General features: G+C 45.4%; 3 protein-coding genes across 6 annotated transcripts in view; all 3 read right to left on the bottom strand.

Annotated features, from left to right (window-relative positions):
* LOC135389155 (uncharacterized) overlaps positions 1-5,448 on the bottom strand; it is a 5,728-nt gene extending 280 nt beyond the window's left edge. The window contains exons 1-9 of one of the 3 annotated variants that reach the window (XR_010421575.1): positions 4,990-5,448; positions 4,013-4,078; positions 3,484-3,596; positions 3,106-3,420; positions 2,944-3,045; positions 2,434-2,814; positions 1,906-1,923; positions 968-988; positions 1-895 (exon numbers count right to left, since the gene is read on the bottom strand). The exon at positions 1-895 is cut by the window's left edge and continues 280 nt beyond it. Coding sequence is in view for 1 of the 3 variants with exons in the window: in XM_064619183.1 (XP_064475253.1) it covers positions 450-779; positions 1,906-1,923; positions 2,434-2,442 (357 nt within the window). In the remaining 2 variants the exon portion in view is untranslated. Of the gene's footprint in view, positions 896-967; positions 989-1,905; positions 1,924-2,433; positions 2,815-2,943; positions 3,046-3,105; positions 3,421-3,483; positions 3,597-4,012; positions 4,079-4,989 lie in introns of those variants that run through there. The other 2 variants (XR_010421576.1, XM_064619183.1) reach the window with 2 other exon arrangements.
* Positions 5,449-10,273: 4,825 nt separating this feature from the next.
* On the bottom strand, positions 10,274-35,987 carry LOC135389153 (uncharacterized). Of its 2 annotated transcripts, XM_064619178.1 has the most exons (15): positions 35,821-35,987; positions 32,601-32,717; positions 21,887-22,084; positions 20,172-20,281; positions 19,967-20,089; positions 19,432-19,515; positions 19,270-19,373; positions 18,530-18,652; positions 18,240-18,336; positions 15,027-15,163; positions 13,158-13,280; positions 11,658-11,845; positions 11,490-11,558; positions 10,808-11,042; positions 10,274-10,522 (listed from the first exon to the last, which is right to left on the bottom strand). In XM_064619178.1, the coding sequence occupies exons 2-15, from the start codon at positions 32,708-32,710 to the stop codon at positions 10,289-10,291; spliced, it is 1,935 nt and encodes a 644-aa protein (XP_064475248.1). In that variant the 5' UTR covers positions 32,711-32,717; positions 35,821-35,987; the 3' UTR covers positions 10,274-10,288. The 2 variants fall into 2 exon arrangements, with proteins under 2 accessions (XP_064475248.1, XP_064475247.1); XM_064619177.1 differs by lacking the exons at positions 32,601-32,717; positions 35,821-35,987 and adding an exon at positions 25,162-25,571.
* A 3,802-nt stretch (positions 35,988-39,789) lies between these two features.
* LOC135387633 (acyl-coenzyme A thioesterase 13-like) lies at positions 39,790-41,371 on the bottom strand. The gene is made up of 4 exons (XM_064616745.1): positions 41,169-41,371; positions 40,674-40,793; positions 40,078-40,259; positions 39,790-40,019 (listed from the first exon to the last, which is right to left on the bottom strand). The coding sequence occupies exons 2-4, from the start codon at positions 40,755-40,757 to the stop codon at positions 39,830-39,832; spliced, it is 456 nt and encodes a 151-aa protein (XP_064472815.1). The 5' UTR covers positions 40,758-40,793; positions 41,169-41,371; the 3' UTR covers positions 39,790-39,829.
* Between the last annotated feature and the right edge of the window lie 30,403 nt (positions 41,372-71,774).

A 71,774-nucleotide genomic window follows, 5' to 3' on the forward strand; every position in this document is an offset into this window, starting at 1 on the left:
TTACTGTGTGGAAAGATAATGTTCGCAAATCATCGACTACAATACTTCTGAAGTATCTAGCGCACATAGATTGCTCCAAAACTCACTCGGTGCAAAATAAAAATAATTCAACCAAACATTGCGACTCTAAAAAAAGAACAGAAATGCGGATGTTATCATGATGGCACGGAGGAACAGGTAGGAATGCGGAGCAGTAAACAAAGTCTCACCTGAGTTAAGTACCTGCTGCTAAAACACCACACAAGGGTGTTCGTACATTAACCTGGCGGTGGAGCCTCAGCCAAGGACACTAGTGTTATTCGGCTGATTACAAATCTTTCCCCCATTATGTCGTCGCAAGTTCTTTCATAACCCCTTTGTACACAGACGACGACGTGTGATGTTTCAAAAACATCCCACAAACTTTCACACTTTAGCACGCACTTCTGCTTCCTGCGGAAATTCTTCCGTCACGAACTGTCCGAGAGCAGGCCTTGTTCCGCCCGTCTTTCCCAGTAAGACGCTCGTTGAAGGAGGTTGCGCGCCTGCCTCCGTTTGGCCCCAATGACCCGTGCTACAGGGGTGCCTGCAGAGCTGGTGGAGCTCTCGTCGGATGCATAGCCAGGCGTAGTGTCACCTCCCACGGTACACTTTTCAGTGGAGGACGACAGGACAGTGTCTATTGATGACGTGGCTGAAGGAGGAGCAAGGTGCGACCGGTTCATCTGTCTGGGAACCAGGTTCTTCTGAGCATGCTCACGAAATTCCCGGGACAGGCTGCGTGCTGTCAGGCTGTGGATCTGGGAATGTGTGCACTTAGCATTTAGGGAGACACGAAAAAATAACTGGCGGACAAGCTGAGCTTGTGTGTAGTCATTTCCTTTCTATTGCACATTACATTACTTACATTGTCTGGCTGAAAGGAACAAACCAAAACTGGTCACTATGAGGCAATACTGTACGCAACATAAGGATAAGGCATACAAACCAATTTCTTTCTGGGCAATGGCTGCAATATGGAAATTTGTGCAGGCTTAATGTCAAAAAAAATTATTCGCAAGTGGATTAAAGGGACCATGAAACATCTATAGTGCATTCACCATGCAGAGTATAACATCCCAGAAAAAGCAATAGAGGAACTAAACGTGACCTGTCCTTACTAGTGGAGGGGTTGGAGCGACGTTATATGGCAAAATCATGCACCTTTCAGAAAAAATCAGAATTTTCAACATTTCTAAATTTTTTGATCAAAATCCCTTCATGGTTCGTTTAAAGCCATGAAAAGCGGACTTTCAGCGTGCGAGTTTTTTTTTTTCCGTGTATCAGTTCTATTGGACACATTCCTCAATAACCTCAATATAAATGAAAAAATAGCCAAGAAGCAAGCGAGCTGGTGAAATATACAATCGTGCATATATATACATATATATGTATATATACAGGGTGTTTGTTTTAACGTGTCAAGAAATTATATTTAAAGTGAGCGATAAAAGAAAAACGAGTGGTACTTTTCTGCTACTTGAGTAAGAAACAGGTAGTGCTTCACTAGTAGCACCCGTTTCTTAGTCAAGTAGCTGAAAAGTAATACTCGTTTCTCTTTTATCGCTCGCTTTAAATAAAATTTCTGGACACGTTAGAGCAAACACCCTGTATATACATCGAGCTGGTCATATAATATTGTAGGGAGAATGAAAACGTGCATTGTAATGCCATATCATCATTCACTCTACAAGATCTGTTCAGGATCCCTCTAATCACGAGAAATATAAAATGCTTAGTGACTCCTAAGTACACTGCAAATGGCTACGTGGCAAAAGGAAAAGTACATTTGCATCGCTTACAACTACAAGCTGTAGAGAACTCGACAGATGGCATAGCCTTAGAATTCTATGAACGAGACATAACAACATGAAAGAAGGAACTGACCTCAGGTTTCCTGGCATCCTGCAATGAGAGGGTTTTTATGAAAGGAATCAAACTGGAGATGCCATATTTCTGTGCACAATTTGCACACTCTAGTTTGGCACAAATAACGGTGATAACAGAAAAAAAAATTGCATAATTTGCGCACCTGCAGTTGGACACGCAGTAATATGGCCCAGCACCTGCTTACCACATGCATTTTGCCACAGCCTTCGTGTGTACTCACATTGTAACCAATGCAAATCCTGTCAGTACATAAATTTGGGAGTGTCTAGGCATTAGAAAGTCGTTCTAGGAATCTTCCGCGTAACATGCACAACCCCAAACTTTTTCTACTTTATTGGGGAGAAAAAGTGCGCAAATTACACGAGCAAATAATGGTACTCTTTAGGAATTATTCCTGCACAATAAGAAATTTATGTATCACTTGCTCAAAGGGTTTCCTTCCATGTTGGCACCAGACGAGCCAAGTTTCAGAGCAACAAACTTCTCTCTGGAGGGAAGGACAATAACCAAAGTAAATGTCTTCACCTTGCTCATATTCCAAGTCTTGAGTTGATCACATGATCCACTCTCCTTTTCTTCCAGAATGATGGCTTTCTCTGGGAGAATGCCCTACGGAGACAAATCATTGTCTAAATTTTTTAGGGATCCAAAATTCAAAGTGCCTCGTTTTATAGACATAGTCGAACATTTCAACTGTACATGCTGGTGGTCATATTTGAAATCACTGCGAAATAATCTACCACGGGCTGGTTGTTTCCAATGGAACATCCAAGGAGGACTGCGTTGATGGACTGGCAAATTTCAACACCAGTTCCCTCACAGAAGGCAAAGACAGATCCTCTTCTACTGCCATCTTTCGCCTGTCACTTCAATACCGGATTCAAACTTGCTGGCAGTCATCTGTGTCTAGAAGAGACAAGTGGGTTCATTCTTTAGCACTCACTCTACAGCTTGTACTATACTCGTCTCCAAAAGTTTTGTCGAAACATGGACGGTGAAACTTGAAACATCCCTCGCAGATGGTAATACACTTACGATGCCTGGAGGAGGAGTCTCTGGAAGAGGAGGCGGAGAGTTGGACCTCACTTGTTGTCGCTGAAAGGTTGGACTGAATGCCATGCGAGGGGTGGAGTACATCTACAATTGATGTAAAACATCTCGGTCGTGTGGCACACGGAGGAACAAATGGTTACACACCTGTTCTTCGAAGGAATGCACCTTTCTTCGCAACTCTCTATCTCAGATGGGAACCTCTGTGGTAAAGCCTCAGCTCTTGCCAGGAGTCTGGGGTTGTTGATGTAATAGTCCCGTACACAAGCAGCTGGGAGCACAGGAGGAGAGAAGGATTTTCGTCTTCCACATCATCCTGTTCATGGGCTGCTGCAGGGTTCGACAGGATAGAGTCCTTCCTCCCGAGGGAGGCTCGTTTCGTCAGGTTCTCCGCGCTGTACGGGTTGTTCTCTAGTGGGACAGCATTCAGCCACTTGGCGTGTTCTCGTTCGGCGATCGTTCCTACCGTTGATCCAAAATTTCAATCTCTGCACAGGCAATAAGCTCATCTATTTAAGCAGTCACCTGGTTTCGGGGGAGAGTTGAAGAGCTCTAATGATGGCACAAACATGGTCTCTTCGTCAACATTTTAAATGAAGGCACTTCTCGTACTGTGCAGTTCGGAGGCCATTTTCTTTCTGGAATGAAGGAATACCGCTCAGAAGGCAACGCAGGTTTCCTACGTGTAGGTCTTCAAAGGGGGCAAGACATCTGAGGCAACGAGGGTATTTCCCACAGTCTCAAACTCTCTCAAACAGGACCCTCTTGCGAAGACTCCACCAGATTTTGGAAACTGCAGGTATGGCTCTTACTCAAAGTGTGGAAAAGATATTATGGAACATTATCCATTTGCTTAACACTGTACGTGTGTTGCTTGTGTCAAAAATGTCAAATAAAATCTGCACCACGATGCCTTTTTCCATTTCGTTATAAAACACAATCCATTTTAAATTACTGTAAAGTACCACTTAATACTAAACTTGCCACTTTTCCTTGGCACATTTAATGCAGTCCCGTCACCTCTGCCGTAAAATTCCTGAAAGCAGTGCATTACCTTGTGAGCATTGCCGTGCAGTTCAGCCTCACGGTCAGCCCAAGTCCGCTGAATGACCAATGGTCTCTGCCCATTCACCCATAGGAGGAGCAAGGATGTTAGACACAAACACCAAGTCATGCGAGTGGATCACCAGTTAGTCGTGAAAGGAGAAAGCAGTTTTTGAAAGAAAGCATAAAACAGGAAATCTGTTATCAACTCTCCTACAATACACGAATGCTCCTCATTATTTGGTATTTTCTTCAGCGTGTTCCTTTTAACGGGACTGCGGATGTTTCCACAGCTTCCGCAATTCTGAGGAGAACCACTGTAGGGTTGCCCTGAACGTACCTTTATTTTTCCTGCTCATTCCATTTCACTTTTTCTGAGCTTCATTGCTTCGATTACACATAATTTTGTGATGCTGGTGCCCCACCAACAACAGGTCTCACTTTCTTCCAAAGGCAGGTCAAGGAAGAAGTAACATTCCAATATCAACTGCATGAGTCAGGACGCCATTAATGATTATGTCATCGCACAACCAATATAACCTGCCAGGGAGATTGGTGTCATGATAATCTTGAAATGATTGGTGAGCACGGAAATAATCTAGCCAGAATCTAGCCTCGGTTGATAGCAAATTTCCTGAGAAAAGGCATTACAAGATGAACAAATGAAGAGGGTGTGAGTGAGCTGGTGGAACGATGAGAGCAGCAACATATCTCGGGAGTCTCATTCCTCTGCATTTTTGTCCTTCTTCAAGGAAATGTTCTGCCCTCATGAGTATTACAAGAGAAGCAAATCCACAAAGAACTGTTCATTGAACCAAAGTAGGACTTCTGAAGGAAGTTAGTTAGAAGGCACTAACTCTTTAACTCTAACCAACTCCTAGCTGATGTAATGTGTTGAATCAAATAAAATTAAATTGAAAATGAGCTTTTGTTTGTTTACAGTTCAAAGAGTCAGCTTAAGGGTACCTCTTGAGACAAAACACCTACACTCTTTGAGGGGATGACAGGTGTCACCAGATCCATTGGATTGCCTAGGGTGACGTTCTTTCATTGGGGAGCTTGCTCCTTGCTTCAAGTCACCTGAAAGATTTTCAAATGAGTTGGGCTCGCGGGTATCAGTTACAATTATCAGAAATTTCCCATACGGCTGATCACAATTCCATCTCACCACATGAAGATCACTTGGCGTGTGTCAATAGCAAACTTTGGGCTGATATTTTTCCATTAGCTGGAACTGAATCTAAAACAAATACTGAGACCAGAAAGCAAATAAATTTCAGATTTGCAGTGCCATTTGAGATGATCCACAAGACTGGTAGTGGTTCCCATAGGAGTCCAGATATGCAGACGATACAGACTGAGCAGAAGCAGAAACAATCGAATCTAGCTGAAAACAGTCTCGTACAGCACTTGTATTTGCTGTCTTCCAAGTGGAGTCTTCCTGCTCAGAAGTGTAATCTTTTTCGCTCTTTTCATGTGTCACGCAGTACAAATCAGTCAGCAAGGCGATTACGAACGCAACTCCTGGCTGTAACAATTAGCAGTGTTGCTGCACATGACTGCATATGGTCAATTTCGAACCCTACGTAGCCAAAATGCAGCCAACTACTAAGCAACACTTCCTGTATCCAAAAAGATAGCCAACATTTCATAATGCGTTTGTACTCTCTTCCCACAGCAATTCTACTTACAGACCTCGAAAGATATTGCCAAATGATTCGCTAGGTCAAGAGCGATCAGCGTGGTATTAGTGATGAAGCTCCAGTGTCAGTTCTGATTTTAGGCATTTGTTTACCTAATTCCAGACAGAAACTAATTTTTTCATCAACATAAAGCTCTATTCATTCGTACTCCTGGGATGAAATAAGTGCGAGGGGTGTCACTGCTCGCACAAAAGTAATGTTATTCAGCGAACTAAGAAATTTTACAGGGATCAGACAATTTTTGGGTCTTTAACCTCCACTCTCGGTCTTATCCCTTCCTCTCCGTGGGGTTGTAGCACTGTTCGAAAATACTGTTGAAGAATGCTTACAGTGTTACAACAAAGGCATGCTGAAAAAGCATGCATCTCTTTTTTCTAGTGCTTTGTGGTATTCCTCAGTAGGACAGATAAGGGATAGCCAAAAATAGCAGAATCAATCAATCACCAACTAGATGATACCGAAGGTAGCCAAGGTTGGCTAATTATAGCCAAATCTGGCAACCCTGAGTCAGTTAGGTATGGTTGCTCAACACTGTGTAATGCAGATTTTGTCTGGGAGAAGGAGCGGGGACGCAGTTGCAACCATAGCAGTCAATCTTGTCTTTGCATGCGTGCAACAGCAGCTCCCCAGATGTCTCACAAACTTTCGAGTACATAGCATGATTGTACCGCAAATACAGTCTCCGAACCGATTTTCCGGACCCCGATTTTCGGACATGCTCGAATATTCGGACTCGTTCGCGGGAACGGCCCCATGCTGTCCGCCAGCGAAGTAGCGCGTCAGCGCTGGTAAAGCGAGCTTCACCCAAAGCACGCATGCGTTAGGTGAAGCCGACATGCGGACTTGATGCCGGCGGTGCCTCTGTCAGTGCACAGCAACGAAATGTCGCTTCGGGAAATAGAAGCTGGTGTTATCAGGGCAGGGCTGGACGCGCGACAAATTTTTCCAGCCTACTAGTGCTTAGTAAAGTTCTGTTTTAAAGCCCAATTCGTTTTTTTCGGAATGCTCGATTATTCGGGCTTTTGCGCGATCCCGAAGAGTCCGAAAATCAGACGGCGACTGTAGTGACCAAATTCGGGAGCTACTCCATTTTTGAAAACTCGAATACTCACACGAACCCAATTAGATAATCCTCATGATGGCTACAGAGCCATAAAATTTTGCAGAGGAAATCCGACTGCATTATGGAGATCTTGTCCAACACATAAACTGCACTATGCAAGCTCGAAACACTTGGCTACTGCAATGTTGCCCACCCGTTTGTATTACAGTATCCGTCAATCTTCCAGATGCTATAAATGTGGGGATGTGGTTGACCTCACCCCCCATGGTACAAGGTATTCATACGGGGTAGTTAGTAATGATAAATCATAGTGGAATTAAGCTAGCAAACGCACAGCAAGGGACTAGATGAAAGACAGGATCAGCGCTCAACTGTTAACTTGTCATTCTTCCTCGCTACTTAGCTCCAGTACGACCTCCATGCTAACATTAAGTGCAGTGCAGGGAGAATAAACGGGCCTTACTTAACATAAATATCACCATCTTCAACACTGTCCACGGAGATCTTTGGCCACGGCCGAATATTCACCCTCATCTTGGACAGTTTGGTTCTCAACCTGCAGGCCTCCACTCACCATAACCTTCATTCTCTAAATGAGAAAAAAAAAAAAAAATAGAAAATAAGAAGGCACTTACATAATGAATCGCTGAAAGAGGCTCACAAGCAAGCAACTAACCCACGGCAAACTTTTCAGAGCTTTCTGGAATGGGAAGGCCGTTGTGTAGGAAGAATACCCTGGATCTGGATAACCACTGACGGTGCAGGAAATGCGCAAACGATCCTCGCCTGTCCATAGGCTACGTGGGGAGCTACAGTGAAGTCTGGAATGTGGTGGGCACGCGCTGTTGCTGGGAAGAGTACAAAAGTAATGGCAAAATTCGTGCTGTCATTTCCTGGAAGCTTTCTCTTGACAGATTACTGAGCAATTGTTTTCTCTTGGTCAAAATGTTTGCAATCGTGCCTGTTCTAGGCAAGAAAATTTGCCAGCTATCACTTTTTGCACCCGGCCCCTCGATACAGCCGGTTACCCAATTATATCCCTAAAACTGCTAGCTTTTGAGGACCTGTTCGGGAGGACAACTTGTTACGCCGACCTGGCACAGGCACCAGGCAAGAAATTTCCAAGCGCTAGGCTGTGTTGCCACATCTTGACCAAGCAAATTCGTCATAAAAGAAGCTTCCGAGTGCACGCGCAAGACCTTACCCCGAACGACCAGCGAAAAGTCGCACCAAAGTTGTTCTTTTTCTGTGTACGCAACAGCCGAGTAAGCTCCTTCGTCGGCTTTTGACACATTGTACAGCTCCAACAGAAACTCCTTCCCTCGGATTCGATAGAAGCGACAGTTCTCAGTGTTCACCAACGGTTCCGTGCCACGACACCAAGTTACACCTGCGGGAAATTAGAGATAATCTCCAAATGGTCACAGAAACATATTATGTAAGCTAGCGTTTATGATCACAAAAGTTCAGACGTCTTGGATGAAAGACTTTTTGCGACGTACTTCCTAATTTAGCCTACCCACATATGTACTGTGGAGCTTGTCTAATCTTTTTTTCAGCTACACGTACAAAACGTAGGCTGTTTCATTCCAGGTAATATTATTTACGGACGAGCATCAAACAGCCCAGGATAGAAAATAATCTTACACACGCTTACTTTCGTTTGTTCGACCTCGCTCGCGTTGTAAGCCCAACCTAACCGCGAACCCTACAAATATAAATACAGCCAACTCTATTGGAGAAAATATCAAATTGCTGCCTCTTTCTTGGCTATGTCGTCAACGGAAAGTTGTGATCCCCTCAAAACAGCGAGGCCTGCTTTGCCGGCGACGGAGCAAGTGACATTGCTTAGTGCCAGTCGCATTCGCGCACACTGTTATGATGATTAGTTCCTTACTTCTCTATCCCCTGGCAGAACTATCGCTCTTACGAGAAATTGACTGATAAGTAATAAGTTAACCCTTTGAAAGGTACGGGCGCACCGGTGCGTTCCGAAGGTCTCGGTTCGAATTTTCGCTCCCTCTCTTTATGTTGCTGATTTGCTGCTTCGGGAGTGATGTGTAGCTACCTGAGGCATCCCCGGCAGAGCTGTATATTAAAAGGGAGTCTGGCCATTGGGAGGAGTCACAAAAAGAGGCTCGACTTGTCAATCACAGTTTCGCTCCACTGATTGGTTTGCTCTTTATCAAGGGGGGTCGCCATGACATCTCACTGCCACCCAAAATGGCAACGAAAACAAACACAGTGAAGCGGGGATTTCGTGACAAAAAATTTTCACAGACTACTCTGATTTTACGCTGCAAATGTACATCCTCATATACGTTTCCTGGAAATCAGTTTCAACCGATGCTCATCCATCGATATCTAACCGAAAATAATACGTTTTGTCGCCGGTGTTAGGCCTAGTGAACACGGCGATCACAATGAAATCATAACAAAAAACGGCGCTGTGCTGGTACAATCTTATATTTAATTGCTGGATTTCATGGATATAAACATTCTTGCCTCTTATATTCCAACTATTCATGTAGATTTGATTAAAATCATACCGACAACAGAGTGTGTCCCAGCAGGTGGCTCTGCCGGCAGCGGTACAACGACAGAAGCAGACGACAATTCCCGACGTGCCTTACGCTCCCTAGGTGGTGCTCATCAAATTGGCACCACAAATCCACCAATTTTGCAGATTGCGAGAGCTATCCATTTCAATCCCATCCAATCCACTTGCCACCCAAAATGGCGCTGCCCATGTTGGATAAGGGGGCAAATAGTGAGGGTAGGCTGATTGATAGCGCCCCATATTTCAAGACTTCATTGGTCGGAAAGCTGAAAAAGTGGGCGAAGCTTCAGGTATAGGCATGACCCTTTAATGGCCAGACTCCCTTTTAATATAGGGCTCTGATCCCCGGGTAACTGCGGTGCCATATGAGGGCTATTTTCACGAGCATAATGGTACTATTGCTGGAGGGTGAGCATCGCCTGCACTGGATTTGACTGGTGGATTTCAACCTTGAGGCTTGTGTTGCGTTTGTCCCCTTGTATGTTCCAGCCTCGGAAGAGTTACTTTCCATAATGTTCCATTTAATGCGTGCACTACGTTTTCAGTGCTGTATTGCTCCGCGAGGTCACTGTGATGTTCTCGCAACCAGTTCCCTCACGAGCAGCAACTTGTCCCAGTGGGGCCCGTCATGGCCAGAAGAGCAAAATCTCCCACACCTCAAGCACCTGGAATGCGGCGTTGCTATATGTATGCTGGAACGTTTTGTGACGTGACCCTGTTCCAAAGATGAAGGAGAGACTCATGCGGATTCTGCTCTTTGAATGGCACTGTTTCATGGTAAAGATGCCCGCTAGAAGTAAATGAATTTCATATTTGGATATCGTGAGCCACGCCCTTTCATGGGGCATAATAGCTGGAGAACGTTCGTCAAGCTGCTTAGTGCCCCTTTAATAAGTTGCCAATGGAAGTGATACAGCTCCATCTGCAAGAAACTCCCAAACAAAGTGGATGCACAGCTACCTAAGGAGACAAACAGAACTTGCCCTGAACTTTCGGCGAAGAAATTTCGCACAGGAACCTCGCTGCTTTTCCTGCATGCATCGTTGTTGTGGCATCTGGTTGGGATAGGAAACGCAAAGAGGTAGGACTTTTCCTCTTGTCTACTGCGCAGAATTTGGGAACTTGTCTCTTCACCTCCCTCTTCTGAGTGGTGGTCGAGCGAGGTGCAGGAGTGGGTTGAGCCACACCAGGGCGCTTAGATGAACGATAATGAAAACAATATTGCTCAATTTAAAAATCGACACTCATCAATTAAAGCTAGCTCCGACACTGCCACATCGGGTCCATTTTAACGATGTCATTTATGCTGTATATTGGGCGCATAATATACTTGATATGATACTCTAAAGAGGAATGACGTCTTCATATTCACTAAAGAAGGAACATTGTGCAGAATTTTGCAAACGTCACAACATGTGGCTGTAATGAGTAAGGCGCACAAGGTAGGCAAGGATTTGTGGTAGTGCAGCAAGAACATACCTGTACAGAATTTTGGCGTAAAAATGCTGGTGAGTAGTTTGCCAGGGAGGCTTCTTGCTGTTGGAGTACAACAGGCTTTTCTGGCACTGCCTCCCTCAAACTGGAAGCGTCAGGTTGTGTCAGACTGAGATGGACGTCGGAAACCATTTCTTCTTCTTCAGATTCTGACAAACTCGGCAGCTCCAGTGACCCAACAGAGAATTTCTCGGACATCTCAGAAAATTCATCCACCTCCCTGTTAGAGACCCGTTGTTACAAAATATTGCCCAGGATATGCTACATAGTAAGCGCTACATAGCAGCAGGCTCATGCGAGTCAATCAACAAAACTCTGCAATCTGTCAACCTGCGTGTGGGGGGTTACAAATCTTATTAATGCGCATCCCAGAAAAGCTCAGACACTATCCTCTTGGTTTTGCAACTGTTTTGCAACTGCACCTTTGGTAGCGGAATTGAAACAGTCACAAGGCGGGTCAGATTTTGTTCAATGTTACGCTTGCATATTAATTTTGACTTTTTCCGTTCAATTCAGTCGACACCCTGAAGATAAGTAACGCAAGGAGAATGACTTTGCCTAGAGCAAACAGCTAGTGAAGGCACTCACTGTTGCAACCCTTTCACTTAACAAATTCATCGTTTGTACAGGCATTCAAGACCAGAGACTGTCATAATTGAGCCCTCACCTGCTCCCAAGGAGGACACCCTCCTCCTTAGTGGGGTTGGGTATCAACATGTTGATGGGGTCAAAGTACCTGCAAAAGAGTGTATTATTACTATGCAGATATAAAAAAAACCACATCAAAGAAACAGTAGCAAAGCAGATAGTGGTACAGAGAAGAACGTTTCCCGACCTTGCATAGCGTCCACCACGGAATGCCGCAAGAGCGTTACTTCTCTGCTTCTTACGGAAGAGCCAATTCTCTTCCCAATCTGTGATAGATGCCACCAAAATGCCGGGCTCTTCTTCCTCCTCCTCCCCTTCATCTCCGAGGAACACGCCTGGATCCACCAGGTCGACTCCCATCTCCGGAAATGGTACCTGAGTGCCAACATCTGTTCCCTCATAAAGCTCACCAAAGGACTTTTCGTAAGCTGCTTCAATTTTACTCCGTGAAAATATCCCATCTTGTGACCATCGACAATGATTTAACTTTCGCTCCGCTATCATTATTCACGCGAAAATTATACGTGTTTTGCTGCTGTTATTATTTTTTTTAAAATTCAGCGTTAGCGCCGCGAAGCAACTGTGGCTATGAGCGGCGTACAGACATGCACAGGTGGAGAGAGGACAGCAGGAAGGAGTGGGGGGTTAGTATGCGTCCTGGGTCGACTTGAGGGGAAACTGTGCCGACATTCATCTGGAACTCTACGGAAAACCCAGGTCGCTGTTGTTAGGCCTAGTGAAAATTGTGACCCCAAGAAGATAGCAAGAAAAACACCTCTGATGCCTAAAACCGTATCACAGACCGTATCACAGAGTGTTATTTACATATACACATTTGCCCTCATCTAATTCCATCTGCTTACGCTACGTAGCGACAATATCACTCTGGCAGCCATCTCAGTACCAACAAATAAGGTTGAGGCATAACCTTAGATAGCATGTAATAATACTGAACTGTATTTTGACCGATGATTGGCCAGACACCTCAAAAAGTGGTCAGACCTTCACGTATAGGTAAAAAGTGAATTCCCCAATTCCCCCCCACAAACTGACCTGCAACAAATTCGGGTTAAACCCAATTTCTCCCTCAATTCCAGTCACTATGAAATCCTCAAGTGATGTTTCCACTGAAGACGAAGAAAGATCATCACGTGTAACACATGTAAGAATGGCTCACTTACGTCCCCAGAAATACACCCAAGCGTGTCAGCACTGTCTATGCCTTCGGGGATTAGAGCTAGTGGGTTACACAGTAACACAACACACACACACACACACAAAAAAAGGAATATGACTTAATAGAAAAGAGAAACAAAAACATCCGATAACATTCGAAGGCACTCTTATCACCAGATTTCTCCCCGAATTACAGATTTAAAAATAGACTGCAATTCCCCCTCCGAATCTGAGATATGCGTTTAACCCCCAAAAGTCACTCGCTAGGTATAGGCAGGCCCCATTATTGGCTCTCTTACACACATGCGTTTTAAAGGGCCAGCATAGCTCGTGATACTCAGTAGTATTTAATACTCGTGGGATGTTGGGTCGACACAATTTATACTTTTGCATTATCAGCTATGAATAAACGAAAGGTACGCATTCAACGTGGGTCATGCTCTGCTCGGCTGCTCCTATAAGAACCCGAAACTGCGTCTAACGTGAGTATGCAAGATGGGTGACATCTTACTCTATTTTGCTGGTTCAAATCCAGGGACATTAAAATGTTTCCATCCGGTTCGTCGGAATCCGTTCGGCCATCCTCAGATTCTGTGTATGCTTCCGTAATTTCCTCTTCGATCTTTTCTTCAATCTATAAATTACAAAGAGCAATCCATAGAATAAAACCCTGCCACAACATTATTTTTTGCACACTGTATACATCTTGCACCTTATGCAGCTCTGCCAGCATTCAGGAACTATGAAACCATTGTGATACTTTGAAAGAGATAAGATAAAAAAAGCTACGTATAAGTCGCGCCTTTGTATAAGACGCATGGTCAAAATACTCAGAAAAAGGCTACGACTTATACGCGGGAACATATGGTATCAGAAATGCCTCTTTTTCATTTCTTGACAGCTTAAGGCCGTTATAATGAACGTTTTTCGCGGTCTGGTCAGGCGCCTGTAGGATTCAATGTATACTTCGGACATTTATAACGAATTTCTTTATAACGAATGTACCGAAATAACGAAGTGATTTTGAAGTCCGTAGGGCGAAATTCGCATCATTTACAGTGAAATTTTGCAAGCAAATGTTGAATTGCGAACTTTTCGAGAGCGTTTTTCATTCCGACGCGGCGCGCTCGGTGCCACAGATGACGGTTCCGTGGGGGTCATAAAAGGCGGGGAGATGGAACAGGTGTTCATCCTCCTGGCATCTGTCCAACCGGATGACTTGATCACGTGGGTAGGGCGCTGTCTGGATTGGTGGACCTCGACTGTGCGACCTGCTTCTTGTGGGCAGGCTGTACGGAGCAGGCGAGGTCCGACACGCGAAACAACGGTAACGCTGCGCCATCTCTTAGGTGAGAGCAGAGGCTTGGGATGTGCCTGCCCTCCGCGTCCTCCTATTGGCCAGCATCCAGAAGGCGGAGCCTCTCTCGCTCTTGGTCAGCAAACGCAAGGATAGTCGCAGAAGAAAAATTCGTATCATCCGAAATTCGTATTAAAAAAATTGAACCAAAATGAAAATTGAGGCAAGAAAATAGACAGTAACTGTAAATTTTCCATTACTGTCAGTGAAAGAGGCCGCTTTTTTGTCTTCGTTTTTGGCGTATGCTGTAGAAATTCGCGAGATGATTCAAAAGGCCCAGCACGTGCTTTCCACCCGCGAGTCGTGCGCTCATAAAGCAGGCTTCTCCTAAAGCACACAGGCATTAGGTGAAGCCGACTTGCGGAATGGTGACATGCAATGTTGCCAGAAGCTGTCCCCTCCACGTGTTCTGGTCGCTGTTTTCGTCACACAATTTCGCAGTTTATTGTTCCGAGGGAGGTAAAAAGGTCAAAACAGAGATAAGGTTCCATGTCTATTGTACGTTGAATGTCTGAGGTGCGTTGATCAGCCCAACGAAATTCTACCAATAAACAAGATTGCTAGTATTTTAAGGCATTTTTCCTTTGAAACATCCATTTTAACAAAGTCACCTTTACAACGAAGATTTTCCGCGGTCTCCTGAAGTTCGTTATAAAGGAGTTTGACTGTACTGCACTAGCTGAACAATGCTTTAAAAGCCTCCTACAGGTTAACTGTGCCCACAAACCTAAATTCGTCCGCGACTGGTTTAGTAGGGCGCACAATGCTTCTGAGTCACCACGCATTACTCTTACATGCTTCAAATTGCTCCTTGTACACTGATCACATTGTGGAAACACTCATAGGAGACTACATACTTGGAGCACATTTGCACGATATTAAAGCACACGCGTAATATATTCGCGCTATCAAAACATGCGGGTTGACCTCCCATCCGCCGCGTGTCGCAGTATAGATAAAGCACTTATCTAAAATTGAAGCAGTATGGTTCTCTAGATACTTATAAGCCTGCAGAGTGCTTACAATATAGGGAAATGTTTCTTCCTTTGGAGAGCGAGTCCAGAGGAATTCGTCGGATTCTGTCGTTTCTGTGAAGCCCTCTTCGTCCTGTCCAGAGTCAGAGAAGGGAATGTCTGACTGGCATCCAACGTCAATGTGCTCTGCACAGAGTGCAAAAAAAGCACATTCATCATTTGCATACTTGCTGTTTTAGGCAAGTCACTTTTATACTATTCAATTGAACCAGCCTTTCACATAAAGAGTGATAACTAATGAAATTCCTAGTGAAAAAGGTTCTCTAGGTAGGCTATTTGAGTTTGCTATGCTAGTATTGAAATGGGATGCAGCCATATTATGCCATAATCTACGTCCATATGTACACGCTTATGTCAACATATCATTATAACTTGGTTCTCAGTATTAAAACATCCATGCATACTATAGCATGCGTTATGATGAGACCGCAGATCTACTAAACATCCACGAAATATGCGCGCAATTATGTGTCAAAAACTGTAAAAATATGCAGCGAAATATGCAGCATCAACTTGGAAACACGTTTATTTTTGCGCAACTGCGACATCTCCTCAGGCTATTAGCTCCTCAACACAAATAAGAAATGGCTAGTAAATGGAACCCAGCACACTGTCAGTTATCTGGCTTGATGTTCCAGACTCAATACACTGCGTTATAGAGTTTCCGTGACTGGAGCTTCAATGTTTGTCTGGTAGGATCAGCTTGTAAACTGAGAAGTACCTCCTAATATTGCTCGTGATTACAAGAGCTTAGTGCAAATGTTGCAACCTGCACAGAAGACAACTGTCCTGTAGGATTCACCAATAATGGCCACCTGGAATGTTTACCTCATGTGTGTCTCATTTACATTTTTATCCGGATGACACAGCACACGCATGCCTTCCTAAGGTCTCAGTCACTCCACCGGTCTCTCGCGTTGCCAATATCATGGGGGGTACATCAAGCTTCCTATGGTCACCTCCGTGTATTGAACCTGGCCCAATGCACTAACACTTGGCTCCCTCTGCCGTTGCTGTCCTTTGGTTACCAAAAATAATACTGCTTCTGTTTCTGGTACCTAAGAAATTCAATTTTTCATTTCCGTTTGCAGACGACTTTCGGTTGCGGTTTCCGTTTCGGGTTCCTGGTAAAGGTAACAAAAATATTTGTGTTTCCGTTCCTATTTTCATTTCCTGCAGAATTTGGGTATGTAACATTTCCATTTCCAGTAACAAACCCTGCTTCCTATGTCATTCTTGAAGTAGGAAAACACAGAAGACGTATGTAGTCTTCCCCGACCACTTATACAGGGTGTTTGCTCTAACATGTCCAGAAATGTTATTTAAAGCGAGCGATAAAAGAGAAACGAGTACTACTTTTCAGCTACTTGACTAAGAAACAGGTGCTACCAGTGAAGCAGTACCTGTTTCTTACTCAAGTAGCAGAAAAGTAAAACTTGCTTTTCTTTTATCGCTCGCTTCAAATATAATTTCTGGAAGCACGTTAGAGCAAACACCCTGTATACCCAGCACAGACTCAGGCACCAACTTTACGCAAATTTGGTACAAACTCGAGCACAGCCAATAGTTAGTTGCGCGTTTGCAGTGCTGCAGTTTCGTCCGGATGGGATTGCAGTATATCCCGAGAAGCTTGTGAGCCACCCCGCTTGAACCTCTCTTCATGAATCATTCGCACTGTCTACATTTTGCCATAAATCAATCTGATGACTGGTGAGATGTGAATGAGAGAGTACTAATACATGCATATTTATTTATTAATACCCTCAAGGCAAAGCACTACAGAAAGGAGTGGCGGTGATTTATAATTCAACGGAACGTATCAGCATTCATACGAAACAATGACCATGGAACGTGGTTCCACTCCACGCTTGTTCGAGGTATGAAGGAATTAAAGATACTAATAATGTATATTAGGAGGAAAGGTAGGGGAATTACGTTTCCGTTAACATTTCCAGGCTTGAGTTTAGTTTCCGTTTCGGTTTCTGGTAAAGGTAACGAAAATATTTCTATTGTTGTTTCCTGTGGAATTTGGGTATCTAACGTTTCTTGTTTCCAGTAACCAAACCTGGTATACATTACCCGTTGCAATATTCTGAGTCTCAGGCACACTGTCGTGCAAAACAAGCAGAATTTTTGTTAAACTTTCCGCACATTGTGGCTGTCGAAGTATGCATTCATGCAAAAACATACAGTAGAATCTCGATTATACAAATCTCACGGGGTCGCGGAAAAAATTCGTATTATCCGAAATTCGTATCAAACGAATTAAACCAAAATAAAAAGTGAGGCAAGAAAATAGACAGTGACTGTTCATTTTCCGTTACTGTCAATGAAAGAGGTCGGTTATAACGCTTTTGTGTCTCCGTTTTTGGCCAATGCTGCCCAAATACGCGAGATGATTCAAAAGACGAGCACGTGCTTTTCACCCGCGAGTCGCGCGACAGTATTCTAAAGCGAGCTTCTCCTAAAACACGCAGGCGTTAGGTGAAGCCGACTTGCGGAATGGTGACGCGTAATGTTGCCACAAGTTGTCCTGATATGTTCCCTCCACGTGTTCTGGTCGTTGTTTTCCGCCAGAGCGATGTCACGCAGCTTCGCGGTTTATTGTTGCGAGGGGGGTAAAAAGGTCATAACAGAGACAAGGTGATAAGGTTCCGGGCCGTTCAATCCCTTTGATCTTATCTCCACCACCACCACCAAAAGGAAAGTCATTGCTTGCATTGCGCTACATGATGTAAGGGAGTTCGTGGTGAGGATCGCCCTCCCTTTTCGAAAGACGCAGCAGCATGACTCGCGCGCTCTCGCGTCACGGGGGAACAACCTCTGTCGCATCATCGGCTCATTCGTATCATCCCTAAAGGCAAGATAACGCGTTCGTATCATCCGAACTCTAATACATGGGAAGAATAGGCATTCCGGCCGGGACCGGAGAAGAATTCGTATCATCCGTGATCATCGTATCATCGAGATTCTACTGTATGAGATAGATCCAAACATGCACTAACCTGAAAAACATGCAATTTCATGCACTTTAGAACTGGTACTGTGGCATTCATACACTCCCCAAAATAATGCAGATACATAGTATCATCTGTTTGGAAGTCGGGAAATACCCAGGAAAAAAACACGCAAAACTGCGATCTGGTCATGATGATGTTAGTTTCTGGTGGTCTGCTACAGGTTATGATAAATGAAAAATTACCTTTTTTAGAAGTTTGGATGATATCTGGCTGACACGATTTGTCACCTCCTTTGCTGTCACATGATGAACTGTACTTTCGCTGACCAATCTCAACGGCCTAAACAAAGTGACACGCATTTATGGTTCTAAATGTATAAAGTACCCACCATATGACTTTCAATTGAAAGACGAGGGATCGCTTTAAATTGTGGCTCAAACCTGAATCCTCAAAACAGAGACTTTCTGGCAGTTACAGAAAAAATCAATAGTACTTGCGCAAACCTTGGGACAAATACAACCAAATAATTCACCTTGTTAATCACTGCCATGACAAGAAGGTCTTCATAGGCATCGAATGAGACATCGTCACACTCATCCGACACGTCGGAAAAGGCAGATGATGAATTTCTCCGGCTGTTGTTTTCGCACACCTCCTGCATCAGCACAGATTAATTTGGATAACTTTCAGTGTAATACCAAATGCTCCACTCAGAATTCATTTTCCAAGCGCACAATTTATGTGTATAGAACAATCCCCCAACAATTATATACTTGGTTTTGTTCTGCAGGATACAATATTCTATGTAACAGCTGTCCTGCGCTGTTTACTGATACATGTTCCTCGAAGTGATAAAAGCAGATGGCGCACAGTTAAAAAGACACAGGACAAGACAGACGACAGTGCTGTGCGTGGTATCGTCTGTCTTATCCTATATCTTTGTAAGTTTGCACAGAGTACTTTGATCGCTTTTAGAATGTCTCACCAACAAGCCCGTTTCAGTACCATATTCCTCAAAGGCCATCCGGCCAACACTCCCCTACAAGGTACAAGACATACCATGACCTTCATCTGCCAATACTTTCTCGTAACATTATGTTTAGTATTGGCACATTTCCTTTCATTGCAACTGATAATGTGTATTGTGAGGACAAGAACCTGTAATGTCCAAATCAAAATCAAATCTAAAAATTTTATTTTCTCAAATTCCCATTTAAAATTCCACTAGTCAAATTTCACGTCAAATGACAAAGTCTCAGAAAGCACGCTTACCCGTAGGCAGGGCAAATTGTTGGCATCGCTGCACAACCTTTGAACACACTCTTTGAGGTCGGCATGGGTGTTGGTAGGAGTGAGGTCAGCTTCTTTTGGCATATCTGTAGGATTTGCTCAAACTCATTCAATCGATTTACTCGTATGAGTTTGTTAGCTTACCTTGCAAGGCAGTGAGGAGCGAGCTGGAAAACCGGAGCACAGCTTTGTGAATTGGCACGCGGTGATCCAGCACCACTTGATTGTCTGTAAATATTGACATTCATCACCAAAAACAATTATTAACCTCCTTTGCTCCCAGTAAAATACTCGCACCAAATGAAGGGATAGAACGGAGCTTTTTTGTTCTCCCAGCCTGTCTTAGCAAACATAGAGTCGTCAGAGTGTTGTTAAATCCGAATTTTTCGATTTTCACAAAGAGTTTGTTGATGAAGGTGATGAACTGCCTTGCCTCATCACAACTTGGTGCAAGTGCTCGCATAAATTTTTGATAATTGGTGATAAACAGCCATTTTCAATTCTGCACATAAGTGGTGTCAACCTATGAACCCTCGTGCACACTGATGTAGTTGAAAAGTGCATTGAGCATGTATAACTAGAGTGAAAGGGCTGGTCGAACTAGGAGATCAGGCGGGTGCCTTTCCACTGCTGCAACACAAACGCAAGTTACGTAGAGCACAACCGAGGCAGTACTTACAAGAGGGGTGATTAAACATCCGGCCGATACAGGCAGAGTCTAGGCCTTCACCTAAGAAACCCTCCAGGACGGATTCCATGTGTTGCTGAATATCTGTCACTTGAGGCTCGTGCGATCCTTCCACTGGAAATATGCGTGGCATTACAGCTCAACATCACATATCTATTCAGAGTAATGTAAACATGTCAAATGGTTGAGCACTCACAGTCTTTCTTTGGCCCGTAGATGGAGAGGAGAACCTTTGTGCTACCAAACTGATTGAACCTCATCTCGACATTGTTGTAGAACCACTCACACGACTGCGCACGCAAGCTCCTGCCGGCAGAACAGCCCCTCTTAGTGACACTAACCACCCTTGTACCGGAGGAATGCGCCATCAATGATTGCTTCAAACATAAAAGTCAAAGCACGAGGAACGCATGCTCCACGTGCGACCTGCTAAGTGACAAATTATATTAATTCCTACGCAAAACCTCGATAACGTGTAAAACTGAAATTTCAATCAAGCACAAGTACTGTTATGATAAGCAGATTATGTTGTGTTATCTGCCCAGTGCAGGGTCATTATCACGTAACTTAGTGTTTTTATAGCTTGAGTTCAGGGCTGCTAGAGCGAGCTGTGTGCACCGTTTGGGACATGTAGAGACAAGATGAGTTTAATAAATTTTCTTCGTTGCGCTGCTGAGATTGCCTGAGTCATTACGGGTATGAAAAGTAGACAATTTTTGAAGAAGTAAATCGGTAATAAGCGTATCTACTACGCAAATATCGACAACACGTAAAACCAATTTGGTTTTACGCGACTCATCGCGCTTAGCTTTCGAAGGTGGTCACTCCGATTTCATTCAATGGTTTTTTTTATTGACGACGCAAATTAATAAAAGCTGACTTTGGCCACTTCTGTCGGCTGTGGCCAAAACGGAAAGGAACCCAGGACCTACTACAGTAATTCTCGACGCGTAACGCGAGTGTTATACACGAAAAAAGTTTGAAAAATAGGCCGTGTGTGTTATCTAAGAGCGCGTGCTATACGTCGATACATTTCCGTGTAAGACCGCCATTGACCCTGTATAACATGCAGGGAGATGACGGGTCAAAATCCTATTGAAATCAATGGGTGCGTGTTGTACATGATGCGAGTTATCCACAAAAAATTACGGTACTATACTAGAGAGCTAGACATGCGCAAAGCTCCCAACACTGAGGTACAGGTAGCAGTTCTTGTGGTCACCGTTGCGCCATGGAATTTCACGATAGTTGACACTGTTTGTTATCATGTGATTTGCTGAAACTGCCACAAGGTATGACAGGCCATAGGCGTGTTTACGAGGAAGAACAAAATAATACGTGGGTAGCAAGCAGTAGGCTATGTAGCAGACAAACGACAGTGGCAATGATGATAATAATCCATGAAGAAGACCGAGAGACACGGACACAGAAGACACGTAAGTTCTCAGACGCAGCAATAATTTATTGGTTCATCTCAACTTAAAAGCTTAAACTTAAATCTTGGAAGGGGTGCGAGAGGGATAAAAGACGCATTACTAACTAAGTTGAGATGAACCAATAAATTATTGCTGCATCTGAGAACTTACGTGTGTCGTCTTCTGTGTCCATGTCTCTCGGTCTTCTTCATGGATCTATACCAGCTAGCCTGCACCCTTTCCCTAGTTTCATGATAATAATGTTCGTGCCATTTCCTCTCCCCATATGCCACGTAGCGCCATAGCGGCCACTAGCGTACCAATCCTTTGATCCGTCCCTCCCATAGATAACTACCCTTTGTCAAGGTCTCTAGTATAGTAGTAGGTCGTGACAAAAACGAATCTGTTGTCAGATCTTCCACCAGTTAGAGTATCCCAACAACCTCGTGAAATGCACAGTTTTAGGAAGAGCAGCAAAATGTGTTTTGAGACAGACCTTTGCTGGTCGCAGAGGCGGCAGTACCACACCTTGTTCCTTGCATCGTACGAGGAACAGTCGCGACACACGCATGCCTCACATTCGCCACATTGGAGACGCTTGTTGAAGAGAAGGTTGAAGGTTGCGCAGCAGAGGATGCAACTCTTGTCATTCGTGGTTACCCGTTTTTCCACTTGGAGTTTGTCTCCAAGTTTCCTGAAAGCAAAATGCTATCATACTGCATAAAGTACGTAACGGAGACAGTATGGACCAGTTCTGACAATTGGTACCATCAACTCTCCACAGTGAGAAGACAAAATTTTGGCAATAGCACAGAGTACATGGCAGAGAGAGATGCTTGCATACGGTATAACGACACCTTCCTGATGCTAGACCAGTGTACATGGGGCACAGGTGCACTTTTGCTACGAAGGAGTAGCTAGACAGCCCTGCCTTGAAGAACCTCTCTTAAATCCCCTAAACAAACATAGAGACAAAGGATTTTTCATTCACCCCCGTATGCCACCTAGGATAATCCTTTCCAGCTAAGCTGCTCACTTTCCGTGACATTTCCCCGAGTGAATCACAATGACAAAACTTGCTTGCCATTCTCAATCTGTAACCACGCAAGTCCATGGCCTATTTATAAATGCAGCGTGGTTAGGTCATGGGAGACCAACTAGCTCATACCAAGGCCTCCCATACCAAGACAACACATACCGTGACAGATCATACCAAGCAAACTCATACCACACTCATCTCATGCCAATTCAAGTTACGCTACAAAAGACCATATGGGGGAACAAAAAATATCGCAGAATGTGACTTCCCTGATCTTCAGACTGAGGGACTTCAGGATTCCACTCGAATCCTGAAGCACACTGAAGGGTCGTTGAAGCGCACAACATGGGAGACAAGGAATTTTGAAAAGACACCAAATGGGAATTGTCCAACATTTCCGTCGTCGTGTGGGACACTAAGGCACTAATCATTCAAGTAGGTGAACGGCCTCAACCCCTATTCTGTGTTGTGTTGTGTCGTCTTTTGACTTGTTCCCCGGCACGGGTGTTTTATCGCTTTTAAAGTATGCTACACCAAACAGCCCAATTTTTAACCATTTTCGTTTTCCCTATTCTGGCTCATCACAATGCTATCCACAAGAGGTCCATTGGCACGCTTCTCCAGGCGTTGTTTTTGTGATGCCTTTTCAATTTCTGATTTGATTTAGCTTTTCTAAAAAAAAAAAAAAAAAAAAATCAAAAATCCCAATAAAAAAAGTTTCTCTTGTTGTTTTCTTTTTTTTCTTCAGCCACTCAAAAGTTGGAAAAAGATTCAAAATGGCATCTTTTGTGCGCCAGCATGTTGTGAGGCTCCTCAGTTTTGGTTTCACATTCAGTCTACAAAGTACTTCATACTTCAACGAGCAGCAGCTAAAGATTGGCATCATCGTTCGTCGCAGTGCTCATTGCACTTCCGTAAAATAGTTTGCCCGCTGTCGATCGAACGTCGGATGCATTTCTCTTTGTGCGAATCACGAACCCCAGGAAAAGAGGTAAAAATCACGGTTGAACCATTGGTGGATCTGACGGAAATGCGTAAGCATTAAGACTCAAAAGCCCTCCGGGAACTATCCTTCACAACGCTACACAACCCTTCAACGACCCTTCACAAACGCTAACGGACAGCATCCACAGGCAAACGCGCCTTTCGGGCTTCCTCTGATTCAGCTTCGCGGCGCCATCTCGCAGCCTCAGGCTTCTTTTGCCGCCGGTGCTCCGCACAGCTTTCATAACCCATGGCGCACCCACCATGGAGACATCTCTGCCAAAGCTACATGTCACCATCTGGGGAGCAACCTCTTAACTGCACTTGGCACCACCACTGTCTTGATTGTTTGGAACACGTGATTCGTAAGTTTTGCATCATAACCTTCCACTGCAATGCCCACTCCCTTTGAAATCTACAGTAATTGAATGTCATTCGGAGGTTTATATGTAGATAGCACAATGTTCTGCTAGCACACGTAGTGTAATCGTAGGAGCACGGCACACTGGCACGGGTCGACTTCTACTGGGTAACGCTCCGTATATACGTGCAAATGCTGTCATTAAACGAGTAAACAAATTTTCAGAAAAGGAACACAACAAAAACCTTCTTTTTTTTTTTATTTTTTTCGAGGATGAGACATTTAGGAAATTTTACATCTCTCCGGTCCCGGGCTGACGAACGATGCGTGAAGGAACATATGGGGAGCGTGCAAGCGAGCTGCTGGGCATTTTATGAAGGCAACATTTCCTTGAGATTGAGGAAGACATAGAAGACAGACACAGTGCCTGCCTTCTGTATCTTCCTCAAACTCGGGGAAATGTTGCCTTCATCAAACGATGCCAGCACCGTGGGCCGTGCCGCCAAACATGTTTCCGAGAGTCTGGCTCGGCCTGGTCACGCAGCCAATCAGGGCTATTAGTTCATGTCATCACAAGCTTACATGATTCCTCCGCATATATTTGCAAAAACAAGCAAAGGACACGGCATTATACGTATTATTCGGCCATCTAGAAACCTCCTCAAAGCCACTTCACATTGCTCCCGATTCCTCACATATTTCACAATCACGTTCGCAAAGCTTGGTGAGAGGGGTAGGGGTTGGGAGAAGGAGTTTGTCAACAATACATATATCCTTATATATATATTTCTATTCATATATTTCTGTACATTTTACGTGTGCTGCAACTGACGAAGCGCGGACCCTGCGCAAAAGCTCGTCATAAAACCTTTGAGATGTGTTTCATGTCTTTGTAACTTCATTTTTTGACATCCTCTACCGATAACGTGCTTGCCCGCGTGCGTTCCGGATTTAATTTGGTCTGGCGCTGCTGTGGCCTTGTATTCTCTTATACATTTGTTCGCTAAGGGCTAGAAACGCGCAAGTCACGGCTGAAAATGCTAGGCCGGGCTCTATTCGCTTGAGTCACCATGCCGGGTCGCATAAACACAGGAAGACCCGGACCCAGCCATTCTTCGATGCGCCCGGGCAGATTCTCGCACTACCGGACAGCCGCCGCCCACCCCATGTCACGTGATAGGGCCGAGTGGCCGAGTCACGTGGGGCTCCGCTAACGGAGTGCAAAATGTGATCCCCCCCGGCAGATAGGCAGCCAGGAAAAGGTGATGACGATTAGAAACGCAGTTCAAAAGGGCCATCCGTGGAACAACTGCAGTGCACTGCGCATAGAAAGAGGCAGGACAGAAAATGTGGCATCACTGTAAACAGCAGAAACCCGTCTACTTACCCACTTGTCTCCTTTACTGGAGATCTATCAATTGGAAACAAGTTGGAAACAAGCTTGCACTCCAGAAGCCATCGGATCAACAGAATCCACATATGTGCCGCCACCCAGATGGCTCCGCAAGCCCACACAAAAATCATCTCGCTCAATCGGAACACTGAAATCATCCCATCTGATGATGCACACTTTTCATCATCTTTTGCAGACGACACCACACCATCACTAAACAACCGTCGGTAGGAACTCTCTAGCAGACGACGCCCGGAGAAGATGACGCTCTGCACCAGTCGCATCATTTTGAAAATTCCGCATGAAACGTAAACGTTGACGGTGATACTGTCCCAACTGTCCCTTGAGCGAAACAGACCTCAGCGAGCGGCCGCCATGATGCGAACGTCTGTTGACAGAGCGTATATTTGCCGCGCGCCGATAAAGGAAGGTATTTTTCGCCGGTTCTTTTCCTCCTGAGAATCTTCCTCCAACGAAGGACGTATACCTGCGAGGTATTCCCGGTCGTCCGAAAGGAACTACAGCAATTTTCCTCAACTTTCGTCAACTTTTTATATTTCACCTCCACGGCAGTTGTCTTTCGCTTTGCGACAAGGACGGTTGCCGCAGGCTTTACCTTTCAAGGTTACGTTTGCAGAATCTCAAAACGCGGAGATTCCACACATCAATGAAATCTCGCAAATGAGCATCCAGAGCTGCCTTTCAAGCCGCTTCGAGGTACAAAATTTGATTTTCTTGCGACTGGGCGCCAGCAATGTTATGAAAATTTTCGTAAATCGCAAGACTTGCTGCTTCTGCCTCGTTGCGACTAAAAAAAAAAAAATTTTTAGACTGCAGAACGAAAAGGTTTTACGGGAAAGTTTCAGTGTTGTCTTTTACGTTTGAGTGACGGACAAATCGCGGCATTTTCCGTTTCGAGCACACTGCAAGTGCAAGCAAGGCCGTGGGGCAATTAAGATGTTGGCACATATGCAGGGTGTTGGCTCTAAGGTGTCCAGAAATTTTATTTAAAGCGAGCGGCAAAAAAGAAACGAACGCTACTTTTCATGACTTGAAAACCCGAGACGAGGTAGGGACGAAAACAGACATACACAAACACGGTCTCAAACTCAGCTGACAGGTTTATTGCAAAACAACATTTAAATAGACACTAGGTGGGAGAGTGGGGGTAAGCTAACAAGCTCTTCAAAGCGGGAGACAAGGTCAAGGAAGCTTTGCTGACACAGTTCCCATAACTGAGGATAGAAAGGGTTTCCCGAAGGAGCTCGGGTTTTCAAGTCATGGATCGTCACCACCAGCTCGCTTGCTACCTAACTTTCCTTTCGCTACTTTTCAGCTACTTGACTAAGAAACGGGTGCTACTAGTGAAGCAGTACCTGTTTCTTACTCAAGTAACAGAAAAGTACCACACGCATTTCTTTTATCGCTCGCTTTAAATATAATTTCTGGACTTGTTAAAGCAAACACCCTGTATATAGTGTAACTTGCCTGCAGTTGCCATCAACTGGAAGCTTCTGTGTGTGCCGTCGTCAATGTGCTGTATACTAACTGCAAAATCTCATTCAACAGAGCCTCGTACTGCTTGAGGCTGCGATCTTCAATGAGGAATGACGTCACACAAGTCTCAAGGGAGTTCCTAAACATTGGCTCTGCTGCAGTGCAAGTTTTGATGCGTACTAGTGAAACTCAAACGTTCGTTATTTATCGTCACCGTTCGAGTGACAGCTTTTATTTCGTAGATATTTTTGTAAATACGCCAGCTCCAGATTACTGTGCGTGAATATCGATGCGCTGCATAGATTAAACCTAGAAGAAGCCGATCCGTACTAATTATGCCGTGTCATAATCGCCACTTCTCGCCAACGAGCAAGGAATACATTTGTTGTTACGCAAACATTTTGTCGTGTTCCTTTAAAAATCTGCTTGTATGAAAATTATGGGTGCAACGCGGTGTTTATCTTCCGCGAACTTTTGCCGTGACATAGGAGCACTTTGATCGATTTTCAGGCGCGAGAAATTGAATTTTCGCCGAAATTTCCCAAACCAATGTCACGTTTTTACCAGAAACAAAAACAGCGTGTTACACACACACAAAGAAAAAAGTTTTGACAATTTGCGCCTGTCGAAATGACGGTTTTCTCTTTTTTCAACTATTACCACTTTAGTAGGGAACCTATTTTGTGACAGCATGGGGTAAATCCGACGTGCGCGTTCTGTTTCTGAATAGAGAAACTTGAATTTCTCGCGACTGAAAATTGATCAGTGACCCTATGTCATGGCAAAAGTTGACGGAAGACAGAAGCCGTTGACCCCATAATCTTCAGGCAAGACTGTCCTGTACGTGGCATCGCCGAAAACCCAGGGAGATGAAGTGAGGAAACCAGATAACAGATATGACGATATATTTTACTGCGGGAGCTGTTATCTCGTTTCTCGTTGATAACTTGCAACCTCGATGACTCCGACGCGATGATAAACGGAGCTGCCGACATCCTACCCAAGCAGCAAAATGTACTGAAAGTCGAGTGCAATAGGGGTGGACGGGTAGGTGGAAGGCCTCGAACAGACTCGTGAAACTAAAGAACATTGATAAGACACATACCGTCCACCGCTATTGCACTCGACTTTGAGTACATTGTGCTGCTTGGGTAATGCACGTCGACCTCGACAAAGAGGGTCTACCATTGCACGTGTGGCTTCACTTCGAAGGAGACGCCACGGCCACACAGCTCTGTCGCTGTCGTTATTTGACGACACTAACTTTCATCGTATCCGTCAGTTTTTAATACGTTGGCATTAAAGCCCTCCCTACGAAAGAATCGCGGCGTGGTCTGTCCGTAGCCACGGTGCGGCCCGCATGCGCGCTGGTTGGAAAGGGAAGGAGAGGGCGCGCGGAGAGCGCGACGCGGCGCGTCGGCGGCAGTGCAGCTGGGTGGTCGACAGGTTCAGACGTGTCTGCGTGCGCGCGCCATGGGTTATGAAAGCTGTGCGGAGGAGCGGCCGCGAAAGAAAGCTGAGGCTGCGAGACGGCGCCGCCAAGCTGAATAGGAGCAAGCCCGAAAGGCTCGTTTGGCCGAGGATGATGTCTTGCGTTAGCGTTGTGAAGATGAGTTCCCAAAGGGTTTTCAAGTTTTAATGCTAACGCATTTCCGTCGAATCCACCAACGGATCGACCATGATTTTTCTTTTTTTAAAATATATTTTTGTGGGATGTTAGGTGGAACATCGTGTATATCCCTCTCGTAAATATCCGCAAAATCAGCTTTAAAGTGCCACTACGGAATACATGCCGTGCCCTCAGAATCCTACCGAAGTTATCTTACTGAAATCTTCTTGTCTCACTTTACATTCCTGCAAAATATTTTGGCTTTACGTGACGCGAAAGCCAGAGAAAATTGATTTTTAGTTTTGAGAACTGTGACGTCATGCTAGGCTCCGACGGAACGCACGGCTCTCATTTGGCAACGTTGTTGCCCTTCGCGTCTTCCCGGGGGCTCACCTTTTGCACTCCGTTAGCGGAGCCCCCACGTGACATATCATGCGACCGCTCCGACCTTCGAGAAAACACAAAGGAGGGAGAAGACATTTCTTCCATGTTCCCCTCTTTCTGTGCAGGTGAAAAAAGCTACGCTCAATGATGCTCCAAATGGTACCGTATTTACTAGCATGTTGGACGCACTCGCGTATAGAACGCAGCACCAACTTGAGCGCCGAAGTGCTGGTACTTGTTTTGTTTGCCGCACATTAAACGCCGACTTCAGCAGCATGGGCGGATCGTCTCGCGCCAGCCAGCCAGCCAGCATATCGCGCAATCGACGAGAAGGAGCGCCTGGCACCAGAGTGGCGAATGCGATGGACATGAAGTATTTTGTCTACGCTTGACGGAATGGAAGACGATTTGGTGTGGAAGGCAATCGCTACGTTGGATCTGATATCTCGGAATAAAACGGGAGTTAAGTGAACCTGAAGTGTTAGGTTCCAATTTCCCCCCGCGTATTGACCGCACCCCCTCAATGGCGCGATGTTTCTGGGTAAAAATGTGCGTCTTATACGAGAGTAAAAAATGTATACTGCGGTATACTGTACATCTGTTCCTTCGCACAAGCTCGCTGACATACCAACTACAGCCCACCCGAGTAGGGACCTTAACCAGATCTGCGGGGCAATCCGAAACTACTATAATAACTGAGTAAATAAGCTCGACACATTCTTCTGGAGCGATAAATAAAGTTGGTTTGGCAGTCGGTGACTCGGTAGTTGCCAAAAGAGCTGCGAAACTCATAAACGAAACCGAAACTTCCGAAGGTTTCCTCTCCTACCTCCTGTACCCTGCGTGACGTCACCGGTAGTCTCGTGCGGGCCACCGGCTGTTTTTCGGGCACGCGCTTTGTAACTTCTTCGTGCCACATGGATGACCAATCATCTGCTTGATTGATTTCGTTCTAAAATATTCGCCAGCGTAAAAGCAAAGCATACAGAAAGCCGTACACGAGGAATACCGATGAGGTGAAGCCCAGTGTTGCTGGACTGCTTTTCCGTGGAGGAGCGCCTAATCGTTCAAACGAAATAATCCTTTTCTAATTATCTGCGCCACTTGGGGATGAGAAATTGTATTCGCTGAAATATCATACGGAACGGATTGGTGTCGCACTGTTACCTCAACACGTTTTTGGTGCGGAGTCTCCATTAAAGTTTATTACGTAATAAACGTATTTTGCAGGAATACTTCTCTACTGTAGAAACAGCGTAAGCATCGGAAGTGCAGGTACTACGTGCAAAGCCTACTCAGAAAGCGTCCCTGCCAGTAGCGTAGCAAGAAAAATATTTCTGGAGGGGTTCTACGGAAACTTTACATGGGGGAGGAGGATTTCACCCTCGTTTCCCTCTCCCTAATGCACTGCCAAAGCTAAGGTTTTGAGGGAGGGTTGAACCCCCCCCCCCAAACCCCTGGTCCAAGCGACATCCTGTGAGGCATCCACGGGACTACATATATAGAAAGTTTGTCTGGCAGGACGCCCCATGACCTTGGACCATGACTGGGAAATAAAAATGGGGAGAAAGTGACTCAACAAATTCTTTACTCTCAGGCTAGCTCTCCACCAAACGGTTACCCAACGAAGCTAACCTTGGCGACAAATCTTGCATGTACACAAACACAACGCACGTTGCAAATTAAAACTTTGTTTTACTTCAAGAAAAACACACAATGAACTGAATTGAACTGGTTCCACTGGTTGTGTTGTGTAATCTGTGAGATTTGTCAACAAAGATGGAATTGCACCAACCAGCCAAATTCATGCTCGCCTATGAAGCTACTTTAACGCTACCTCCGGTAAAACTACATCAAATCGCGACAGCGGGAATACAATGAACAAATGCAAAACAGCACATCATCCTAGCACACATTCTCCACATCACAGCTCATTACAGAGTTGAGCAGTGCTGAGATTGTCCTGCTTCTTACATACACACTGTTACAATATCGAAATTCCTCTTATCCAGACAACTGAGTGAGTATTTCAACGTTTCCTACGTGTATCTAATAACGGTGCAACATGACGCGTCTTTTCTACTATTGCACACACTGTTCATCGAGTGAGCTCTCCCACTTTTGTGCAGGTTGGCCATATGAGATAGGCGGGGAAGTGCCTCAATAGGTTGTGAAATGCTGGGTGGGACACTGAATTTCAGCTTTTGGTCTATCTTCATGATGCGCTCACCTTAGTCCGCGTAACTCCTGGTGCGGATCTACACAACAGATTCCAAAATATAGCCGTGCTTCATCTCTCATAGGATTGCCAGTATTGTTTTTCACTGGTAGCCTATGTGTGTCAGGGGCATAGCGAGGGAAATGTTGGCCACCTTGTATGTATGGCAACATTTCTTCATGGTGGCTCACGATGATTTGCTGAAGAAATCAATAAATGTGGTCACCACTGGATGGCGATCACCATTCGGCCTTGAAAGTATGGGAGCAAAGATAGCTAGATTTTTTTGTGTGTGTGCCCTCCCCCCGTAGAGGTTCCAGCCCCCCTCCCCCCCCCCAAAAAAAGAATTCTGGCTACAACCCCGGTTGTGTGTGTGCGACCACAAAAAGGACGCTCAGAACTCGAGCAGGGCCCTCTTCAGAATGCAGACATGTTTCGAGGGAATGTCTTTTAAATCGTAATCACACTGAAGCGAAATAATTACGCATTATACATATACCATTGGAAGAAACGCTTCTTCAGTCACCGCCCCGTAAATGCTGGACACGAAAGGCTGATATCAGAAACGAATACGCACGTTGCCCTTCACTAAATAAAATTTTGAAAAAATAAAAATAAAAACCATTCCTCCTGCACGAACCAAAAGTGCACAATCATACAGTTCTTCTTATTGATGTTCTGCACTTCCTCTGTGCCTGTTTTGGTACCTTGTGCAAGATCTCACGAGGCTCAAGACAAACACATAAGGTGGTAGGAAATGTGGCTCCCCACCACCATTTTTTTCTTTTTGTAAATGCTTCAAATGCCAAGGTGTTTTGCACCTCTCTACAAGCAAAACTTGGGATGATTGGTTCATACATAAGCGAGAAAAGATAGCTCTCAGAAACCCATGACCAAGGTATTGTAAGAATGTCTCTAGGTTAGTGATTGGTAGAGTCCCGTGTGTCCCGCGCTTGCTGAGAGTTAAAACCAGCGATGGTGCGTCGGTGGCCGGTTGGTGCCAACAGCATGCTTCTCTAAAAGAGAATTCCTTTATGTTACCTGTCCGAAGGATCTCAGATTTCAAAATGAAGACCAGCACTTGTGCAACAGCTTGTGCTGACCTCAGGCAGCACTCCCTCACTCATAAGTCATACCTAGAGTCACTGAATAGCTACGCTCTTGTCATACCCATCCTGGCCACACTGGGGCACCCGCGGCTCACTACCCTATTTCTTCCTATATCGCGGGTCGGGTGGATTTTTGAACAAAATGTGCGGGCAGATGTGGCTTTTCCGCTTCCCAATGAAACTCGGGTTGCAGGCCGGGTGCGGATTTGCACCGGCAGATACGAGTCTGATGTAGGTAAAAAAAAAGAAAAAAAAAAGAAAAGAAAGAAATCCAACCCGCGCAGGACTCTAGCGACTGGGGCAGCATACCATTCACATAGACACCAATTTGACCACTCTGGCCGACGGAGATATCAGTAAATACATCCATAGATTGATAATAATTGTTATTAATTAATGATAATAATAAATTAATTAATAAAGTATACAAAACAAAGAAACAAGAGGGCAACCAGTGTGTAGAGTTTTAGTTCATAACGCGACAGAAAAAAGAAAGAAAAAAAAAAAAGAAAGAGGATAGGTTGGGCAGAATATCCAGCTGTCACTAGGTCCATTTGCGGATGCTTCCATAGTTGGAAAGGTTTAAAAATTGCGCCAGAGGCGAAGTAATCCTCACTTGAGTCGTTCTTTTTCTCTAGTACGCAGTTCAAAGTCCCGCTGAATGACTTCCAAGATCTTCTGGCACTCCTCCTGGCTCAAGTGAGATAGGTTCAGGCGTCCCACCATCACAGTCCTGAAAGTCAGTGTTGTCACTATGCTACAAATACCTTCGTTTTTATCGCACACTTTGCAACATAACGGCCAACAATATCAAGGAGGCAGTTCCTGCTTATGTGTTACTCAGTTTTTGGGGCGGAGAAAAGTATCGATACGACCAGACCCAGGAGGAGCTACTGTAAAAAGTAACTAAGTTGCACATACAGTTAATCTAAACAAATTACTTGACAGTTCCTTTCCTAAATGCCGAGCACTCGAGCCGTTTATTCCACATTCCGATGATTCACATTTCTGTTACCACCGATGTGTGATGCGTTTGCTTTAAAAGCGTGCAAATGTGCTCTAAGCGTGTGGTCTGCGATGTGTGGTTTTGCAACTTGATCAATATAAAAGCAACAGTTTGAAGCAAGCGGACGCACTACGTTGTAACCTTATGAATGTGTCACTCCTACTTCGGCCACCAGGAGGAGGATAGTAGTATTCATAAATAAATAAATAAATAAACTCAGAGATGTTGTGCGCCTGCCTAAGTCACAGACATCCTTAGATTTCTGGGTCTAGTTGACCTGTCGGAGTTGACTTGTCTCCAAGTATAAGTTACTTCCCAAGACTGTATACAACACAAGCCAGAGTACAAGAACCAGAACAAGTTTCTTTCATACGTTTCCGTGTACGGTGTTATGTGGAGAAATGAATTGTAGACCTTCCAAACCACAACTAATCTAGTGTGGAGATGACATTTCTTGAGAATGAGTGAAGACAACGAACGCGAAACAATAGGACGAGTCTCATAACCAGCAAAGAATAATTTATTTCACAGAGGCACGTGGCAGAGGTTCGTGTACATAAAATTGTATCATCCGTAACTCCGAGCTCTAATAAAGGTGATGACATAGCCAATCATTGTTTCTCATCAAAGATGTGTCAGCACCCTTTCTCTGGTTCCACATTCCCCTCACTTGAGAAAGATTTGCGATCTAACGATGCTGTCCCACTTGAAACCGATAAATCCTTCCTGTTTTACATTATGCCCACTTGAGTTTTCAATGAAAAGGCCCTTCAGGCTCAAACCCTTTGACGGGAACCTAAAGCAAACTAAGTGGAAGATCCTTGCCTTCCTACATGCTCAACATATCAAGGAGTCCACCATCTCATCGTTCTCAAAGGCCAGCATTGACACTCTTTAGATGAAATTTGTTCGTCATTGTCTTCCCTCAATCCCAAGGAATGTCGTCTCCAGATTATCACCAGCTCGCTTGCTCCCTACTTTAATACGCAACATAATCTAGTGTGTTCTCCGCCCGTGATATGCGTTTAAAGCAAATTTTCAGGGAATAGCCAAACTGGAAAACCACATTGATACGAATCAAATCCTTGATACAGGTACGAACAAATAAAGCAACAATGTGGGTGACAGCTGCCCGCGGTGGCACACATGCTCTGCCATCTTCTCTACAGCTGCATGATATCGCAGATCTTTCCCAAAAGCTCGCATAAAGTTGTTCTTTCAGGCTAAAATTCTCAAAGGTTGTCCCTTGTTTGTTACACCATGTTGATACAACATTCACAGTTTTTCCTGTCACTTTTCTAAGCTGACTACACGTTTTTCCAAGAGCAGCAAACATTCATTTCCCTTTGAATGTTGACGAGTATTATATAAAAGAGAATTTACCAGCCACAGAAATTCTGCATTTCGTGAGAAACGTCGCAAAAATATTTGTAAATTAGTCTGAGACAGGGCAGTAACATTTGCTTTTGCATTATAATAGTAATATATTATACGGCATCAAAAAACATATTACAATACTAGTACTAATACAACTCAAATGCTGCATTATAATACTACCCAGTAAAACTGTATTACAATACGTCGGTATGATAAAAAAATACTTTAATTTAAAATTACTTACTGCGCTGCAGTGGTGCAGCCATAGGGGCTGAGGGGATCAGAAGTTCATTCTACAAAATCATACTTTTGGTAGTGCATTTAGGAAAGGGAAAATGGGGATGAAATCCTACTCTCCATGTGAAGTTCCCACAGAATCCCTCCCAAATATTTTTCTGGCTACATTAATGCTAAGCTGCACAGGGACCACAAAAACATGAACACGTACCGTACAGGTCTCTTTTCCCCGTGTGGCAAATGTGGGCAACCCCCTTACAGCAGACTTACTTCAAAAATATATTTGCAGGAATTAAAATTTGCGAAAGATGTTGGAACCATCGCTGGTTTTGAGCTCATTTTCTTCGCAGTTCAGTATACTTTGTGTCACTCGAGCAGCATCCCGCTGTCCTGGGCAGAGCATTAAAAGTCATGTGGAGCTCGGAATAACTTTGTTTTTGCAGAGCTAGGAGTGTGTGAAGCTGTAATAATGCAGCATTCACATACTGTTGCTTCTGTTCTGTGGAAATGATTTCCAACAAGGTGAGCAGGCTGTAAATTGAACTGTATTTGATACTGAACATGGTGCTCATCATACGAATGGACATATTGGGAGGGAAAGAATTCCGTAACTCAAATATTCCGTAACTTAAAAACCCGAGACTGGGGGTCAAATGTTCATTTAACTGTTTCTACTTCCTACGTTGTTTGAGATCCTTTTGCAACTGGCAGCGTAACCTAGGCTTCTTGCTCCAGAGCTACAAAGGGATGGGCAAGGCCAATAGAGGAGCTAAAAAAAAACTCAACTGATTCCTCGCCGTTTTGTCCAAGTAGACTACTCGCACACCACATATCAAAGCGAAATCCACAACAGGCAAAAGGAGACACGACTGATTATGAGGCGGTCCATTCCTGCCATAACTTGCGGGACTATTTCAAGGGTCGATAGAATCAGGCGCCTAAACGTGAAAAGTAGGTGAAGCAAAAGAGAAACGACAAGGCGACATCGCAAGGCCGAAATAGCTGGTTTGACACTGAAAACATGCACCACATGACCTTCGACAACCGCAGTGATATGATCACCAGTTGTCTTGCGGTATCCGTGGACAAAATTATGCCAAGTCAGCATAAATAATGTGAGATGTACAAAGTTAGTTATGTTTATGTGGACGTGGAACGTCTCGGCTGGAGGGGTCATCCCCGAAGGCAATGATCGCCGGGCCATGTAAAGACTTACCCTGTACGTCACTATCCAACGGTGTTGGCGTTCAGCACGGCACGCATTGTCGTTGAATATGCTGTTTTCTCAAACATCTGGTACTCAATTCGCAGAATTCTCAGTCGCTCATTCCCACACCTGTTGATTTACCGGGAGCTTGCCGCAACTCTCGCTAGGTGTCAATAGACCTCTCGCGCCATCTCGCACCTCCTACGAGATGTCTGTCGTCTGCATGCTCTGCATAAGTTCGACGTCGATTTCGAAGAGGTAGATTTATTATGAAATTATTTGAGGCTTCGTGACGTGCTTCGTATGGGTGTTTCTCCTCACACACAAGGAATGCTGGCTAGATGTGGATCATGCCAATCATGCTCTGTGTTATTCCCACTTTCCCATGCGAATGTATTACACCCCCCCGCTATTGCCCCTTCACATTGCCGCGACACAGACAAGACAGCCAACAAAATGAAGCGTTTTTGTCGTGATCGTTGCTATTTAAGCTAACAGTGGCTTCATCTTCACCGTCAACCTAGGGTCTCGGTTATTCGGGTTTATGCGAAAAAATTGGAAAATCATGCATGCACCGGTAAAATTCGCAATTTGGATTTCTTGGAAAAACTCCGCTTATGGGGTTCCGGCAACGCCAGAATCAATCAGAGAATGAGAAATTGACAGAACACTTTCCACTTGGTGTCAGAAAGCCTGTTGTTTTTGCAAAATGATTTGAATGAAATGCATTGTAGTAATCAATTGTTGGCATATCATTGTGACTGGTACGTGTGTCGGGCAGCACACTGAGGCTGCGAGACAGATCCTCCATTCAGCCCCTGTACCGAACCTCCAAAGTTGTAAACGGAAGGTGCACAGCCTTTGCAGTCAGAGAACAGTCCAATGAGGGTGTCTTGAACGCTGATTAATGTTGGTTATAAACAAGGAGCATATTCTCAATGAGACAATCTTGTAGCACATACATGTTCTGCCGGAGCTTGCACACGGCAAATTGCGAAGGCACAAGAGATCCCTGCCCAGCTAGTCTGCTTATGTGTGCCATTTGGGTGTTTCCCTGATTGTACCATAGCAGCAAATTTTCCATATGAGACAACAAACTCAAGATCAACAACAACTTTATTGCGAGCTCAAAATCATTTGCGTCGATCAAACTAAAAAAATGGACAAGTTGCAAGATACGGTTACCCAGGCAAGGATTTCCCTGCAGTCCCCCTAGTTTTTTGCAAGTGCAAAACATCCCCCGAAAATGCTCATGTTCATATAACCATCTTCATGTACAGCTTGTGACAAAAGTTTACGGAATATGACACTGGCATATTTCTTCATAAGGGCCGTAAACTTTTGTGCCAAGCTGTACCTATAAAAACGGGGTCTTTCTCGAGTGCTTCTCATGAATTAAGGTGTTTGTTCAAGACCAACTTCGAGGCGCTCCACTCAAGCCCGCATTACGTGATGAGGCTGGAAGCCGCAGGGTACTTTGCTTAGCAAGTCGTGCACCGTGTCGACGGAGCTGCTTTCGTTACATCTGGCTGGGAGGCTTTGCCGTGCCTCAACGGTTGAAGCTGATCCGCTTTCTCAGCGCACACTTCACAGAGTGTGCTCTTCGGTAGCATAAAGCAGGTGGAACGACTACACAACACTATCTACAGCACCTAAGGATGGAAAATGTATACATCAAGCACTAGGTCCTCCCGCAAAATACGAGATAGATACAGAGGGTGTGCAACAAGTACAACAACATCCTTGAAAGAAATCCTGGTTTCAAGACCGTGGCTGCTGTTGCAGCTGTTGTAACTTGTGACACTTTGACTGTTGCCGACAATATTCCTCGAGAGTACTTCTGTTTGTACAAGGCACGGACCTGTCACTTCAATAGCTGAAGAGAGATCGGCGTACAAAATGATTCTGAGTGACAGAAGGAATAACTTTATGTCTGACAGAAGGGCAAGGGCGCAGGCTAGCTTGTACGATGGGAACTGGGAGACACGGCCAGAAAAGGACAGACACAACAAAGATTCTCAAGACGCAGCAAAGTTTATTACGACAAATGCACCACTAAGTACCCAAACACCTCAGAAGGGGGAGGAGGGGAACAAGAGGGGGTTTGCTTGCACAATTCCCGTGGTTGGCAATTTCGAGAGACGTATGTCTTTCTTGCATTCAATTCTTGCTTTTATACATTCAGCAAGGAGACCGGTTACAGTTTCCAAGACCTCGCGTCCCCTACCAGTTGCTTTGGCTGTTAACCCCTTTTACGATTTACAGTCTGAACTGAAGTTTACGCATTGAATTATCATGATGCCTTTATTGGGAAGCAAGTGCTTTCGCGTGCGATGTTCGTTCTAATCTCACTATTTACGAACTAAAGTGAAGGATTTGTTTACACACTATGGTTGGGCATCTGATTTTACGTTAGCTACTACCACAGTAGAGATGCCTACAATTCTAGAGAAATGATATGGGGCACCCTACTCGTAGAAATGCCTCCCAATAGATGACTCATTCATAGAAGCTATATCGCAGTATTGTTATTGTCCTCTAGAAAATATGTGCCTTTTTAGTACCTAAAAATCTGCTCTCTGAACATGCAACTTAGAATGTACATTATTATTCAGTATAGATGGCCTAAGCGAGGCTATGAAAATGGTTATTTTCTTCCGCAATTTATCTAGATGAAACTGCAATGACATTGTTCATGCTATGGCATGAGACTGGATTTTGCGACATAAGTACGTAAGTGTTGCCACCATATGTGTTGCATCAGAGGAAAACCAGAGGACAGAGGCTGACACAAGGTTTATTACCATCAAGGATGCGTTGCTCAGGTCAAAGCACACAAGAAGCCATTGTTGGTGTCATTAGTGGATCATGTACTGACTGGAACTACAAATTTTTGGGGACCCGGTCAAACACTATGAATACAGTGTAGGACTTGTGCCAAACTTTTCAGATCGTAGTGATATGCACATTAAGTAACCTCCACATATTTACCGTGGCATTAGCAACATGAGAAGTTTGACAGTCTCTTTGTAAAAATTTGGATCAAGTACCTATAAAAGTAGTGCCGTGTTGACCAGAGAGTAGCACAGTTTCTGCAGCGTCAAATCCTGTAAAATGTCCCCCAAACCCTCTTTCTCTATACCTATGGCTGGGCATGAAGCAGAGAAACTTGGCAGTATGTTTCTCAATGGACCTTCACAGTTGCGTCTTTGGCATATGCAACTCTTACATTCAGCGCATGTTAGCAACACCATCTGGAAAGACCACATCACCCTCGGAGTTGTGAGGAAGCTCCTTACGGAGGTAGTGCCCGTTTATATACTATGTCGTAGTGCGACTAATCAATTCCCGTGTCATTGCTTGTATGTCCCCTCCTTTGTTGAAAGCTTAACGTGTTTGTAATGGAGTAGCAAGCTACATTGCAGCACCTACAGAGATGATTGGTGGCAACTTGATCGATGAGGTTTTAGACAAACGTCGGGCCATCCTGAAAAAGGTGCAACTCAACATTCATCTGCATTAGTCATTGTAGTTACAGAAAAACACCAGCAGTGCTAGTTTTACCGCTGCAGAGCCGTTGACTGCCTCGTTTAAACCATTTCAGAACTTTTTTTTAAATTCTGCATTAGCGTCGCGAAACAACCGCGGCTATTAGTGGCATACACCTGTGGCCAGATGGAGAGAGGACAGCGTGGTTAGTACGTATTCTGGGCTGACCTCAAGACAGCACAGCTGGTGGTAATATTCTAAACCCCCCCTAGTCTTCAGCATGACCTTAGCTACCACCAAAGAGCGGATGGTGTTACCTGCTTGGCCACGGCGCTGGTATATCATAGAACTGAGCTTCTTTCATTGTGGGCAGTATGTTCACGGTGTTTCAAGATCTCAAGTTTTGTAGTGCATAAGGATAATGGGATGGCATAAAGGAAGACAGTGACTACCACAGAGAGCACATCTTTCCTTCTCTTAGATCCTATCTGCAAAGATCTTGTAACAAGTTTATTTTCGGAAAAGCCTACTATATTTGGATCTTGTTTCCCAGGTAATCCAGTTGACTGTTGAGGTGCTTGGTGTGCATTCCTTTCACGAGGATTTCACCGCTGTCTTTATTTTGTATGAGCACATCTAGAAAGGCTACGCTCCTTCCCAACTTTGCAGTAGTTGCTTCGATGATCACTGTATCTCCCACCCGTGCCTGTGCCAGATAGCTGTCAAACGATTGCTCCTCAGTGATACGCCAACCAATCAACCGATAGAAAAACATACCTCATGCTCATGTCGACGCTGACGTTTCTGACGTCTCGCAACGTGAGCAGCGCGTATGTGCTCACCATGTCCACGAGCGTGGCTGACATCCCACCATGTAAAGTTCGCACATTGTTGCACGTGTCGGGGCAGATGGTCAGCTCGGCCGTGCACCTGCCGTTGGCAGCAGACATCAACCGGAGCTATCAGATAAAAAAATACCTGGAGTATAGTGCAAGATATGTGAGGCACGACCTTTTAGGGTGATACCCGATTACACCCGAGATGTACTCCCCAATTCAAACGAGCAAGAACTGGCTTTAACCTCATGTTTGCCCAAAAACTGTTGGACCGAGGACATCACTATTTATTTATTTTATTTATACATATACCCTCGAGGTCCAGAGGGCATTAATGAGGGGAGTGAGGAGGTTGTGGAGTGCACGATGCAAGGTCAAAGCACAGTAACAATCGATCAGCATGTGCTACATTGCAATTGATTTCATCTCGGGAAAAACTGTCATATATATTTTTTAAGAACATGTTCGCAGTTAGCTGGGACACCCTGTATATACGGGGGCCTAAAATAGGTCATCCAGCAGAGTGCTTAAGTTTACCTTGTCGAAGCCCGTGCTAAAGAAGTTTCCCTCCAGACTTCGGCGTAGGAGGCTACTTAGTTTCTCCAAGTTGTACGGAGCCATTTTAGATATAGTCCCGTTGGTTCAGTCTCCGTGCAACTAAAGAAACGAGACGTCACAGTTTAAAAAAAGCATTGCATGAAAAAAAAAAGACTATTAGATAAAAACCTAATTAATTAGCGAAGGAGATGGTCACTTGTAATTGATGATACCATGATGAAACAAGACATTCCTCATGCTTGTTTCAGCAGGGATTTTCTTTGTCAGCTAGCCTGCGTTTATGCTATTTTATCAGTCGCTAGTAAGTTCCGAGAAGGCTATCCGCTGTCTGACAGCTAGACTAAAGTGTAAAGTAGCTGTTCTGAGGTTGGAGCACACAACAGACAAACACAAGCCTCAAGGTCACAAAATACTGCTCAAGACTAAACAAAATAAACACTGGAGGTGGTCAGTAGTGGTCTACTGGAGTCCTACCATCAGGTTCGCCTAGTCCCTTTCGAGGCAGGGCAGGTATCTTCGTGCCGACCAGGCGAGAAAAGTCCAGACATTGTCTAAACTAAAGGAAAGACAGGGGGGGGGGGAACCTTCGGGGGGAACAAACCCACAGATCCCACGGATCCCACGGTCAGCGCTGGGTTCTGCAGCTCCCCGCCGTCCGCATGTGATTGGCGACCGACGTGATTGGCTTGGACTTGGATTGGCGGGTGACTTTGCTTTCCGTTGGGACTCCTGGCTGATGTTCCGGTTTCGGTTTCGGAGAGTGCTTCTCACTACTTCTCCCTTCTTCCTGATTGTGCATGAATTGGGAATCCAGTCCGCTGCAACATGTCAGGTTTATTTGCGGTACATCGATTTAGAAACTCAGTGAAGTAGATGAATTTCCTACAAAAATATGAAAAAAAGAAACAAACTTGTTCTGCATATTCCTCAACGAAGAGCTGTCTGACCTATTTCACAGTGTGAAGTGTGAATTATTGAACTGGCGAAACTCGACTCCCCACTCTAGCTCGCCCGGCGTCTGCAAGGGGGTACGGACATCTTCCCAAGAACATATTGTCATCCTTGGGATAGCCGAAGAGGTCTAAGAGCATGAGGCTACATCCTTCCGCCTGCATCAATCGGTCGCACGCAGTAACGATCTAACTCTGACCTATTTTTACCGCTGGCTACTAATTCTTTCCGCATGCATCAGTCGGCCGCACGCAATAACGATCTAACTTCGACCTATTCCTTCCGCAGGCTACATTCTTCCGCCTGCACCAATCGGCCGCTCGCAATAACGGTCTGACGCTGATCTAGCTATTTCTACAGCACGCTACATTCTCCGCCTGCAGCAGTCCGCCGCATGCAATAACGATCTAAGCCTGACCTATTTCTACCGCAGGCTAACTTATTCTTTCGCATGCATCAGTCTGCAGCACACAATAATCGATCAAAGTAGAGACCTACTACCTTCTGCAGGCTTCATCCTTCCGCCTGCATCTATCGGCCGCTCGCTATAGCGGATCTAACCAGACCTATATTTACCGCTGGCTACTAATTATTTCCGCATGCATCAGTCGGCGCACGCACTAACGATCTAACATTCGACTATTCCTCCGCAGGCTACATTCTTCCGCCTGCACCAATCGGCCGCCTCGCCAATAACCATCTGACACTGATCTAGCTATTTCCTACAGCACGCTACATCCTCTGCCTACAGCAGTCCAGTATGACATGCAATAACGATCTAACTCTGACCTATTTCTACCGCAGGCTACTTATTCTTTTCCGCATGCATCAGTCTGCAGCACACAAAAACATCTAGTAAGACCTATTCCTTCTGCAGGCTACATCTTTCCGCCTGCATCTATCGGCCGCTCGCAATAGCGATCTACCCTGACCTATTTTTTACCGCTGGCTACTAATTATTTCCGCAGGCATCAGTCGGCGCACGCAATAACGATCTAACTTCGACCTATTCCTTCTGCAGGCTACATCCTTCCGCCTGCATCTATCGGCCGCTCGCAATAGCGATCTAAGCCTGACCTATTTTTACCGCTGGCTACTAATTCTTTCGCATGCATCAGTCTGCAGCACACAATAACGATCTAAGTAAGACCTATTCCTTCTGCAGGCTACATCCTTCCGCCTGCATCTATCGGCCGCTCGCAATAGCGATCTAAGCCTGACCTATTTTTACCGCTGGCTACTAATTCTTTCCGCATGCATCAGTCTGCAGCACACAATAACGATCTAAGTAAGACCTATTCCTTCTGCAGGCTACATCCTTCCGCCTGCATCTATCGGCCGCTCGCAATAGCGATCTAAGCCTGACCTATTTTTACCGCTGGCTACTAATTCTTTCCGCATGCATCAGTCTGCAGCACACAATAACGATCTAAGTAAGACCTATTCCTTCTGCAGGCTACATCCTTCCGCCTGCATCTATCGGCCGCTCGCAATAGCGATCTAAGCCTGACCTATTTTTACCGCTGGCTACTAATTCTTTCCGCATGCATCAGTCTGCAGCACACAATAACGATCTAAGTAAGACCTATTCCTTCTGCAGGCTACATCCTTCCGCCTGCATCTATCGGCCGCTCGCAATAGCGATCTAAGCCTGACCTATTTTTACCGCTGGCTACTAATTCTTTCCGCATGCATCAGTCTGCAGCACACAATAACGATCTAAGTAAGACCTATTCCTTCTGCAGGCTACATCCTTCCGCCTGCATCTATCGGCCGCTCGCAATAGCGATCTAAGCCTGACCTATTTCTACCGCAGGCTACTTATTCTTTCCGCATGCATCAGTCTGCAGCACACAATAACGATCTAAGTAAGACCTATTCCTTCTGCAGGCTACATCCTTCCGCCTGCATCTATCGGCCGCTCGCAATAGCGATCTAAGCCTGACCTATTTTTACCGCTGGCTACTAATTCTTTCCGCATGCATCAGTCTGCAGCACACAATAACGATCTAAGTAAGACCTATTCCTTCTGCAGGCTACATCCTTCCGCCTGCATCTATCGGCCGCTCGCAATAGCGATCTAAGCCTGACCTATTTTTACCGCTGGCTACTAATTCTTTCCGCATGCATCAGTCTGCAGCACACAATAACGATCTAAGTAAGACCTATTCCTTCTGCAGGCTACATCCTTCCGCCTGCATCTATCGGCCGCTCGCAATAGCGATCTAAGCCTGACCTATTTTTACCGCTGGCTACTAATTCTTTCCGCATGCATCAGTCTGCAGCACACAATAACGATCTAAGTAAGACCTATTCCTTCTGCAGGCTACATCCTTCCGCCTGCATCTATCGGCCGCTCGCAATAGCGATCTAAGCCTGACCTATTTTTACCGCTGGCTACTAATTCTTTCCGCATGCATCAGTCTGCAGCACACAATAACGATCTAAGTAAGACCTATTCCTTCTGCAGGCTACATCCTTCCGCCTGCATCTATCGGCCGCTCGCAATAGCGATCTAAGCCTGACCTATTTTTACCGCTGGCTACTAATTCTTTCCGCATGCATCAGTCTGCAGCACACAATAACGATCTAAGTAAGACCTATTCCTTCTGCAGGCTACATCCTTCCGCCTGCATCTATCGGCCGCTCGCAATAGCGATCTAAGCCTGACCTATTTTTACCGCTGGCTACTAATTCTTTCCGCATGCATCAGTCTGCAGCACACAATAACGATCTAAGTAAGACCTATTCCTTCTGCAGGCTACATCCTTCCGCCTGCATCTATCGGCCGCTCGCAATAGCGATCTAAGCCTGACCTATTTTTACCGCTGGCTACTAATTCTTTCCGCATGCATCAGTCTGCAGCACACAATAACGATCTAAGTAAGACCTATTCCTTCTGCAGGCTACATCCTTCCGCCTGCATCTATCGGCCGCTCGCAATAGCGATCTAAGCCTGACCTATTTTTACCGCTGGCTACTAATTCTTTCCGCATGCATCAGTCTGCAGCACACAATAACGATCTAAGTAAGACCTATTCCTTCTGCAGGCTACATCCTTCCGCCTGCATCTATCGGCCGCTCGCAATAGCGATCTAAGCCTGACCTATTTTTACCGCTGGCTACTAATTCTTTCCGCATGCATCAGTCTGCAGCACACAATAACGATCTAAGTAAGACCTATTCCTTCTGCAGGCTACATCCTTCCGCCTGCATCTATCGGCCGCTCGCAATAGCGATCTAAGCCTGACCTATTTTTACCGCTGGCTACTAATTCTTTCCGCATGCATCAGTCTGCAGCACACAATAACGATCTAAGTAAGACCTATTCCTTCTGCAGGCTACATCCTTCCGCCTGCATCTATCGGCCGCTCGCAATAGCGATCTAAGCCTGACCTATTTTTACCGCTGGCTACTAATTCTTTCCGCATGCATCAGTCTGCAGCACACAATAACGATCTAAGTAAGACCTATTCCTTCTGCAGGCTACATCCTTCCGCCTGCATCTATCGGCCGCTCGCAATAGCGATCTAAGCCTGACCTATTTTTACCGCTGGCTACTAATTCTTTCCGCATGCATCAGTCTGCAGCACACAATAACGATCTAAGTAAGACCTATTGCTTCTGCAGGCTACATCCTTCCGCCTGCATCTATCGGCCGCTCGCAATAGCGATCTAAGCCTGACCTATTTCTACCGCAGGCTACTTATTCTTTCCGCATGCATCAGTCTGCAGCACACAATAACGATCTAAGTAAGACCTATTCCTTCTGCAGGCTACATCCTTCCGCCTGCATCTATCGGCCGCTCGCAATAGCGATCTAAGCCTGACCTATTTTTACCGCTGGCTACTAATTCTTTCCGCATGCATCAGTCTGCAGCACACAATAACGATCTAAGTAAGACCTATTCTTCTGCAGGCTACATCCTTCCGCCTGCATCTATCGGCCGCTCGCAATAGCGATCTAAGCCTGACCTATTTTTACCGCTGGCTACTAATTCTTTCCGCATGCATCAGTCTGCAGCACACAATAACGATCTAAGTAAGACCTATTGCTTCTGCAGGCTACATCCTTCCGCCTGCATCTATCGGCCGCTCGCAATAGCGATCTAAGCCTGACCTATTTCTACCGCAGGCTACTTATTCTTTCCGCATGCATCAGTCTGCAGCACACAATAACGATCTAAGTAAGACCTATTCCTTCTGCAGGCTACATCCTTCCGCCTGCATCTATCGGCCGCTCGCAATAGCGATCTAAGCCTGACCTATTTTTACCGCTGGCTACTAATTCTTTCCGCATGCATCAGTCTGCAGCACACAATAACGATCTAAGTAAGACCTATTCCTTCTGCAGGCTACATCCTTCCGCCTGCATCTATCGGCCGCTCGCAATAGCGATCTAAGCCTGACCTATTTTTACCGCTGGCTACTAATTCTTTCCGCATGCATCAGTCTGCAGCACACAATAACGATCTAAGTAAGACCTATTGCTTCTGCAGGCTACATCCTTCCGCCTGCATCTATCGGCCGCTCGCAATAGCGATCTAAGCCTGACCTATTTCTACCGCAGGCTACTTATTCTTTCCGCATGCATCAGTCTGCAGCACACAATAACGATCTAAGTAAGACCTATTCCTTCTGCAGGCTACATCCTTCCGCCTGCATCTATCGGCCGCACGCAAAAACGATCTAACTCTGATCTATTGACTATTTTCCGCTATCAGTCTGAAGACAAGAAGACCTATTGCCGCAGCTCTCATTCGCATGCTAGCCTGACCTCTTACTTTTCCGCATCGCTCACGCAATCGATCTAGTAAGACCTATTCCTTCTGCAGGCTACATTTCCTTCCGCTGCATCTATCGGCCGCTCGCAAAGGATCTAAGCTGACCTATTCCTCTCGCCTACTATCTTTCCGTTCTCAGTCTTTCGCCGCACGCAATAGACATGTAACACTGACCTATCCTTACTGCAGGCTACTCCTTCTGCCTGCATCATCGGCCGCTGAAATAGTGACATCTCTGACTATCTAGCGGAGACTACTTATTTCTCTGCATCTGTTTTCCGCACGCTTAGCGATCTACTCTGACCTATTCCTCTCGCAGGCTAGTTATTTCGGGCTGCATCAGTTGCCGCACGCAATGGTGATATAACTCTGACCTATTCCTCTCGCAGGCTACTTCTTTCTCGTTTCGTCTCGGCCGCACGCAATAGTATGTAACACTGACCTATTCTCACTGCAGGGTACTCTTTTCTGCTCGCATCTGTCGGCTACAAGAAATAGTGAGCTAGCTCTGACGTATTCGGAGCGGAAGCTACTTTATTTATCCTGCATCAGTTTTCCGCACGCTATAGCGATCTAAGTCTGACCTATTCCTCTCGCAGGCTAGTTATTTCGGGCTGGATCAGTTGGCCGCGCGCAATGGTGATATAACTCTGACCTATTCCACTCGCAAGCTAATTCTTTCCGTTTGCACCAGTCGGCCGCACCCAATAGGTATGTAACACTGACCTATTCTCACTGCAGGGTACTCTTTTCTGCTCGCATCTGTCGGCTACAAGAAATAGTGAGCTAGCTCTGACGTATTCGGAGCGGAAGCTACTTTATTTATCCTGCATCAGTTTTCCGCACGCTATAGCGATCTAAGTCTGACCTATTCCTCTCGCAGGCTAGTTATTTCGGGCTGCATCAGTTGGCCGCGCGCAATGGTGATATAACTCTGACCTATTCCACTCGCAAGCTAATTCTTTCCGTTTGCACCAGTCGGCCGCACCCAATAGGTATGTAACACTGACCTATTCTCACTGCAGGGTACTCTTTTCTGCTCGCATCTGTCGGCTACAAGAAATAGTGAGCTAGCTCTGACGTATTCGGAGCGGAAGCTACTTTATTTATCCTGCATCAGTTTTCCGCACGCTATAGCGATCTAAGTCTGACCTATTCCTCTCGCAGGCTAGTTATTTCGGGCTGCATCAGTTGGCCGCGCGCAATGGTGATATAACTCTGACCTATTCCACTCGCAAGCTAATTCTTTCCGTTTGCACCAGTCGGCCGCACCCAATAGGTATGTAACACTGACCTATTCTCACTGCAGGGTACTCTTTTCTGCTCGCATCTGTCGGCTACAAGAAATAGTGAGCTAGCTCTGACGTATTCGGAGCGGAAGCTACTTTATTTATCCTGCATCAGTTTTCCGCACGCTATAGCGATCTAAGTCTGACCTATTCCTCTCGCAGGCTAGTTATTTCGGGCTGCATCAGTTGGCCGCGCGCAATGGTGATATAACTCTGACCTATTCCACTCGCAAGCTAATTCTTTCCGTTTGCACCAGTCGGCCGCACCCAATAGGTATGTAACACTGACCTATTCTCACTGCAGGGTACTCTTTTCTGCTCGCATCTGTCGGCTACAAGAAATAGTGAGCTAGCTCTGACGTATTCGGAGCGGAAGCTACTTTATTTATCCTGCATCAGTTTTCCGCACGCTATAGCGATCTAAGTCTGACCTATTCCTCTCGCAGGCTAGTTATTTCGGGCTGCATCAGTTGGCCGCGCGCAATGGTGATATAACTCTGACCTATTCCACTCGCAAGCTAATTCTTTCCGTTTGCACCAGTCGGCCGCACCCAATAGGTATGTAACACTGACCTATTCTCACTGCAGGGTACTCTTTTCTGCTCGCATCTGTCGGCTACAAGAAATAGTGAGCTAGCTCTGACGTATTCGGAGCGGAAGCTACTTTATTTATCCTGCATCAGTTTTCCGCACGCTATAGCGATCTAAGTCTGACCTATTCCTCTCGCAGGCTAGTTATTTCGGGCTGCATCAGTTGGCCGCGCGCAATGGTGATATAACTCTGACCTATTCCACTCGCAAGCTAATTCTTTCCGTTTGCACCAGTCGGCCGCACCCAATAGGTATGTAACACTGACCTATTCTCACTGCAGGGTACTCTTTTCTGCTCGCATCTGTCGGCTACAAGAAATAGTGAGCTAGCTCTGACGTATTCGGAGCGGAAGCTACTTTATTTATCCTGCATCAGTTTTCCGCACGCTATAGCGATCTAAGTCTGACCTATTCCTCTCGCAGGCTAGTTATTTCGGGCTGCATCAGTTGGCCGCGCGCAATGGTGATATAACTCTGACCTATTCCACTCGCAAGCTAATTCTTTCCGTTTGCACCAGTCGGCCGCACCCAATAGGTATGTAACACTGACCTATTCTCACTGCAGGGTACTCTTTTCTGCTCGCATCTGTCGGCTACAAGAAATAGTGAGCTAGCTCTGACGTATTCGGAGCGGAAGCTACTTTATTTATCCTGCATCAGTTTTCCGCACGCTATAGCGATCTAAGTCTGACCTATTCCTCTCGCAGGCTAGTTATTTCGGGCTGGATCAGATAGACGCGCGCAATGGTGATATAACTCTGACCTATTCCACTCGCAAGCTAATTCTTTCCGTTTGCACCAGTCGGCCGCACCCAATAGGTATGTAACACTGACCTATTCTCACTGCAGGGTACTCTTTTCTGCTCGCATCTGTCGGCTACAAGAAATAGTGAGCTAGCTCTGACGTATTCGGAGCGGAAGCTACTTTATTTATCCTGCATCAGTTTTCCGCACGCTATAGCGATCTAAGTCTGACCTATTCCTCTCGCAGGCTAGTTATTTCGGGCTGCATCAGTTGGCCGCGCGCAATGGTGATATAACTCTGACCTATTCCACTCGCAAGCTAATTCTTTCCGTTTGCACCAGTCGGCCGCACCCAATAGGTATGTAACACTGACCTATTCTCACTGCAGGGTACTCTTTTCTGCTCGCATCTGTCGGCTACAAGAAATAGTGAGCTAGCTCTGACGTATTCGGAGCGGAAGCTACTTTATTTATCCTGCATCAGTTTTCCGCACGCTATAGCGATCTAAGTCTGACCTATTCCTCTCGCAGGCTAGTTATTTCGGGCTGCATCAGTTAGCCGCGCGCAATGGTGATATAACTCTGACCTATTCCACTCGCAAGCTAATTCTTTCCGTTTGCACCAGTCGGCCGCACCCAATAGGTATGTAACACTGACCTATTCTCACTGCAGGGTACTCTTTTCTGCTCGCATCTGTCGGCTACAAGAAATAGTGAGCTAGCTCTGACGTATTCGGAGCGGAAGCTACTTTATTTATCCTGCATCAGTTTTCCGCACGCTATAGCGATCTAAGTCTGACCTATTCCTCTCGCAGGCTAGTTATTTCGGGCTGCATCAGATAGGCCGCGCGCAATGGTGATATAACTCTGACCTATTCCACTCGCAAGCTAATTCTTTCCGTTTGCACCAGTCGGCCGCACCCAATAGGTATGTAACACTGACCTATTCTCACTGCAGGGTACTCTTTTCTGCTCGCATCTGTCGGCTACAAGAAATAGTGAGCTAGCTCTGACGTATTCGGAGCGGAAGCTACTTTATTTATCCTGCATCAGTTTTCCGCACGCTATAGCGATCTAAGTCTGACCTATTCCTCTCGCAGGCTAGTTATTTCGGGCTGCATCAGATAGACGCGCGCAATGGTGATATAACTCTGACCTATTCCACTCGCAAGCTAATTCTTTCCGTTTGCACCAGTCGGCCGCACCCAATAGGTATGTAACACTGACCTATTCTCACTGCAGGGTACTCTTTTCTGCTCGCATCTGTCGGCTACAAGAAATAGTGAGCTAGCTCTGACGTATTCGGAGCGGAAGCTACTTTATTTATCCTGCATCAGTTTTCCGCACGCTATAGCGATCTAAGTCTGACCTATTCCTCTCGCAGGCTAGTTATTTCGGGCTGCATCAGTTGGCCGCGCGCAATGGTGATATAACTCTGACCTATTCCACTCGCAAGCTAATTCTTTCCGTTTGCACCAGTCGGCCGCACCCAATAGGTATGTAACACTGACCTATTCTCACTGCAGGGTACTCTTTTCTGCTCGCATCTGTCGGCTACAAGAAATAGTGAGCTAGCTCTGACGTATTCGGAGCGGAAGCTACTTTATTTATCCTGCATCAGTTTTCCGCACGCTATAGCGATCTAAGTCTGACCTATTCCTCTCGCAGGCTAGTTATTTCGGGCTGGATCAGATAGACGCGCGCAATGGTGATATAACTCTGACCTATTCCACTCGCAAGCTAATTCTTTCCGTTTGCACCAGTCGGCCGCACCCAATAGGTATGTAACACTGACCTATTCTCACTGCAGGGTACTCTTTTCTGCTCGCATCTGTCGGCTACAAGAAATAGTGAGCTAGCTCTGACGTATTCGGAGCGGAAGCTACTTTATTTATCCTGCATCAGTTTTCCGCACGCTATAGCGATCTAAGTCTGACCTATTCCTCTCGCAGGCTAGTTATTTCGGGCTGGATCAGATAGACGCGCGCAATGGTGATATAACTCTGACCTATTCCACTCGCAAGCTAATTCTTTCCGTTTGCACCAGTCGGCCGCACCCAATAGGTATGTAACACTGACCTATTCTCACTGCAGGGTACTCTTTTCTGCTCGCATCTGTCGGCTACAAGAAATAGTGAGCTAGCTCTGACGTATTCGGAGCGGAAGCTACTTTATTTATCCTGCATCAGTTTTCCGCACGCTATAGCGATCTAAGTCTGACCTATTCCTCTCGCAGGCTAGTTATTTCGGGCTGCATCAGTTGGCCGCGCGCAATGGTGATATAACTCTGACCTATTCCACTCGCAAGCTAATTCTTTCCGTTTGCACCAGTCGGCCGCACCCAATAGGTATGTAACACTGACCTATTCTCACTGCAGGGTACTCTTTTCTGCTCGCATCTGTCGGCTACAAGAAATAGTGAGCTAGCTCTGACGTATTCGGAGCGGAAGCTACTTTATTTATCCTGCATCAGTTTTCCGCACGCTATAGCGATCTAAGTCTGACCTATTCCTCTCGCAGGCTAGTTATTTCGGGCTGGATCAGATAGACGCGCGCAATGGTGATATAACTCTGACCTATTCCACTCGCAAGCTAATTCTTTCCGTTTGCACCAGTCGGCCGCACCCAATAGGTATGTAACACTGACCTATTCTCACTGCAGGGTACTCTTTTCTGCTCGCATCTGTCGGCTACAAGAAATAGTGAGCTAGCTCTGACGTATTCGGAGCGGAAGCTACTTTATTTATCCTGCATCAGTTTTCCGCACGCTATAGCGATCTAAGTCTGACCTATTCCTCTCGCAGGCTAGTTATTTCGGGCTGGATCAGATAGACGCGCGCAATGGTGATATAACTCTGACCTATTCCACTCGCAAGCTAATTCTTTCCGTTTGCACCAGTCGGCCGCACCCAATAGGTATGTAACACTGACCTATTCTCACTGCAGGGTACTCTTTTCTGCTCGCATCTGTCGGCTACAAGAAATAGTGAGCTAGCTCTGACGTATTCGGAGCGGAAGCTACTTTATTTATCCTGCATCAGTTTTCCGCACGCTATAGCGATCTAAGTCTGACCTATTCCTCTCGCAGGCTAGTTATTTCGGGCTGGATCAGATAGACGCGCGCAATGGTGATATAACTCTGACCTATTCCACTCGCAAGCTAATTCTTTCCGTTTGCACCAGTCGGCCGCACCCAATAGGTATGTAACACTGACCTATTCTCACTGCAGGGTACTCTTTTCTGCTCGCATCTGTCGGCTACAAGAAATAGTGAGCTAGCTCTGACGTATTCGGAGCGGAAGCTACTTTATTTATCCTGCATCAGTTTTCCGCACGCTATAGCGATCTAAGTCTGACCTATTCCTCTCGCAGGCTAGTTATTTCGGGCTGGATCAGATAGACGCGCGCAATGGTGATATAACTCTGACCTATTCCACTCGCAAGCTAATTCTTTCCGTTTGCACCAGTCGGCCGCACCCAATAGGTATGTAACACTGACCTATTCTCACTGCAGGGTACTCTTTTCTGCTCGCATCTGTCGGCTACAAGAAATAGTGAGCTAGCTCTGACGTATTCGGAGCGGAAGCTACTTTATTTATCCTGCATCAGTTTTCCGCACGCTATAGCGATCTAAGTCTGACCTATTCCTCTCGCAGGCTAGTTATTTCGGGCTGGATCAGATAGACGCGCGCAATGGTGATATAACTCTGACCTATTCCACTCGCAAGCTAATTCTTTCCGTTTGCACCAGTCGGCCGCACCCAATAGGTATGTAACACTGACCTATTCTCACTGCAGGGTACTCTTTTCTGCTCGCATCTGTCGGCTACAAGAAATAGTGAGCTAGCTCTGACGTATTCGGAGCGGAAGCTACTTTATTTATCCTGCATCAGTTTTCCGCACGCTATAGCGATCTAAGTCTGACCTATTCCTCTCGCAGGCTAGTTATTTCGGGCTGCATCAGTTGGCCGCGCGCAATGGTGATATAACTCTGACCTATTCCACTCGCAAGCTAATTCTTTCCGTTTGCACCAGTCGGCCGCACCCAATAGGTATGTAACACTGACCTATTCTCACTGCAGGGTACTCTTTTCTGCTCGCATCTGTCGGCTACAAGAAATAGTGAGCTAGCTCTGACGTATTCGGAGCGGAAGCTACTTTATTTATCCTGCATCAGTTTTCCGCACGCTATAGCGATCTAAGTCTGACCTATTCCTCTCGCAGGCTAGTTATTTCGGGCTGGATCAGATAGACGCGCGCAATGGTGATATAACTCTGACCTATTCCACTCGCAAGCTAATTCTTTCCGTTTGCACCAGTCGGCCGCACCCAATAGGTATGTAACACTGACCTATTCTCACTGCAGGGTACTCTTTTCTGCTCGCATCTGTCGGCTACAAGAAATAGTGAGCTAGCTCTGACGTATTCGGAGCGGAAGCTACTTTATTTATCCTGCATCAGTTTTCCGCACGCTATAGCGATCTAAGTCTGACCTATTCCTCTCGCAGGCTAGTTATTTCGGGCTGGATCAGATAGACGCGCGCAATGGTGATATAACTCTGACCTATTCCACTCGCAAGCTAATTCTTTCCGTTTGCACCAGTCGGCCGCACCCAATAGGTATGTAACACTGACCTATTCTCACTGCAGGGTACTCTTTTCTGCTCGCATCTGTCGGCTACAAGAAATAGTGAGCTAGCTCTGACGTATTCGGAGCGGAAGCTACTTTATTTATCCTGCATCAGTTTTCCGCACGCTATAGCGATCTAAGTCTGACCTATTCCTCTCGCAGGCTAGTTATTTCGGGCTGGATCAGATAGACGCGCGCAATGGTGATATAACTCTGACCTATTCCACTCGCAAGCTAATTCTTTCCGTTTGCACCAGTCGGCCGCACCCAATAGGTATGTAACACTGACCTATTCTCACTGCAGGGTACTCTTTTCTGCTCGCATCTGTCGGCTACAAGAAATAGTGAGCTAGCTCTGACGTATTCGGAGCGGAAGCTACTTTATTTATCCTGCATCAGTTTTCCGCACGCTATAGCGATCTAAGTCTGACCTATTCCTCTCGCAGGCTAGTTATTTCGGGCTGGATCAGATAGACGCGCGCAATGGTGATATAACTCTGACCTATTCCACTCGCAAGCTAATTCTTTCCGTTTGCACCAGTCGGCCGCACCCAATAGGTATGTAACACTGACCTATTCTCACTGCAGGGTACTCTTTTCTGCTCGCATCTGTCGGCTACAAGAAATAGTGAGCTAGCTCTGACGTATTCGGAGCGGAAGCTACTTTATTTATCCTGCATCAGTTTTCCGCACGCTATAGCGATCTAAGTCTGACCTATTCCTCTCGCAGGCTAGTTATTTCGGGCTGCATCAGTTGGCCGCGCGCAATGGTGATATAACTCTGACCTATTCCACTCGCAAGCTAATTCTTTCCGTTTGCACCAGTCGGCCGCACCCAATAGGTATGTAACACTGACCTATTCTCACTGCAGGGTACTCTTTTCTGCTCGCATCTGTCGGCTACAAGAAATAGTGAGCTAGCTCTGACGTATTCGGAGCGGAAGCTACTTTATTTATCCTGCATCAGTTTTCCGCACGCTATAGCGATCTAAGTCTGACCTATTCCTCTCGCAGGCTAGTTATTTCGGGCTGGATCAGATAGACGCGCGCAATGGTGATATAACTCTGACCTATTCCACTCGCAAGCTAATTCTTTCCGTTTGCACCAGTCGGCCGCACCCAATAGGTATGTAACACTGACCTATTCTCACTGCAGGGTACTCTTTTCTGCTCGCATCTGTCGGCTACAAGAAATAGTGAGCTAGCTCTGACGTATTCGGAGCGGAAGCTACTTTATTTATCCTGCATCAGTTTTCCGCACGCTATAGCGATCTAAGTCTGACCTATTCCTCTCGCAGGCTAGTTATTTCGGGCTGGATCAGATAGACGCGCGCAATGGTGATATAACTCTGACCTATTCCACTCGCAAGCTAATTCTTTCCGTTTGCACCAGTCGGCCGCACCCAATAGGTATGTAACACTGACCTATTCTCACTGCAGGGTACTCTTTTCTGCTCGCATCTGTCGGCTACAAGAAATAGTGAGCTAGCTCTGACGTATTCGGAGCGGAAGCTACTTTATTTATCCTGCATCAGTTTTCCGCACGCTATAGCGATCTAAGTCTGACCTATTCCTCTCGCAGGCTAGTTATTTCGGGCTGGATCAGATAGACGCGCGCAATGGTGATATAACTCTGACCTATTCCACTCGCAGGCTAATTCTTTCCGTTTGCATCAGTCGGCCGCACGTGATAGATATGTAACACTGCATGACCTATTCTTACCGCAGGATACTCCTTTCTGCCTGTATCAGTCGGCCACAGAAATAGTGAGATAGCTGTGACGTATTCGGAGGGGAGGCTACTTTATTTATTCTGCATCATTTTTCCGCACGGTATAAGGATCTAAGTCTGACCTATTCCTCTCGCAGGCTATAGTTATTTCGGGCTGCATCAGTTGGCCGCGCGCAATGTTGATATGTATAACTCTGACCTATTCCACTCGCAGGCTAATTCTTTCCGTTTGCATCAGTCGGCCGCACGCAATAGATATGTAACACTGACCTATATTCTTACCGCAGGGTACTCCTTTCTGCCTCCATCAGTCGGCCGCAAAGAATAGTGACCTAACTCTGACATATTGAATCGATGATCATTGAGTGGATATGTACCTTTCTGCACTGTAGGACCCAATGTCTCAAATGGGGGAACTCTGTCTCAAGCAGTGTTGATGTTGCGTTTATTGTTTCTAATTTATACCAATGACCTTTTAAATGACATTCGCTCTAATATTAGACTCCATGTAGATGATGCTGTACTATATAGGGAAATTAGGGAAATCAAAATGACAGTTTAATATTGCAGTCTGATATAGATCATATTGTGAAGTGGTGCAGGAAGTGGCAAATGTAGATTAACACGTCCATTTGACCATATCTAAAAGCAATCGACACTCAATTAATCAGTACTTCCTGTCAAACTGCTGCGTCGAACGAGTAAGCAGCAACAAATACTTGGGAATCTACTAATTCCCATATTGATTACATATGCGGAAAAGGCTTACGGACCGTTGTTCTCCTAAGGTGTAAGCTATACTTGTCATCTCGAGAAATTAAGTTAACCGCGCGTACGAAACACTTATTCATCCAAAATTAGAGTACTTATCCATGATTTGGAGTCCTTCCTACGCTGGACTTGGTTCTCTCGGGTCGCTCCATTGGCCCGTTTGTTATCCCCACTGATCTCTATAGTAATAGGCTGGATAGCGGACTGATTGTGCAGCAGTTCGCCCGCCATCTTGGGAAGCTAAAAACATTGCTGTCCGCGACTGCCTTTGCGTAGCATTTTTGTGGTGTCATGCCCGCCTGCTGTGGTTATGGGTGTACTGCCTGTATGGGCAAGGCACCGGGGACGACACTTCACAAGCAAGTGACTTAGTTTTACAAATAAATGTGATTTATTAGTCCACGAGCGGGGCGACAAAACGTTGCTGTTGAACCATGTGCGCGGCACTTTGTGACTAGTATCTCAAGATCTAAACGTTAAACAGCAGTACGTTATCTGGATAGAGTCATTGTGATAGTCCAGACTTCCTGCAGTCCACTAGAATTGCCTCTCAGCTCGCAGCAGGCGTTCAAGTGCGCTTGTCAGGTGTGGGATCTACCGCTGAGTTTGTTGGTCACGGTATCGCCCATTGCTTGCCTGGATCAGCCTTGTCATCTCTGCCGTAATTCATGGCATAAATTGTTCAATGCAGGTTCCCTCACAGCCGCCCAGAACCTTTAAAAAAGTGGGTGGTGAATGTGAGGCGAATGTCAGGGGACGCCGTCGAGGACATCAGTGGTCGGCACCAAACGTTTTAAAGACAGGTGCTCCGACAGAACACAGGGCAGACCGTTCGTTTGAGGCGTGACAAGGGAAAACGAAAATGCGAGGAAGAAAAGTGCAATGGGGTATCGGCATTTTTTTCGGCATGTAGCACCATATGCGAGAGTATAATTCGGAGCTTTTCGGAACATGCCGAATTTCCACAAAAATATCCGGCGAGTTTTTTCGGCATTTTTCCACAATGACAAAAACGCAGAACCCTAGGTATAACAGATAATTAGGAGAGATTTACACGTTCCTCTCTTTAGGTATCTTTGTATGCATGTAGGAAATCAAAGAGTGATATTAAACGGTAGGAGCAACTTATTAATTTACACATAGTAAACAAGGCATTCGTGCACGAGACTGCACTTCTTCGGGTTACTAGTCTCGTGCAATCTCGTGCACGAAAGTCTCGTTTACCATGTGTAAATAAATAAGTGTCTCCTACCGTTTAATAGCACTCTTTGAGTTACTCACCACCGGGAATTTGACATCGCCTTTTCTTTTTTTTTTCCTTCGTATCTTCTATATATGCAGGAGTTAAAAAATTGCCCGTGAGAGAATGTAGGTATAGCGTATAACTACCTCAGTTCATACTGCTGACACGTGGACGAAACAGAAGGCTTTGCTACCTGAAGGACATTTCTGTATCCAGAAATGAAATGGTGTCTCTTGAGCGGGTGAAACGCCGTACGAGCAACGTATCGCTGTTCTTCCGTGACGGGACTGGAATGACTGACCGACTTCCTGCCGCCAGACGGCTGCTGAAACGGCGTCTATACGGAGCACTAATGACAGAGTGGAAACCGAAAGAAAATCTTGGTCGTCGCTGGCCAATTACAGGTGGCTTTAAAGACGGAAAATTGGTGAAAAGGGAGTGGCGTACCACGCCCGAAAGGTGCTGTTCACTTTGACGAAGGGATTCGGAGTCCATCGAAAGAAGGATACATACACTCTTAAAAATGAATTTCACCACATAGCACGCTCCTAGCCAACCATAATCTCGAATGATATCGTTATCTGCCCTGATTTGTTGAAAATGGGAGGCGTACGCCTTTTTTGTGAAAATTATGACAGCATAAGTGTCACAAAAATGGCGTACATCTCCCATTTTAAACAAATCAGGGCAGATAACGATGTCATTCGAGATGATGGTTGGCTATGTGGTGAAGTTCGTTTTTAAGAATATACTTACAGTTACAGATGATCTGCATGGGAAGAATCAGTGAGCCGTCTGTTACGTTTTGAGCCAATAAATGTGTCAAAAAATGTCCAAGATGTTTGACGGTGCCACCAGATAGACAACAGAGGTCACTTGTGTGTATTCTCGCCATGACGGACAGAGATAGTTTTCTTGGCAACAACGACTGTCACTTGGTAACCTCGAATGGTAGCCTGCCCCGACACTCATAGCCATAGTTACTTCGTGGCATTGCGCAGCTGAAAAAAAATGTCAAGACTTGGAGAATCAGTCGAGAAGGAACAACTTCCTCATGTTTGGGGCAGTCAATTCCCCCAAGAGAGAAGTGACAAAAGAAGCTTGATTTGTCTATCGACCTTGGACTGAGGTTCAGAAGCACATCTGCTTGCGCATTTCATCATCGTTTGAGTGACACCATCACGCATATACAGGTTTGCGGGCCTAACACGGTCTGTACCTATATCATAACTTCATAGGAGCGGAATGAGGCGCTTTTTCAGCCGCAATTAATGGAGTTGGCCGGCCATGTGACCACAACAAAAACAACAAATAGATCACGACTATATGGCCTGGGGTGGATCACCGCTGAAGAACAGTACACTACTCCACGAAACATTAGATGTGAGATATGAAAATGAAGTTATGCGCAAGTACGGCACTTTAACTCTCCTCCACTGGCTGCGCAGCGCTACGTCACACAAAAAGGAAGAAAGAAACACATGAAAGAAGCGTCGATGGTCCTTGAGATGCAGGGGAGGACCCTACAGCGTCTAGAGCAAACCGGTAGCCAAGAGGAACTCTAAGAACATCAGAAGACTTCGACGGTGTTGCACATGGCTCTGACATGGGCCAAGAATTGCAGCCAGATTGAACGACTGTCGGCTAGCACCACTCAGCTGAGCACAGAGTTGCCGCCTCTCCGTTTCGTAGAGCTTACATTCTATTAGGACGTGCTCAATGTTCGCTACGACGCCACATTTGGAGCATAGGCTGCTGTCACAGTATGCGATTCGGTTGGGGAGGGAAGGCTTCGTTGTGCGAAGCCTGTGCAGGAGGGACGTAACCATGTGACCACACTTTGGCTGTGGAATGACTGAAATTACCCTACCATCCACTCGTTGTTGACAAGCTTATTCACTCGCAGCTGATAAAATGGCATAAATAGCTGGCGGAGAAACTCACACAGGAACACTTACTTTATCTGTTGAAGCTGAAAGGCCCTTGAGTGTCCTCCCGCAAACCAGAGTGCCTCTCGGGGTCTTGCACCAAGGTGATTGCAGAAATTCCACAACACGATGTGAAGACACTTTAGTGGCCTCGTGCGAAAAGTCATCACACTTAGCCATCACACTTAGTCCTAAGTTATGCCCGATGAATTTAAAAGATGGTTATTTGCGTCGATGTCGATCTGCATTCAATGTTCTACAGAAGATCGTCTAATAAATGCGTAGACATCACCGACAATGGGGAAGGTCACATTTTTGCGAGAAACAATGGCAATGGCTCTTGCTCTTCTGACGTCAGAGCTTGACGCATACGTGTCTTTGGAGGATTTGTAGCTCGCTAAGTAGGACACGTAGAAAAAACAAAAGATTTTTTTTGTTCAGTGCTCTGGAGGGCACGATGAAATTGACGACAGCGCCTTTTACGAAACAAATGAAAACTTCTTCACGGAAGTCTGCCCCTAAGTTTCAGCCTTATTTATGACAGCAGAGGGAAGAGAAGAAAACAGCCAGTCCAGAACAGTGATATCCTTATTTGTCTATACCCAGGCAAACGAGAACTTGTAGAATAATAAGTTAGTAAGTCTTAGTGACTTGCCTCAAATAATGGAATTTCGATATTTCTTGCCAGCTGACTTGCAATTTTCGTAACGAAATATTTGAAATTTCGTGTTGTCTCCTACACCCTTAAAACGTAACTTCACCGCATAGCACGCTTCTAGCTAACCATAATCTGGCATCCTTCTCTACCCTGATTTGTTTAAAACGGTAAGCGTATGCCTTTTTTGTGACAATTATGAACTGCATAAGTGCCACATAGATGGCGTACACCTCCCGGTTTCAGCAAATCAGTGGAGACAACATTGGGGGATCGTTCTTGAACCCCAAGCGATCGAACACGGAGCAACTGTTGTACCCAAACCTTTACCCGAGAAACGTCATCATGACGTTGGTAGACACACCGAAACCAAAACAGATCGGAAGGGGAGAGCTGGGTTCCAAGAATGGTCAGTTGTTCGCTGCCTCCTATTGAAAGAAAAGTAGGACCGAAAGTCGCGTCCCTTTCAGAGACCATCGTAATCCTCTCAAGACCGCGGCTTTCGGGCGCGACCTTGTCCGCCCCCTAGCCCCCAGCGTAGTTCAACTCTACCAAACTCGTGGCGCTGTCGAACATTATGACGTCATTGGTTTACAAACAGGTAGAGGTCTAATAGACCTCTACCGGTTTGTAAACAAATACCGTCATAGTGTTCGACAGCGCCACCAATTTGGTAGAGTTGAACTACGCTGGGGGCTAGGGGGCGGACAAGGTCGCGCCCGAAAGCCACGGTCTTGAGGGGTACACCCTTGCAAAAAGGGTGTACTTTAACTGCTTTTCCTTCCCACATATATCATTCCCTTTTGGAGAGTACAATAACTCTCACCAAAGGAGTCTCCTCACTCCCACAAGGGAGCAACATTACTCCCTTATTCCCTACCGGAGAGTAATATTGCTCTCCAGTAGGGAGTTGAAGCGTAACCCCACTCCCTAAAGGGAGTGAGGAGACTCCTTTTTGAGAGTAATTGTACTCTCCAAAAGGGAGTGATATATGTGGCAAGAAAAAGGCGTTAAAGTACACCTTTTTTTTTAAAGAATGTTCGCTTGCCTGTGATGCCTCTCTGCCTCTGCTTCGGCGGCATGTACTGCTGGGTCTTGCAGCCGAATTCGCCTTGCCCCTGATTCGGCGGCACGCACTGCAGGGTCTTCGCGTCTGTGCTGTTTTGCCTCAGCTTCAGCGGCACACATGTTGAGATTCTGACGTTGCACTCACTTGTTTCTTTTTTCTTTTCATTTCAATTAATTACCTCAAATGCCTATAAGGCGTTACTCCAGGGGGTAATGCAAGAATACACTTTCGCACAGTCGAGTGAAGTCGGCATTGTTTGTAACACGGGCAATGTGGGACGGCGGATTATTCCAATCACGTACGCAACACTGTACTGGTGGATTTGAGGAAATATTCGCTAGTCCCAGAGACTACGTGTAATTTAAAGTGGTCATCAACATGTTAGGAGATGGGATGGAGGGGGTCTAAATATGGTAAACCTGTTGTGAAACATCTGGTGTGTAATGATAGGCGTTTAATTAAGCGAAGGGAATTCGGAAGGGACGCAGTACAACTCTCTAGATTTAATGTCCGTTATACTAGCGTTAGTGCGATATCCATTATAAATAAAACACGTAAGGCTTATTCTGGACGCTGTCCAATTGTTCTTACAAATATAAGTGATGTTGGTTCCAAATTTGGGACGAAACTCCGCTTCAGGTGAAGTAGTTGAGAAGAAGAAAAAAAAAAAAAGAAAGAAAGAAAAGGAGAAAAATGTACTCATTACGGGAGCCGGCTACTCCAGTTCACTTAGGAAAACAAAAATGGATAACTACAACAAGAACAATGAGTCACACCCAAGGGCCCTCAGTCAGTTACTCACACACACTGTCCGCGCACACTGTTAGTCACACTATGTCCACCAACGTGGAGTCCGCGCAAAATCGCACAAATGCATGCATGGCGTGGAACTGATGGTTGGATGACCAAAGGCCCAGAACCTTAAAGCGCCACTTCTGACTCGGAAAACGGCGTTTATTTTATTTAGTCCATGAAAAGAAGGTGCCTCAAGAAATCTGTACGCGAAATTTCAATCCTGTTTACGAACGCTGTGCATTTTTGTAAATTTTTGAAGACCTGCTGAGCCTCCAAAAATGTCGATGACGCGAGCAGCGGGTGACGTAATCATGAGCCCACAAATTACAACGATGCCATGTTCTGCAGAGGGCGCTCGTCTCCTAGCAACGATAGAGTACAGTGACTCTAAGCAACGACGCCGGCGTCCGGGGAGGGTCACGTGACACTGATCGAAAGAGGGGAAAATGGGAGAGATGTCTTCTCCCTCCTTTGTGTTTTCGCGAACGTCGGAGCAGTCGGATGGTATGTCACGTGGGGCTCCGCTAACGGAGTGCAAAAAGTGAAGCCCCCGGAAGACACGAAGGGCAACAACGTTGCCAGATGAGAGAGCCCGTCAGGATTCCGAAGACAGCAGATTTAGTCCATAGTGGCACTTTGACAACATCGAAGGGTATGCCATCCTGTCGAGTTAAAGAAGCTTGTAGATATACAGTCGGTGCTGCTGATACCGTGGGCAGGATAATGTGTTCAGTGCCCTCAAGAGCCCCACGGGTGCCACAATTAGGTGAGCCTGCCTTTCCAAGCTTGTAAAGAAGACGTCGGTTGTAGGGCACATTGGGGCGGAGCCAGTGGTAAAGTGACGCATGGCCTAGGGAACGATGTCGGAAAAGTAGAGGCAAGCTCAGGGTCAACGCAGTGTAGCAGAGATCCCCTCCAGAGAGCCATTGTGCCTCAGCCAGTTGGCGGCACAGAGCAGTCAACATGACCCTAGCGTCGGACATGCTGCAATAGATGAGTCCTGACGCACGCTTCTGATGTGCTCTGCGTGCCGCAGCGTCAGCCGCATCATGCCCAGGTATGCCGCAGTGTCCTGGTATCCATTGAAAGAACACGTCGTGTCCAGCAGCCACCGCCTCTGCGTGTAGTCTTATAAAATCAGCAGCTACAGGGTTGACAGCGCTGGTAGTCCCTGCAGACACAAGGGACTGCAGAGCAGCCTGGGAATCCGAGGTAGTCACCCGCTTGGACCGTGAGTGAGCCGACGCTACATATTCCATAGCCATGAGCAGAGCGTATACAGTTCAGCTGCTGTCGACGATGTCGCATGGGACAAACTCACTCCACTTTCAACGCCAGATGCGGGTATGACGAAGGCACTTGTTGATACAGTCGTTGTAGTGGAGCCATCTGCACCATTCGGTCTTGGGTGTTATGGATTAAGTCGGCAGTCAAGTGCCGTTTGACACAGGCATAGGCACATATTTCTTCCGAGAGAGATTCGGAACCGTCAGCCTAACTCTCGGGATCCCCATATACTCCAGACGGGTGGTTATGCCGCGCAGACCAACAAACGGAATGCGACTCTTGTACCCTGCCAGCTGCGGTTCCCTGGCCTCAGCAATCGCCGGCTTGTTTGGTGTTGATGCGTGGGCACCTAAGCATACCAGCGACTAAGAAAACCAAGGGTGAGCACTGCTTTACCAACTGTGTAATCAATATGGCAATTCCGAGACGTGTTAAAATGCTCTCCGAGACACGCTATCCTTATATGGCGAACAATTTCTTAATACAATACCACATCGTCTGCCATAGAGTGCCTAAGTTTAGAGCGTATGCAGTCTTGCAGATCATTAGTGTACAGTCTAAATCGTTTCACACCTTTAAAGGTGTAAAATAGGTGTATTAACAAAGATCACACCCCTTTCACACCCTACAACTTTGTTTTGGAAGTTCCTGAGGGTGTGACAACGGTGTAATACACCCTCGCCTGGGTGTAGAAAGGGAGTATGTTTGTTTTCGTTCACATGAACAAAAGTAAATATATACAACAACAGGAAACAGGAAGTTACATTACAAAAGTGGCATGGCCTGGATTTACAACACGTCTACCATCTGGTAATGCATGCAGATTTAGAAGATCTGTTGAGATAGGGCTTAAATTTCTTAAAACACGTTGCTCCTCATTGCAAGACAGAACAAATACATGATAGTGCTCATCATACTCAACTGTAGTTAATGTTTGTATGAGAAAAATGGTATCAGAGTTAATAACATGTATGCCTGCAATCTCAATGAACACGGGTATCCTCGGAAGATTCACAACAACAACACGTAGCCAACAGCAAATGTGTTATCATATCAACTGCACTTTTCACATAGACTATAGATTCTGCGTGAATATCACGGTCGTGAATGTAACTCTGAATTGCTTCTGGGGCATGTTGAAGTAGTATCTCCTTGGAACCATCAGTAGATGTGGCATTTCTGATGAAGGGCTGCGACCACACATACATTTGATAAAATTGATGTCTTCTTGCTAATGAAACGGTTATGTTCTTAAAATGTCGAGTTTTTCTAGCAACATCTTTAAAATGCTGGTGTTTCCCTTCGAAACGCGTACAACCATACCGATAGGAAAGGACCAAACATCCTTGTGAGTCGCGGATAATGAACAACGTAATGCATTTTACAGGGGTTAGATATTTGTGGGTACAACACTGCAAAGCCTTGAAGAAACGAATAAATGCAGCGTTCTAAGTAATGAACATGCATATGAAGGAGGTGCCTGCTCATGAGAAGGCCTACAGTTTCACGAAAAGCTATATACAGCTGCCATGCTTCATTGCCATGCACAGCTGCCACGCCATACTGTCTGTATATCGGCTGTGCATGTTTACACACATATTTAATTTTAATCACCTTGATGTGTATACATATATGGACCTCAATGTGATTATACGCAATATGCTGGTAATTGTGAATACCCAGTTACCAGCATATTGCCACAAACCCAGCAGTTTTATTCTGCGTTACACCCTTTACAGCCCAATTGCCATGAGGGTGTTAAAATACACCTTAAAAGGTGTGCGTCATGAACATTTTGATTTACACCCTTTAAGGTGTAAAACGATTTAGAGTGTAGGCTAGGAATAATACGTACGGCCTAAGAGAGTAACACACCAGGACAGTAGGTCGGTACAGAAGGTGGGTACCAGTAGTAATACAGTAGGAATAATATAGGACTTCAGACAGGGTGTAATGGTATGTATCTCTGCCAGACAATCAGATCGTGTGGGTTCGAATTTCACTGCAGGTGTCTTTTCTTCAACTGCCACTATTCAATTAAAGTATGAGTTTCGTTTGCCCTTCTCCGTTTTTATTTGCCTGCTATATGAAGAAATATTCTGTTGCTGTTTTATGCACGCGTATTAGCAAAACGTCGGCAACAATTCGATTATGAAGCATGATGCCATGGGGCGTATTACTGCATGTCTCACCTTGTAGATTTACGTTCATGTTATTCATGTGTTGTTGAATTCCATCCAAACTTAGCTGTTCTTTTCAAACTTTTTGTACGGTCACTGTGGAACAAGTGATTAATAGTATGGCCGAAGAAATGAAATATGTCAATTGAGGTATATAATGTAGCATTGCGAAGCCCTTGAAAGGTTGGGCACTACTTGAAGTACCATGCAGTGCGCGAGTGCTACTTTAAGTACATGACTGAGTACTTGTACTTCACTTGAAGTACATTTCCAATGGCACTTTGTACAATACTTCAGGTACTTTTGTCTAGTACTTTTCCATCAACTACACAAGTACGCGACTGGAAATGACAAAAAATGAAAAATATCACGTAAGTTTTGTGTCTAGAAGCAGTATAAGAAAGCGGATTGCTGTTCTTTTTCATATGCCAGAGATGCAATGATACTGCGCGGCATTAAACTGTTTACGGGGTTTCGTGCTGTGCTTGGATAAATTCGGTAACAGATGTCACTGTCACAGTGAGGTTTAACGTTAGTGTTTCGCATCAGCAAAGAGGAGCCCGAAATACTACAATGCAGATGTACCGTTATGGAAATGATCGGGTGGCGGCGGGGAAAGTGCTTGAAGAGATCCTGTTCTCGATTCTCAGTACCCTATGACTCTGATGCTGCCAGAATCGGAGGATACGCTCACAGCTCAAGTGTTTGCGCACGACGATGGTACTAATCACACCGGCAATCAAATCGTTCCGTTTTGTTTTGTTAGTTCCTTCCTTTGTACATACTTTGGCGAACCCGGTAAAAGCTGCTTTATGCTGCTAATAACAAGAGGCGTCAAACTAAGAAGAACGCCTCGTTACATTCCCAGCAGCGGTAAGGTTTGTTTAAAAAATACAAAAATACTGCACATGGCACATTTGGCACGACATTGCACGCGTGTGTCCACTTGCAATCATTCGAACTTAGCGAGGAAAGCAATTGCACGCACTTTTAAAAACGCAGTACAGGGTCTCTCCAAACGAAGATGCTATTCCAGTAAATCGGCAGAAAAACGAATCCACGAGAGGTACCGTCGTGCCCAAAGCACAACTTAACGTCAACGAAATCGTGCTCCCTGCTCTCGGGATTGTACATTATGCAACAACTTAACGTGACCCCCTAAGAGAGCCATGACTTATCTGTAAGGTCCCTCATGAAAAAGTCGCATGGCCTCGCCTGTGAGGTTCTTCATGGGAACCTTCATATACGGACGAACGAAACCTAAGAACGTAACATGGCGATCCTCGAAGATCTTCGAATTTCTATTGGCCCTTCGCGCAGCGTGACGTCATCACCGCCACACCGTCTCCAAGCGAGGAGATACGGTGACTCTCCGTTCATTCATGATGCCCATCACGAAAGGCCTCACGGCATCATCCGTGAGGCTCCTCACGACGACTGGCCTCATGAGGGCCCTCACAGTGGGCCTCACGAGGGACAATGCCTCACGATTGTCCTCACATTCAGCGTGGTCTGGCCTCACTCCACCCTCACCTCATTTTCGTGAAGTGAGGGTGAGGCGCCTTCATGAGGGTCCTCATGAGTGAGGACGCCCGGCTGTGCCTTCAGTAGGCGACTGGAAATGCAAAAACAAACAATGGAAAATATCAACTAAGTTTTGTTTCTGGAAGCAGTATTTTTTTTAAAACGGATTGCTGTCCTCTTTTTTCTAAAGATGCAAACCTAAAGATGCAAAGATGAATAAATTGGGAAGTAAAATATTTTCCACCGGCGCAGCTGGTTGCCTGAGCGCCAAATTATGCCATCCGTTACAGTTCATGTCCATTGCTACAAGCACTAACTATAGCTGGACTTCGGAACCAGCATTTGCAAAAAACAAGAAAAACGAAAAACAATGTAAGTCGCAACGCACACTTATTCCTCTCGTCCCGTTTTCTCTTTCCTTTTATCTTTTTACTTGCACATATTGCACGTTTTCCCTCTTCGCGATGCACCAAGTTGCATGGATTACTGCCTTGACTCAGCTGCAATGTAGTTAGCAATTCCAAAGTACTTTCTACTGTACTGCGTGTACTTCTGTCTAGTACTTTTTCATCAAGTACTCAAGTGCGCATCTGGAAGTGCAAAGACAAACAATTGAAAATATCAAGTATGTTTTGTGCCAAGAAGGAGTATTTTTTCCAGAATGGATCTCTGTCCTCCTTTTTCATATGCCAGAGATGCAAAGATGAATAAATCAGAAAATGAAATTATTTCCACTAGCACGGCTGATTGCCTGAGCAGCTGTCCTACTTGGTAATTAGATTTAAAAAAATGACATGGTCAAGAAGAATGAGAAAGGCTTTGGCATTTGTAGGAATAGGAAGTAAATAAATAAATAAATTCATTAATTAAGTATTTCAGTTGAAAGTGCAAGTGCACGGAAATTAAGCACTCTCTTACTGTTCATATTCATGGGCAGGCAATGACTACCTCTGCTTCAGAACTAGCATTTGCAAAAAAGAAGAAGAAAAAAGCAAACAAACGAAAGATATGTAAGCAATACATTCGCAAGCACAAATTCGTTGCACACACTATATTCCTTTAGTCCCGCTTTTTTGCTTGCACATGCTTTGCAGGTTTCCCCTCTTAAGATGACATGCCTGGACTCAGTTGCAATCTACTTGACAATTCCGAGTAGTTTGTATACATTACTTTATGTCCATTTAAAATGTGGTACTTTGCACTACCATGGATGCGCATGTACTTTGTACCTTACTTTCAGTACAGCTTTGGGTCCCTTGCCCGTCACCATTAAATCCCTCGCGACCATAATGCGTATCTGGTGGCGAGACAACTATGAGATTGAACGAGAAATTGTTGGTAGCGGTATAAGGTTCGATCCTGACACGCTTTGACCCTCAGCTCTTGACTTTGTCCCGCATTTGATGGCTCACGGAAAGCATGATGCCATTCCTGTCGTCCAGGTATAGTTTCCTTCTGCAGAATGGTATAGCTGGTTAATTTTATCCATAGAACAACAACAAATACACTGATGATGATGAATGAGAAAATGAAGAGCCTCGATGCCCGATTTAGCTATTTCAAATGTATAGAACCAAGAAAGTATCCATGCCTAGTATAGCCCAAAATTCTGCGCAGTCGGGAAATAGACAGTTCTGGTGGTGAAGAGCATTTTTTTTTTACCTCACCCGATCACCGACGAAAAGAATGGTAAAATGGCAGTCCGACGGCATTTTGACCACTCTTTTGCGTACATTTCTTTCGACATACTACGCGGCAGGTCCTTTCTCGACTGCATGGATACGTGGAGACTTTTGTTTCGTGGCGAAAATGACGCAAAAAAGGTTTCTTGACTATATATTTCCGAACGTGACGACAAGGATTTTTCGCCGCCGCTTTCTGACATTTTGTGGTATAGTTAATGAAGGCACGTGCTATGATTTGTTCCTCTTTTGCGGAAAAGAAAAACGGCATTTCTTTGAGCAAATAATCGAAATCATTCTAAGCATAAGTGGTCTCCAACAATGGAATATCATCATCAGGTACCTGTGCTTCCCAGACGATTATGTAATTTTTTTTCAGACGTTAATTGGAGTGGACAGATCTTTAGTGGGCGAGACCCGCGTAGCTTATTTTCGGTCGATGAATGATTGCCAACCCTGCGAAAACATTTGATCCACGGGCAGGCAACGCGGCGCATACAATAGGGACAGAAAATGATATCAACATGAGGGTTTCTCCAATTACACAAATATTTTTTTTCTTGCTCCACTCGGATAAAACATACTCTGTATATATAGATCGCGTACGAACTGATGACATATTGATCGGGATCTGGAGCGTAAAACAAACGAGACTGTGTGTTACCTTCACAGTGTACACGTCGTTGAGGGCGTCCTTTTTTGCACGGAGCGTAGAAGACGTCATCTACATAAATGACACGAGTGACATTGTTTTTCGAGAATTTCTCCCCAGGTGGCGGGCATGAATTGGAAATTTGTTGTGATGCGATTCGTTCATTTTGTACGCCCGAAGAGCGCGTGCACTGGTGGGCGTTCCTGACGCGGGCCAATCCAGTGAAAGCGTGTCACGCCCATCACGCAACATTTTTTTTTTTCTTTTCTTTCTCTGGCGGCGAAACCCGTAATTGTGGTTTTCGCCACTTTGAAATTTCATTCCGCGGGACTGCAGTGACGAGGTCAGCATTTCGTCTCGGGAGAAAATTGCCACTGATGACAGTGCCACGTAGCCAGGACGGCGCCGGTCCGCGCTATTATGGACGCAGCGCCGCAGACGTGAAATTGCACGATGGTATGAAAATCGTGGCCCAACTTGACAGAAGGATGTCATTCTTCCAATGGAGCATCAACATCTTTCTCTGTGATTCCCTATAGCTCGTTTTGCACCTGCACGCATGTTCCAACTCGAAAACGTCTTGTCTTTCACAACACACTGTAAACTTTTTCACACCTTTAAAGGCGTGCGCTATGCACATTCAACCTGGTTGCGTAACATTGTATCTCCAGGATGATATTTTACACAATTCGGAAGCATTACAAAAGATCAAGTGTCAGTGCAAATCTTGCTTTCATTATGTCTTGGATACCGTAGATACGCGCTAATCCATATATGCATCGCTACCGATAATCGAGCACGTGCAAGTGTCTACAATACTGTTCAACAATGTGGAGACGTTGCAAGACTGAATTTTTGGATATCAGGCAACATGCGAGTAAAGGAATTTAGTGCTTAACAGTGCTCCATTATGATGTTACCAAAATTATACCGAAAAAGGTGTACGCCACGCACGGTATTACACTTTAAAGGTGTGAAAACTGTTACAGTGTACACTGACATCGATGTGCCTAGTTTAAGAAGGCCGTTTGTAAGATTAGTACAGTGCAATGAGTTCATGTTTTCTTTTTTCTCAAGTGCGAGTCCGAGGGTATCCCCAGCAATTGTCACAACGTACTCAGCGTACACGGAGTCTACGTGCCCACCTTTCGACTGCAGGCATGCCAGATACACGCACAACCATACTAATGCTCAATACAATTGTACCATCATAAGGAGTAGGAAAGGTTTGCGATATTCTTTGGCTTAATAGTCATTTTACATGTATGTATAGTTAGTCCACAAGTCAGATTAGCCCTTACTTCACTGACGTATGCTACCCGTGAAAAGCTCCCGTATATAGTAGAGATATTTTATTTAGGGCCTATATGATTGTGCTGCCACAAGTGAAAACAGGTTACAATATACTTTGGCAGAGCAGTCGCGGTATCGGGCTGTATAGAGCTATGTACATTTTACAGACATCATCTGAAGAGCATTCACACAGAGGTGTCACTGTGCTTCCACAAGCAAAAAGGGGTTGCAATGCAGATTTTTCAGAAATCACAACATGGTTCGTTCACTGGAAACTATGTACGTTCACTTTGCAGACTGTGTTCCCTCTAATCACACCTAAAGAGAATTCACGAGGAGATGCGACAAGCAAAAAGGGGTTGCAATGTTGTTTGATACAGCAATCACAACATGGCTCGTTCACTGGTACACTCAGTTCACTTTGTAGACAGTGTTCCCTCTAATCACACCTCAAGAGAATCCATGTGGAGATGCCACAAGCAGAAAGGGGTTGCAATGTTGTTTGATACAGCAATCACAACATGGCTCGTTCACTGGTACACTCAGTTCACTTTGTAGACAGTGTTCCCTCTAATCACACCTCAAGAGAATCCATGTGGAGATGCCACAAGCAGAAAGGGGTTGCAATGTTGTTTGATACAGCAATCACAACATGGCTCGTTCACTGGTACACTCAGTTCACTTTGTAGACAGTGTTCCCTCTAATCACACCTCAAGAGAATCCATGTGGAGATGCCACAAGCAAAAAGGGGTTGCAATGTTGTTTGATACAGCAATCACAACATGGCTCGTTCACTGGTACACTCAGTTCACTTTGTAGACAGTGTTCCCTCTAATCACACCTCAAGAGAATCCATGTGGAGATGCCACAAGCAAAAAGGGGTTGCAATGTTGTTTGATACAGCAATCACAACATGGCTCGTTCACTGGTACACTCAGTTCACTTTGTAGACAGTGTTCCCTCTAATCACACCTAAAGAGAATACACGAGGAGATGCCACAAGCAAAAAGGGGTTGCAGTGTTGTTTGATACAGCAATCACAACATGGCTCGTTCACTGGTACACTCGGTTCACTTTGTAGACAGTGTTCCCTCTAATCACACCTAAAGAGAATTCACGAGGAGATGCGACAAGCAAAAAGGGGTTGCAATGTTGTTTGATACAGCAATCACAACATGGCTCGTTCACTGGTACACTCAGTTCACTTTGTAGACAGTGTTCCCTCTAATCACACCTCAAGAGAATCCATGTGGAGATGCCACAAGCAGAAAGGGGTTGC

The sequence above is a fragment of the Ornithodoros turicata genome, chromosome 3 (assembly GCF_037126465.1).
Source record: "Ornithodoros turicata isolate Travis chromosome 3, ASM3712646v1, whole genome shotgun sequence".
NCBI lineage: Eukaryota > Metazoa > Arthropoda > Arachnida > Ixodida > Argasidae > Ornithodoros > Ornithodoros turicata.

Bases quoted from the DNA above. Each gene is read 5' to 3' on its own strand.
- LOC135389153 (XM_064619177.1), bottom strand. From the start codon at position 25,454: ATGATGCGACTGGTGCAGAGCGTCATCTTCTCCGGGCGTCGTCTGCTA. The intron at 13,281-15,026 runs GTAAGCACTCTG...TGTAATTTATAG, and splicing joins AAGAAACATTTCCCTATATT to ATTGAAGAAAAGATCGAAGA. The intron at 11,043-11,489 runs GTGAGGGCTCAA...GGTCTCTAACAG, and splicing joins GGTGTCCTCCTTGGGAGCAG to GGAGGTGGATGAATTTTCTG.
- LOC135387633 (XM_064616745.1), bottom strand. From the start codon at position 40,757: ATGGCTCCGTACAACTTGGAGAAACTAAGTAGCCTCCTACGCCGAAGT. The intron at 40,260-40,673 runs GTAAACTTAAGC...TTTATCTGATAG, and splicing joins TTAGCACGGGCTTCGACAAG to CTCCGGTTGATGTCTGCTGC. The intron at 40,020-40,077 runs GTATGTTTTTCT...ATCGTTTGACAG, and splicing joins AGCGTCGACATGAGCATGAG to CTATCTGGCACAGGCACGGG.